The 72089-nt window shown below is 35.6% G+C and overlaps 3 protein-coding genes, 1 non-coding gene and 1 pseudogene across 4 annotated transcripts; 4 read left to right on the top strand and 1 right to left on the bottom strand.

The window, feature by feature from the left end:
* The first annotated feature begins 11115 nt into the window (after window positions 1-11115).
* On the top strand, window positions 11116-14230 carry LOC142608245 (subtilisin-like protease SBT4.3). Its single transcript, XM_075779985.1, has 9 exons — window positions 11116-11216; window positions 11346-11437; window positions 11550-11796; window positions 11930-12434; window positions 12589-12689; window positions 12776-12994; window positions 13078-13189; window positions 13357-13570; window positions 13686-14230. The coding sequence occupies exons 1-9, from the start codon at window positions 11116-11118 to the stop codon at window positions 14228-14230; spliced, it is 2136 nt and encodes a 711-aa protein (XP_075636100.1).
* Window positions 14231-17941: 3711 nt separating this feature from the next.
* LOC142606159 (subtilisin-like protease SBT4.3) lies at window positions 17942-22028 on the top strand (annotated as a pseudogene).
* A 7121-nt stretch (window positions 22029-29149) lies between these two features.
* LOC142606160 (subtilisin-like protease SBT4.3) lies at window positions 29150-33697 on the top strand. Its single transcript, XM_075777554.1, has 10 exons — window positions 29150-29158; window positions 29872-29963; window positions 30060-30151; window positions 30261-30507; window positions 30593-31094; window positions 31312-31403; window positions 31488-31706; window positions 31799-31910; window positions 32065-32278; window positions 33153-33697. The coding sequence occupies exons 2-10, from the start codon at window positions 29887-29889 to the stop codon at window positions 33695-33697; spliced, it is 2100 nt and encodes a 699-aa protein (XP_075633669.1). The 5' UTR covers window positions 29150-29158; window positions 29872-29886.
* An 8528-nt stretch (window positions 33698-42225) lies between these two features.
* On the top strand, window positions 42226-44258 carry LOC142607022 (protein THYLAKOID ASSEMBLY 8-like, chloroplastic). Its single transcript, XM_075778427.1, has 2 exons — window positions 42226-42698; window positions 43570-44258. The coding sequence occupies exons 1-2, from the start codon at window positions 42321-42323 to the stop codon at window positions 43957-43959; spliced, it is 768 nt and encodes a 255-aa protein (XP_075634542.1). The 5' UTR covers window positions 42226-42320; the 3' UTR covers window positions 43960-44258.
* A 19774-nt stretch (window positions 44259-64032) lies between these two features.
* TRNAS-AGA (transfer RNA serine (anticodon AGA)) lies at window positions 64033-64114 on the bottom strand. The gene has a single exon. It is a non-coding gene; the product is annotated as a tRNA-Ser (tRNA).
* Between the last annotated feature and the right edge of the window lie 7975 nt (window positions 64115-72089).

The following is a 72089-nucleotide window of genomic DNA, read 5'->3' on the forward strand; positions in this document are numbered from 1 at the left end:
AAGACAATACCTATGCACGTGAAAGATCTGGACAACACTTTTCAAATACTTAGAAAGTACAAGTTGCGCCTTAACGCCTAAAGTGTTCTTTTGGGGTGGGTTCAGGAAAGTCCCTAGGTTACATGGTGACTCATAGAGGAATAGAAGTGAATCCGGCATAGGTCAGAGCCATTCAGAGCTTGCAACCACCTCGGAATCCAAAGGAAGTTTAGAAGTTGACCGAGATGATCGCTGCTTTCAGTAGATTTATCTCTCGGTCAGCTGATAGGTGCAGACCTTGTTTTCAACTATTAAATAAATAGAAAGGATTCCAATAGTCCGAGGAGTGTGCTTTAGCTTTCCAGCGACTTAAGGAATATCTTTCCTGGTCACCTATTATGTCTCGGCCGGAGGTTGATGAAATCTTGTTTGCGTACCTAGCTGTGGCCGTCCATGCAGTTAGCCTGGTCCTTATAAGGGACGATGGCGGGGTGCAAAGATCGGTCTATTATCTCAGTAAATCCTTGAATGAAGTTGAGGTGCGTTACCTGCCTTTAGAGAAGGCACTTCTGGCCGTAGTCCATGCCACTCTGAAGCTTCCTCACTATTTTCAGTCCCACACCGTTGTAGTTTTGATCCAACTGGCTTTCAAGTCAGTGTTACGCAGTGCTGACTACTCGAGAAGGGTAGCTAAGTGGGGAACTATTTTGGGAGTTTTTGATATCAAATACAAGCCACGCACCTCGAAGAAGGGCCAGGTTCTCGCGGATTTGGTGGCAGAGTTCGTTGAACCATTGTTGGAAGAAACTGCGAAGGAATCACGCATGGATGAAAAATCAGTTGGCATGATCATGGACAAAGGACCTCCAATTTGGAAAGTGTCCGTTGATGGGGCAGCCAACCAGAGGGGGTCTGGTGTCAGACTTGTTTTGGTATCCCTTGAGGGAATTGTCTTCAAAAAATCATTGAGATTAGCATTCTCGGCAACTAATAACGAGGCCGAGTACGAAGTGGTCTTGGTCGGAATGAACATGGTATGTAGAATGGGGGGAAAAGAAGTTCATATGTTCTCGGATTCTCAGTTAGTGGTTGGCCAAGTGACGGGGACCATGGAGGCTAGGGATCCAATAATGCAAGAGTACCTGACCCAGGTCAAATGTTTACAATCCGAATTTGATTCTTTTATCCTTTCTCACATTTCTAGAAATGGAAACACGCATGCAGACTCGTTGGCCACCTTGGTGACATCTTCAGCTTAGTGTTTGCCTAGGCTTATCCTCATTGAAGACTTGCTAGAACCAACTCTGACCACTGCAAGTGCCGTCCGTATCCATCTGATAAGGCCTGGACCTAGTTGGATCGACCCTGTGGTGTCTTTTTTGAAAAGCAATATTCTTCTCGAGGAAAAGTCTGAAGCAGATAAGATACGTCGAAGGGCACCTCGTTTCTGGCTGTCCGAGGATCAAAAATTGTATAAACGCTCATTCTCTGGACCATACTTGCTATGTGTGCATCCTGAGGCCACAGAGAAAATTTTGGAAGAATTGCATGAGGGGATTTGTGGAAGCCATATTAGGGGAAGGTCCTTAGCCCATAGGGCTTTGACTCAGGGGTATTGGTGGCCAATATGCAGAGAGAAGCTCAAGATTACGCGAGAAAGTGTGACCAATGCCAAAGGTTTGCTCCCAACATTCATCAGCCTGGGGGAGTCCTTAATCCCTTGTCTAGTCCGTGGCCATTTGCTCAATGGGGACTGGATATAGTTGGGCCTTTTCCAAGTGCTGTGGGAAACAAAAGATGGCTACTTGTGGGAACCGATTACTTCACTAAATGGGTTGAAGCTGAGCCCTTAGCAAATATTAGGGATATCGATTCCAAGAAGTTTATATGGAAGAATATTATCACTAGATTTGGGGTACCTCGCACACTTATTTCAGACAACGGCGTTTAATTTGATAGTAGAGCTTTCAGGAAGTATTGTAGTGACATGGGTATCACAAATAAGTACTCCACCCCAGCTTATCCTTAGGGAAATGGGCAGGCCGAGGCCGTTAACAAAGTCATAGTCAATGGACTCAAGAAGAGGCTGGATGATGCGAAGGGTAGATGGGTAGAGGAGCTGCCACATGTTTTATGGATGTATCGGACTACGCCGTGTAGATCCACTGGAGAAACACCATTCTCTATGACCTATGGGGCCGAGGTGGTGATACATTTGGAATCTGGTTTCCCCACGCTAAGGCAAGTTCTTTTAGTCCAGAAAATAACGATGGTCTCCTAAAGAAAAGCCTGGATTTGGTTGAGGAACGGCGCGAGAGGCCGCTATGGTCTAAATGACTTATTATCAGCAGAAGCTTAAACGAGCGTATGATGCCCATATGAAGCTAAAGCCACTAGCACCTAGGGATCTGGTGTTGAGAAAAGTTGTGGGTACTGCCAAAAACCCAGCATGGGGAAAGCTAGGACCAAATTGGGAAGGACCCTATCAGATCATCTCTGTAGCAGGCATAGGATCATATCGACTAGCTGATCTAGATGAAAAAAATTGTACAACGCCCCTAGAACGTAAACAACCTACGAAGGTATTATTATTAATAAAAAGCACTTTTATCGTTCGTGGTCCAAATTATCAATATGTATTTGGGTTTATCTCTTACTATTACCAAGTGTCAAACAGAAACTTGGTTATGCATGGTCCTCGGACCACATACCTTGTAGAAATTGATATCTTATCAAGTGTCAAACAGAAACTTGGTTATGCATGGTCCTCGGACCTTGTGAAAATTGATATCTTATCAAGTGTCAAACAAAAACTTGGTCATGCAGGTCCTCGGACCATATACCTTGTGGAAATTGATATCTTATTAAGTGTCAAACGGAAACTTGATTATGCATGGTCCTCGGACCACATACCTTGTGAAAATTGATATCTTATCAAGTGTCAAACAGAAACTTGGTTATGCATGGTCCTCGGACCATATACCTTGTGGAAATTGATATCTTATCAAGTGTCAAATAAAAACTTGGTCATGCAGGTCCTTGGACCACATACCTTGTGAAAATTGATATCTTATTAAGTGTCAAATAGAAACTTGGTTATGCATGGTCCTCGGACCGCATACCTTGTAGAAATTGATATCTTATCAAGTATCAAACAGAAACTCGGTCATGCAGGTCCTCAGACCACATACCTTGTGGAAATTGATATCTTATCAAGTGTCAAACAGAAACTTGGTCATGCAGGTCCTCGAACCACATACCTTGTGGAAATTGATATCTTATCAAGTGTCAAACAGAAACTTGGTCATGCAGGTCCTCGGACCACATACCTTGTGAAAATTGATATCTTATTAAGTATCAAACAGAAACTTAGTCATGCAGGTCCTCGGACCACATACTTTGTGAAAATTGATATCTTATTAAGTATCATACAGAAATTTGGACATGCATGGTCCTCGGATCACATGTCTTATGGAAATTGATGTTTTATCATTTGTTAAACAGAAATTTAGTTATGTCGGGTCCATAGACCTTCTACTTTAGTGAAATTAACATTTTAAGTTACAATTTCTAAGTATCAAACAGAAACTTGGTCATGCATGGTCCTCGGACCACATGCCTTGTGGAAATTGATATCTTATTAAGTATCAAACAGAAATTTAGACATGCATGGTCTGAGGACCACATGCCTTGTGGAAATTGATGTCTTATCATTTGTTAAAATGAACCTTAGTTATGTCGGGTCCACAGACCTTCCACTTTGGTGAAATTAACATTTTTAAGTTACAAATTTTAAGTATCAAACAGAAACTTGGACATGCATGGTCCTCGGACCGCATGCCTTGTAGAAATTGATGTCTTATCATTTGTTAAACAGAACCTTAGTTATGTCAGGTCCACAGACCTTTCACTTTGGTGAAATTAACATTTTTAAGTTACAAATTCTAAGTATCAAACATGAATTTGGATATGTATGGTTCTCGGCCCATGTACCTTGTACAAATTGATATCGTACTTATCATTAAGAGGAAGTTTGTTTACGTCAGGTCCTTGAAACCTTTACTTTAGAAACATTAGCAAAAATCCATGTCATATAAATGTTGAGATGTTGATGAAACATTTTGATCACTTTATGCCCCAAATTGAATTCTAAGTTAGGTTGTTAATTGTGCATCATTGTGTCACATATATTATACTTTTGAGGCATAATTTGTAAAGTATAAGCTAAGCATGTGTATTATTGTTTAAAGTTATGATAGTTCAACTATTGAAAGTGGAGTTAACTGTTCCACTCATTCATTTTTATGCTGATGGGTACTCTTATACTAAAAAGTGCAACTCAAATGAAGATTAAACTGGACAGTTTTTCATTAATTACTTTTAATGTACATTATAAGCAAAAGAAAAAAGAAGAAGAAGAAGAAGAAGAAAATCTTTGTTACATAACAAGAAAAGGGAGAAGTCCTAGGCTCGGCCCTAAGCTTTTGAAGAAGGGTCCTGCTCGGAAGTGCTGACAGCTTCTGTTCTTTTTAGCTCCATTTCAAAAGAGGATTGGACTTGTTTTCCCTTGTCTGTTGCCACTAGTGGAGGGATGTTAGGCTCGGCGCTTTGGCTTGTAGCCTTCTCGGCACCCTCACCCTGTTCATTCTCTTTATTGGAACTTGTAGGTTTTGTAGGACCAAGAATGGGCTCTGGGATCACATGAGGGGGTATGGAAGGTGCTGTCTCAGGGGCAGGGGCGACAGGAGGAAGTTCTTCTATCTCCTGGATGTCTAAGGGAAGCCAAATGTTCTCAGGCTTCCTCAGCTCGGAAGTTGAAGGAAGCCCCGTTGCATTTAAGGCTTCCTCCCAAACTTGCTGGCAATATTCTCGGCACAGCGCGGCAAACTCCTCTATTAGCTGGTTTTCTGTCGCCGCTACCCCTTCCTTGTAAGCAGCCTTCTTTGTGGCCTTTAGCGAGTCCTTAAAGGTACGAGCCTTGTCCTTCATCTTGGCAAGCTCCTTCTTCAAGTCGGAGTGTTCCTATTGAGTTTTGGATAACTCTTCATCCTTTTGACGAAGAAGCTTGCGTTGCCCCTCCACCTGGGTCCTCATTGTCTTCAAGCTGGCCTCGGCACCGTCCCTTTCCATTTTTAGCTCTGCCAGCTATGTGGTTAGCTTCTCATTTTGCGTAAGAGCCTGGCTTAGGGACTTCTCGATCTCTTGCCTAAGTTCTAGTTCAAGTCCGGTCTTCTTCCGAGAATCCTCCACCCACTTTTCGGCGGCGAAGACTTCCTGGATGGCCTGTGATGAAATATCAAAATGAATGCACTATTAGTAACACAAGTCTCCATTACATAGGAGTATTTCTTACAGTAAGGCGTAATGAAAAATAAGGCGAGGATAAAACTCAAATACTTACCAGGGCCAAATCCCTTTTTAGCGAAAGGAACAGATGGGGCTGGTTCATCTTGTCCAGGGCTTCCATGTCCTTGGGCAGAAGAAGGGGACGTTCCAAGGCATCGGCCAGGTGGAGAGCATGGCCTTGTTGGAACGCCCTAATGTTGGATTGGCAAGAGATTGGTGCCCCATCCAACTTAAGCTCGGGAGACTAATTAGCCGGTGCACGGCGCACCTCGGCAAGGTCCCTGTTCTCCCCGCTTTCCACTGAGGAGGCACGTCCCTTGTACTTGTTAGGTTTTTGTTGTTGTTGTTGTTGTTGTTGTTGTTGTTGTTGTTGTTGTTGTTTCTGTTTCTTCTGCCTCTCCCTATCTGCTTCCTTGGCCTCACCCTTCCTCTTCTTTTTGGGCTTCGCCACAAGAGGCTTAGGATCGGAGGGAGGAGGGGGTGGGGGCAGGGACGGAGGGACTTGCGACCCACCTGCGCCCTTTTGGGAGACTCTCGCTCCCCTTTTGTGCATCAATTGCTTTAAGGCGTCCATCTCTTCTTTTTCGGAGCTAGAGTCAGGCTGGGTAATTACTAGACCTTGTATACCACTAGTCTCGGCGGGCTCGTGTTCCTCGTCTGAGAGAATGACAAACAGATTTCCTCGAGGCCTTTCGATGTCCTTGAGTTAAAACTGGTCTATCTCCTCGTCTAACGAGTGTAGCGAGGACGCTTGCTCTTCTCGGTCGGTGGTCGTCTGGGAGTGTGCCGAGAGGGGAATTGCTGCGATAGGGCGTGTGTACAGAATGGTGGTGGGATCGTCGGGAAGATCACGGTTGGAAAGGAAACCTGGTCTTGCCACATCTATCCTTTTACGTCACTTATCTCCCGCGATGATTGCGTTTTCGATCTCCTGGAAGTCCATTGATATAGGATTGTATCCTAATATCAAGTGTGCAGCTCTCACTTGTAAATCTTCACTCACGAAGAGTTCAAAGCAAAGGACACGATTTAGGTTGGCAACGTTGCAGAGGCTCAAGCGTGGGCGTACATGTTGCTTATCTGTGAGAAGAGGCATCCGAGAAGACAAAAATGGTTAGATTGGTGATAAACATAAAGACCAGAAGTAACAGTGTGCAATAAGAATTAAAGCAGTAAAGGCAGTGGGATTGAATCACGGGTTAAGGAATTTAACTCTTAAGGAGTCACACCTGGATCTCCCTTTACGACTGGGAAGTGAGGGTCGTCATGCCAGTTTCCTGAGGCGATGAGGTAGTCGTCCTTCATGCCTTTGTTGGATTTAGGCAGACAGGAAATCAGCCTAACTATGCTAGACTGTGATTTAATGTAATATCCTACGTTTTTGAGTTTGTGGCACTCGTACATAAAGGCAACGTCGTGCCATGTGAGGTTTATGCTCATTTGCTCGTTTAGAGCGTCGACACTACCTAAGACCCTAAACACATTTGGCGTGCATTGGTTTGGGCATAACCTATGGTTACAGAGGTATTCACTGGTCACATTTCTCATGGGGAGAGTCATCCCACCTTCTATGAAGGCAATCATGGGGATGATGACTTCTCCCTCTCTTCTAGTACTGCCTATGGCTTCTACTGGGCAATACCTTAGACCTACATTAGGAATCTGGTATTTGGCCCTAAAACCTTCCATACCAACATTGGTATCAACCAGGCACTTAAACCTACCCATTTGGGAGAAGCGAAAGTGAGAGCTTGAGAGAGAAAGGGGGTTTAGATGGTGGCCGAGGATAGAAGCCGAGAAGGAATGAGTAAAGAAAGTAAGAACTTACGAGATTTGGGTATGCGATTCTTCACGAGCTTCTGGAGAGAAAAGGTAATGATTGACACTTAGATACAATTGATTTCTGAAGAAATGAAAGAAGGCGCGGGTTTCTAGGTGTTTTGACGTGCGGGAGGCGGCCTCGAAATTAAATTTGTCCTACACAAATTTTCAAGGCCAACCTAGACCGTTGGATGTCCATCTTACTATTGAACGTGAGGAACAGGATGTAACTTGTGGTCATAAATGTGCATGTTCCGGGTTTCGAAGCGTCAGAAGCGTTTTCAGGGAACGAAAGGACCCATACACGCGTGGCGGTTTACAAAGCGTGTGGGAGGTACTCTGGTCGGATAAAAACTCTATTTCTCTCCTCGGATGGGTGGGAAAAATAAAGTTTTGAGGGGCTATTGTGGGGGGTAAAAACTCCTGAATAAACATTTGGGTTTTAGGCCTGATTGGTTGGTACCAGTTTGTTTTTGATCATGGCCTCTAGGCCTACAAGTCAGTCTGCACTATAAAAGTCCGAGGAGTAATGTCTCCTTGGACAGGCTCGACGATGACTCTGGGACTTGCTAAACGGGTTAAAGACAGAATTCTAGAAAAACTGATGGGTAAGAGGGTGATCCAAGCACCCTTTAGAAGCAAGGATGTGTGATAAATATCTAAGGAAAAGGCTGCTACCTCCGCATTAAAGACCCTGCATCTACTTCCCTGGCCGCATTAATGGGGAAGTGACCTATGAACAGTAGGATTTAGTCTCCCTGCTATCATTTGAAGACTTCAAGAAGGTGGTGGATGAGACAAGTATCTAGGGGGAAGATTTGTATGACACATAGATGAACCAGTGAAGGAGAAGTATATAAGGAAACGAGAGAGGAAAGAGAGGGGGGCTACACTTTCTACTAAGAGTAAGCAGGAACCAAGAGTTGTAAACTTTGGCATAGAAAGAGAGTATATGTATACAAATCGTCCTCGGCTTACGTTCGAGGAGGTTTCTTTGTTGTACTCATTTACCATTTGCATAGATTGTGGCACTTTAGCCTGTTAATCAAACTTCTAACATCCTGAACCTAGATTTCAAATCCATACTCTACAAATCTTATTGCACAAGGCTCATTGGGCCTGAACCCAACACTTGTTTTTGGGTCTGGGTACAATTGTGGCCTTACAATATATATCAATAGAGTTTATAAAATAACCATATAGTTTGTTTTTTCAAAGTAAAAATAACCATATAAAATATAATTTTCTTTTATATAAACAATTAACACCATTTATAGATAGTTAATATATGAAAATAAAATCCACTTCTGCCATTAATAAATGGAAATTAAATAATAAATTCACATAAATGCAAACTTTTGACTTTGAAGAGGTGAAAGACTAAATGAAAAGATTATTATCCCTTCTCAAGGAATGCGCAACTTGGCGTAACCTTAGACCACTATGGGTATAATTATTGTTGTCATATATACTGGTCGGTAACTCGTGGAATGCATTTAACATAATATGATTAATTTTTTTTTTCAGTTTTTGCTTTGCCTTAATATGAAATTTGATTATAATGTGCTATTAATAAAAATTTACGATGATTGTGTTTGTGTATAAAACTGTATATTTTAATTTTATCCATTTATTATGATTATATTATTAGATGGACTTATATATTCAACTATTAATATTTAAAGAAGACATGAAGTAACAGGATTTTACTAGAGGGTTTAAATATAAAAATAGAATTTAAATTTAATTAAAAAAATATTAAAATAATAACATTTAAAATTGTGGGAAATTCAAAAGTTTATGTGACATAATACTATGAGGTTAATTAAAAATCAATTTTCTTCTCATATATATATATATATATATATATATATATATATATATATATATATATATATACTAGTCGCTAATCCGTGCAATGCACGGAAAAACTATTGACTCTGACAAAAAATCCAACAACAAGTAAATAGACATTTTGAAAAAAAAATTTAATTGAAATTAATCCAAACAAATAATTAATCAACCAAAAATATAGCTTTTAATAAGAAAACAAAACATCACATGAACCTAAATAAAAAACATTTAAGGTGAAGAATTAAGAACCTACTAAGACTTAAATACCAAAAACCCCAAGACTTAAAACTTCAAAATTTATAGAATCCTCAAATTCTACTTCAAAACCAAACCAAATTCAACAAATTTATATATAACATACCAAATAAAAATTTATCGTTCCCTAGGCTGGAAGACATGAGTTTCATTTTTTATTCTCCAAAACAATAGATATATTCTGCCATGTATAATATAAAAAAATAATTAGTAGAAATTTCAACCCAAAAACCAAATCCACTATTATCAACGTGAGTCTAACATACCAAATAAAAATTTATCGTTCCCTAAGTTGGAAGACGTAGGTTGCATCTTTAATTTTATTTCCAAAAAAAAAAAAAAATAGAAATGCTTTATCTGCCATGTACAATAATAAAAAAAAAATTAGTAAAAATTTCAACCCAAAAACCAAACTCACGATTATCAACGTGAGTCTTTTTTTTTTTCAACGTTAGTTTTTTTTTTTTTTTTTGAGTCCTATCATAATTTTTGTTTTTATATTGATTATCCACGTTTGAGTTTGAATTTAAGTTGAACTTGTTAGAAAGATAGAGTTTCATTCATTGTTAAGTTTTGATTAAACAAAAATAATTTTATTTTAAAAAGATGATAATGATGAATTTGAGTTTAAGTTGGACTTATTAGAAAGATAGAGTTTCACTCTTGGTAAAGTTTGAACTAAAAAATAAAAATTTTATTTAAATATTGCATTGATGTGAAAATTATGAGAACTTCAGAAGTTTCGATTTTATATATATATATATATATATATATATATATAGATTTGTAGGCCTTTTGAAACTTGATAGGGTGTTACCTAAAGTAAATTAATTATCTATAATTAGTAAGTCACGTGACAAAAACATATCAATTTCACAATGCGTAATACATAGATATATCAAGCCATTACACGCAAGCATGTGGGTGAATTTTACAAATATAACACATAAAATTATTATATAGAATCAAAATGATTGTTAAATTTATTTGAAACAGTTGGTAATAATTCAAACATTTTTTTTTTGAGGGGAGATATTTGAAACTCAAGTAATAAAGTTTTACGTAGAGCGAAACTATATATATACATTTCTGGTAAACCTATATCAAGGATTTAGATTCATGCATGACTTGACATATATATACAAAAATTAAAGTTATGGCATGACTTTAATTTTTGTATATATATGCCAAGTCATGCATGAATCTAAATCCTTGGTGTGGGTTTGCCAGATATATCATTACCAAGTTGCAAGCTGCCAGCCTAAGATCTTTCCATGGTTTTATCAAGTAATATGCCACTATGAAAGCTGACTCATGGAAATGATCTAATGACCACTGCGAAGGAAATAAAAGCATTATAAGAATACGAATTTTCTGTCCTATTTTTTAGGTATAATTTATATTCCACCAATCACAAGTTATCATATATTCATTTTCCATCACCCTCAGTCCTCACTAATTCCAATCAATGTTGCTAAATTAATTTCCATAGTTAATAGATGCATTTAATAAGAAGGAAAGCAAATTATAATGCTTAATAGACAAGAAATTCTTAGCCCTCCATCCTGATATAAAACACAATTTACTACTCTTCAGTTGTCAGAATTGGAAAAATGGCTAATCATGGATCTCTTCTGTTTTTTTACATATCCTACATTCTTATACTCACCACAAGCTTATCATGCAGTGCCGCAGATGAAGACAGAAAGGCAAGTGTTATTTTCGTTGCAAAAGAATCTGTTTCTTCTATGGTCCAATTCCAATGACTAGTAAAACTAGATTGCTACACATAAATCACGCCAAATTTCCGTTTTATATGCCACTCTTTGTGACTTTCTGCTTAAGTTGTTGATGATAATGATGATTCAGGTCTACATTGTGTACATGGGGTCACTTCCAACAGGGCAATACTCTCCATTGTCTAACCACCTTAGTTTGCTTGAAGAAGTTGTCGAGGGCAGGTAACATTTCTAGATGCTATTCATTTTCCTTTGGAAATAATAACAACATTATCAGTTATTTATTTATTTATTATATATATATATATATATATATATTTTTTAATGTTCTCCCCCTCTCTCTCTCTCCAGTTCTGAAGAAAATTGCTTGGTTAGAAGTTACAAAAGGAGTTTCAATGGATTTGCTGCCAAGCTCACTGATCGTGAAAGACAAAAGCTTGCTAGTGAGTGTTGCATGCAAGACAATTTTATTGTATCTATTTCCCGAAAGAGTCACATAATTGATGGGTCATAACATTAACATTATAGCATGTTTTTACATACTGTGATGTGCAGATAGGAATGAAGTAGTCTCTGTTTTTCCGAGCAAACCTTACCATCTTCACACAACAAGGTCCTGGGACTTTCTTGGTTTTGTCGAGACAATTGAAAGGAATGCCACTGCTGAAAGTGATGTCATAGTTGGCGTTATTGACACTGGAATCTGGCCTGAATCAGAGAGCTTCAATGATGAAGGATTCAGTCCTCCCCCCTCGAAGTGGAAGGGTGAATGTAAAGGCGGCAACAATTTCACTTGCAATAAGTAATATTGTCTCCCAGCCTTTTGTTTATGCATAACACTGAAACACTAAACACAACCAAAAGAAAAATGTCATTGGTCTGTTATTTACACTCCTTTAAATGCTGATCACCAATATGGAACCATCATATTTCAGCAAGATAATTGGTGCTCGATATTACTCCTCAACATCAAGTGATAATATGTCTGCAAGGGACCATGATGGTCATGAAACCCATGCTGCCTCAACGGCAGCTGGCAACAAAGTAGAGGGTGCCAGTTTCTATGGAATTGCTCAAGGTACTGCAAGAGGAGGGGTTCCCTCAGCGAGGATTGCAGCATATAGAGCCTGCTATCCAAATGACTGTCAAGGAGAAAAAATCTTGGCTGCTTTTGACGATGCTATTGCTGATGGAGTTGACATCATTTCCATTTCAATAGGACCATATATTGCAGTTGCGAATTTCAGCCAAGATGTCATTGCGATTGGTGCATTTCATGCGATGGAGAAAGGGATATTAACTTCTCAATCTGCAGGCAACAGTGCTGGTCTAATAGCTAGTGTGTCAAGTGTAGCTCCATGGATATTTTGTGTAGCAGCAAGCAACATAGATCGCCAAATCATAGACAAGGTTGTCCTTGGGAACGGAAAGACACTAGATGTATGTATCATCCTTATATCTTTTCACATCCTATGTCGTCAGTGTAGATGAACTGTTTATGTGCAGCATGTAACCAAAGAAGTATGTGTGTGTATATGTATGTATGTATGTATTCGATTTACTAATTTGCATTCTGAAGGTTCTCCATAAACAGGGAATTGGAATAAATGGTTTCTCATTAAATGGAACTAAATTTCCTCTGGTTCTTGGCCAAAATGCTGTGAAGAATACATGCTCTACCTCTACCTCAGAAGGGTAAATTCTGCCACCCAAATTGTTTAAATATTTTCTAATGAACTATTAATCATAAAATGAAACTTCAAATTCTTTCTGTATTGTAGAGTCTGCAATGCAGGTTGCCTAAACAGCAGTTTAGTAATAGGAAAGATTGTTGTTTGCGATGATCCTGATGCAGATTTTGAGGCCAACATTGCTGGTGCAGTTGGGTCAATCTTGAAGAATGACCCGTTTGATGATATTGCTGATGTATTCTCACTACCTACAGCTTCTTTAAGCATTGACAAATATGACATAGTCGCATCCTACCTTAATTCTACAAAGTATATCTTCCTATTTAGTCCTGTTTGTTCTTTGAATTTGCTTTCTTTATATGAATCAATCGTCCTTGTGTTTTACTTTACAGAGAGCCTCAAGCAACCATTCTAAAAAGTGAAGCCATACAAGTTGGTGATGCACCAATAGTTGCTTGGTTTTCTTCACTTGGGCCGAATTATGTTGTGCCAGAAATCTTGAAGGTACTTGTTTTTTGAATCTACAAACTCTTTGATCATACAATTATCTATTTATTTTTGATAATTTGATAGATGGGAGAGATGAGATTTGAACTAGACGTCTTCAATGGAAATATTAGGAAGTGCTAATTGAATTAAATACATTGCATTATGCTTGTATTTGGCCGCAGCCTGATATAACTGCCCCAGGGGTAGAAATCTTGGCTGCGTACTCAGAAATTGTATCACCCTCATCTAGCTCTCAAGACATGAGGCGTGCTAAGTATAATATATTATCCGGAACCTCCATGGCTTGTCCCCATGTTTCTGGTGTGGCGGCATATGTGAAAACGTTTCATCCTGATTGGTCAGCTTCAGCAATCAAATCCGCTATTATGACTACTGGTAATCTTTCTTATTTCTTCTTCTGCCTTCTTATTTATTTTCCCAAGCTAAGTACTAGTAAGCTTTCTTAAAGTTTATGTTGCTGAATCACCAACTTTTTTTATTGTATCTATAGCTTCGCCCATGAATGCTACCGAAATTTTAGCAGCAGAATTTGCTTATGGCTCTGGGCAAATCAATCCAACAAAAGCTGTTGATCCAGGACTCGTGTACGATGCTTCCAAAGAAGACTACATCAACTTGCTATGCAGTTTGGGCTATGATGAGAAGAACCTTAGACTCATTTCAGGAGATAACAGCACTTGCCCCGAAGTTTCCACAAAAACATTGGCTAGAGATTTGAATTATCCTTCAATGACGGCCATGGTCAGCCCATTGCAGTCTGTTAATGTTACCTTTCATAGGACAGTTACAAATGTAGGCTTTGCAAACTCAACTTACAAGGCCACAACCTTCACAAATTCTGAAGTGAAAATAATTGTAGAGCCTGAAGTGCTATCCTTCACATCCTTAAATGAGAAGTCGTCTTTTATGGTGCATGTTACCGTAGGACAAGGAATTCTGCCAACTAATTACTCAAAGGCGTCCTCATCATTGGTATGGTCTGATGGCAGTCATAGTATAAGGAGTCCAGTTTTTGTGTACGCACTGTCGAATTGATCAATGGTGAAAATGATGTTGTTTTGATCCTAATTATATTATGTAGTGGAATATTTACTAAAAGTACTCCAGTAATGCTAATTGCCCAATTAGGTTTTAACAATCAAAGAATAAAACGTAGGCTATTACCGATCGCAAAGCAATAAACACAATATGAAAACGACACATGATGTTTTATTTTTAATCTATTATTGAGCCCAGAAACCAAGAAATAATTTACCTTTTGAGAATAAGTTTACAACATTTGTGCACCCTTTGAATTTCTTCATTTTTTTTTAAAGTTATTTATTTATGGTTTTTGGTTTTGATTTTGGGTCAAATTAAATAAGCCAAAATTAAATGCATGCAATTGAGCTTTCCTTTGTACAGCTGTCTACCAAACCCGGCCACCTAATCCACCTGCCCCACCAACTTGAACCTGAGCCAATCACTACCTGAACTGACGCCTATGGCGGTCGGTGACAAGTGTCCTCCTCCAAAACCTGACTGGAGTGGGTTGAGTGGTGGGTCTTCCCTCTAAAACCTGATATCAATTGAGCCAATCAACCCTCCACCCAAATTTCTTAGAAATCTCATCAAAGTTTTCCATGTATACCAAGAATTTGACCCAAAATCACATCTCTGTCCAAGATTCCACCTAGATTTGGCAAAAAAATTGCGATATCCACAGATTTGGACGAGATCTTGTGATCCCCAGTGAGATCGAGAGGAAATCTAAAAGCTCCAACGAGATCCGCGGATTGTTGCCGCCTTCTCGGTTCCAACTGAAACCGATCAAACTAACCCAATCACCGTATTGATTGGTGGCAGGTTCCTGATCTGCTACCCGAAGGAGTCGAATAGAGTCCAGGTTGGGCACAAACACTACCTAGACCGACACATAGACAACCTTATTCCTATGGATAGGTTCTACGGCTAATCCATGTATGGGTAAGGCCTTTATTAACCTGGGTCTCGTTTTCCTTCCTTCAAAAGGTCATTTACAACTAGGAGGCCTATGCTTAAATCTAGACCTAAGTGGACCTTTAATGGATTGGTGGGTAGGTCGTTATCGTACTCAGAAGCTATTATATGTAATGACACAGGTTGTGAATTGGTGGAATGAACTTTAGGGAGCTTAAGCCTAAATGGAGCTTAAGGTCCCTCGCTTACCTCTAATCGAGGGTAGTATAATTAGTGCAATTATGCGATTACTGATTAGCCCTCTTTAGAAGAGTCCTTGTTAAATCTAGGGTATGGAATATAACTGAGTCTAACTCTCTATCTATAATGGAGTCACCATTGTGAGTGCATCGCCCCGTGTCACAAGTCGTATGACATGTTTTACTTTCATTAGAGGAGTATGCCTTGGCTAGGTGGACCATTGTAGTGGAGGGTTCGGAGACATCATATTTTTAGGTTTAGGAACCAACTTGGACACCTATATATTCTAGGACTAGTATTTAAAGAAGATATGATTTACCTAGATTTTAATTTCAGGTTTAACTATATAATAGAATTTAAATTCAACTAAATTATATATTAAATAATAAGGTTTAAAATTGTGAGATCTCAAGAGTTTATGTAACATAATATTATGAGGTTAATTAAAAGTCATTTTTCTTCTATATATATATATATATTATTAGTATTATGCTCATCTAATGCATATTTTAATTTAAAATTATATGTCAATAAATTAAAACTATAATAATAATTAGTGAGTCTCTTGAAAGTTTGATAGAGTTTTTACCTAAATTAAATCAACTATCTTAATAACTAATGAATCACATGACAAAAATATATTAAGTTTACTATGCATAATACATACATATATTAAGCCATTTCATGCAAGCAAAATATGTTTGTGGTGGGTAAATTTTACAATATTAACAGTTTAACCCATAAAATTATTATTATAACGCATGTAGCTCGGTTAATGGGCTGACTGCTTAGTTGGGCTCACAATCTACTTGTTGCTATGGGTATATGAATATTCTACGATGGGAAGCTCCTAAGGGCAAAAATCTTACACCCTATTAACATTCCTTATGACCTCACCGAGCAAGCTCACTCTCTTCCTCCCTACTTCTCAGTCTTCTCCCCCTAATTATTTGGTGTCTTCTCTCAGAACGTCCAACCCCTAGTTCTCCTTCTTCCCCCCTCTTTATAGGCTTCTTTAGTGGGCTAGTAATGATTGCATTTCATAGTTTTTTTTTTTTTTTTGGTTTTTTTTTTGGCGTAGGTGAGTCCCTTTTAGATTATTCTTGACAGAAGGGAACCCACTTTGGAAACAGGCATGTCAGCCTTGGGACTCGTGATAGATGCCAGATGGTGCTCGGCGGCGACCTCCCCCAAGGCATTGTCGGGATGCCTTGGAGCGGAATTCGAGCAACACCAGACCCCGAGGCTTGGATAGTCCACGATACTCTGGGCCGAGCAATATGAACTAAGCCCAATGAATGACCCTTTTCCAACCTTTGGCCCATAGGCCATCTAATAATGGGTCGATGACCTTACAATTATACAAAATCAAGTTAAACATTAAATTACTTGTAACTTTGGTAATAATATTTTAGTAGAAGTAGAATTTTATAATATTTAGAAATTTTTTTGTAGACGAGAAATATTTGAAAGTTTAAGGTAATAAAATTTTAGGCAAAGTAAATTATTGGTAATAGAAATTAATGTATGGTAAACTTTTTTTTTTTTTTTTTTTGAGACAAGTATGGGAAGCTATCTTAATAATTAAGGAGTATAAAAACTTGTCACAATGAGAGAAGATAATCACTTAGCAAAATCACAAATTTTAAGATCCAACTTTTATTATATAGTATAGGATTATAAATTATAGAGCATAGAGATATTGATTACCAATTTACCATATACATGACCTACATATTGATGATAGCTGACTGATTAAATACATCTGCATGTTTTTAAACATTTGAATTCCAGGAAGCCAAATCAAGACCTTCGAATAAATTAACTGCATATGTAGCTTATATGGATATATATATTAATTCTTGAAAAAAAATTAATGGATAGATATACGAAGTTAGAGCCAGCCTTTGTGCTTACCTAATTTAGTAACATAATGCGGGAGGATTCATCCAAAAGAAAAAAAAATGTGGGAGAGGGGCAACTTACATATTTATCACTGTCAAGTTCAATGCTGCCAGCCCAAGAACTCTCCAAGGTTTTATCAAGTAATATGCCATTAATGGAAGCTGCCTCATAGCAATTACCTAATGTGCACTATAAAGGATAATATATCATCCTCACTAATTCCAATCAATGTCGCTAAAATGGCATAATTTTCATAGCTCATAGATGCATTTAATAAGAAGGAAAGCAAATTATAATGCTTAATTGACAAGAAATTCTTAATTCTCAATCCTGATATAAAATACAATTTACTACTCTTTAGTTTCAGAATTGGAAAAATGGCTAAGTATGGATCTCTTCTGTTTTGTTACATATCTAACATTCTCATACTCACCACAAGCCTATTGTGCAGAGCCGCAGATGAAGATAGAAAGGCAAGTGTTATCTTTGTTGCTAAATAATTTATCTTTTCTAAGGTCCAAATGACTAGTAAAACTAGATTGCTACACATAAATCACTTCAAACTGCCATTTTATCTGCCACTCTTTGTGATATTCTGCGTAATTATAAACATTTGATGATAAATTGATAATGATAATTATGATACGGGTCTTCATTGTGTACATGGGGTCACTTCCTGCAGGTCAATACTCACCACTGTCTAACCACCTTAGCATGCTACAAGAAGTTATTGAGGGCTGGTAAAATTTCTACATGATGACCAGTTTTCTTTGAAAATAATAATAAAAAATTAGACTTTACTGATACTCTTTCTCTCTCTCCCTCTCTAGTTTTGTAGAAAATTGCTTGGTTAGAAGTTACAAAAGGAGTCTCAATGGATTTGCTGCCAAGCTTAATTACTGATTGTGAAAGATAGAAGCTTGCTAGTGAGTACTACATTCAAGAAAATTTTGTTATATCGTTTCCCCAAAGATTCACATAATTTTATGGGTCATATCATTATAGCATGTATTTACATACTGTGATGTGCAGATAGGAATGAAGTAGTCTCTATTTTTCCAAGCAAAACTTACCATCGTCACACAACAAGGTCTTGGGACTTTCTTGGTTTGGTTTTTCTGAGAGAATTGAAAGGAACGCCATTGCTGAGAGTGATGTCATAGTCGGCTTTATTGACATTGGAATCTGGCCTGAATCAGAGAGCTTCAATGATGAAGGATTTGGTCCTCCCCCCAAGAAGTGGAAGGGTGAATGTAAAGGTGGCCAAAATTTCTCTTGCAATAAGTAATGTTTTTTTTTTTTCCTCCCAGCTTGTTGTTTATGCATGACACTGAAACGCAAAACACAACCAAAAAAAATTGTCATTTTTCAGCTATATTTACTCCTCCAAAAACTGATGACCAATATAGGACCGTCTTATTTCAGCAAGATCATTGGAGCTCAATAGTACTCATCAACATCAAATGATAATAGGTCTGCAAGGGACCATGATGGTCATGGAACCCATACTGCCTCAACGGCATCTGGCAACAAAGTAAAGGGTGTCAGTTTCTATAAAATTGCTCAGGGAACTGCAAGAGGAGGGGTTCCTTCAGCGAGGAATGCAGCATATAAAGTCTGCTATGTAGATGGGTGTGCAGCAATAGATATCTTGGCTGCTTTCGATGAAGCTATTGCTGATGGAGTTGACATCATTTCCATTTCATTAGGACCAAATTTTCCAGAGCAAGATATCAGCCAAGATACCACTGCAATTGGTGCTTTTCATGCAATGGATAAAGGGATATTAACTTCTCAATCTGCAGGCAACAGCGGTCTAAGAGCTAGTGTGGTAAGTCATAAGTGTAGCTCCATGGCTACTTTCTGTAGCTGCAAGCAACAGATTGCCAAATCATAGACAAGGTCATCCTTGGGAATGGAAAGACTCTAAATTTATCATTCTTATATCTTCTCACATACTATATTGTCATTGTAAATTTACTGTTTATGTTGTATTCAATTTCTATATTGCATTCTAACAGTCCTCCATATACAGGGAATTGGAATAAATGGTTTCTCATCAAACGGAACTAAGTTTCCTCTGGTTCGTGGAGTAAATGCTGCAAAGAATACATGCTCTACCTCTGAAGTGTATGTAAATTTTGCCACCCAAATTTTTTTAATATTTTCTAATGAAATATTAATCATAAAATGAAACTTCAAATTCTTTTTGTATTTATGAAGATTTGATGAATGAATATTCTGTATTAATTAAGAAACTGAGTGTACAAGAAGATATTTATACAAGGCAGAGAAACTAACTCTCTAAACTAACTTCTAAACTATACGCATCTTCTCTCCAAAACTCTGTTACGAAATACACCAATCAGCTACTTACACGTGTTAATAATTATAACTAACCAACTAAAGCTCAGCCTAAGCTACAAGTAGTATTGCAAACTAAACGATAAAGCTACTGCCGTTTATGCAGATGCAGGGACAATTGCAGTTGTTCCAGTGCTCTGTTCTTTGACAGCTCCTGTTCAGTTCCTTTGATGATGAGCCTGATGCTCCAAGAGTCGCTTGGTTTTCTTCACTTGGGCCGAATATTCTTGTGCCAGAAATCTTGAAGGTACATTTTTTTTGTACCTACAAAAGTCTTTGCCTCATACAATTGAATTGATTACATTGTATTATGCTTTTATTTCACTGCAGCCTGACATAACTGCCCCCGGTGAAAAAATCTTGGCTGCATATTCGCCAATTGTTTCACCCACGTCCAGCTCTCAAGACTAGAGGCACGTTAACAGGGACGAAGCCAGGAGTTCTATCGAGGGGGGTGAAGTATAAAAACATTTTTTTTTTCTTGAAAATTCCAACTAGCATCCATTTAGTATAACAAATGGAAAGACACAAATAACTATTTTTTAATAAATTACGAAACAATTATATATCAAAAAGGAATATAGCATTATTTTAAATCTCAAAAATCATCATAACTAAAATAATTATTTCAAACCAAGTATGACAATTGTTAACTATAAATTTATAATTTGGAATAGTTTGAGCAAATTAAGTATCAAACACCACTTCCTTGTACATAAAAAATCTCTTTAGGAACTTAATGTAATTGTGTCTGTGTGCATCAACCATTGAACAATGTGTAGTGTGTCATGGCTCATGACTCTCTTGGGTGTGGCATTTTTAATCTTACTATCTACTAATTGCTAAACAAAACAGTAACCATTCCACTAAACAAAAAGACAAAACATCTCAACTAAATTAATTGTTTAGTTGCAACAGAGCAACTCCCAAAACACATTATACACCACTTTTTATAACTTAAAAAAAAAAACCAACTCATTTCAAAGTCAAATAAAGTGAAGCAGTAATAATGCTGTTCAGAGAAAGAGATTAGACAATAAGAAATTAAACGACACAAAAAGAAAGAGAGAGCAACCCAGCAAAAATACAAAAAAGGATAAAAACTAGAGTCTCACTGATGAAGCAGATAGGAAATTGGACAGAGTCTCATTGATGAAGCAGAAGTGACGGCAGTGTCATGAGTGGATCAAAGAGGGCAAAATCACACACTCTCTCTTTGTTCGACTGGTATTTGTATTATCTTTTTTAGGAAATTTTTTCTTTAAAATTAACAAGGCTAAAATTGAAATGTTGATTCGAAGATCTGATCAATTTAGATCTTATAAAATTATTAAGGGTTTTTTTCTTGTTTATTTGGGCTTTACTTTTTATGTTGTTGGGCTACTTTTTCTTGAATGCTGTTTGGGTTAAAGAGGTCAGGTTATATTTTGAGTGGGAAGAGGGGGGCCAAGAACAATTTTCTTTAGCCCAAATTCAAAAAACTCATAAAATATTATATACTTCTCTTTTGTTTTATAAATTCCAGGGGGGCCATTGCCCCCCAAGGTCATCAAATAGCTCCGTCCCTGCACGTTAAGTACAATATATTGTCCAGAACCTCCATATGTTGCCCTCATGCTGCTGGTGTAGCTGCATATGTCAAAACTTTTCACCCCGATTGGTCAGCTTCAGCCATCAAATCTGCTAATATGATTACCGGTAATCTTTCTTAATTCTTCTTGTGTCTTTTTATTTATATTTTCCTGGCTAAGTACAAGTATTCTTTCTTAAAGTTTATTTTGCTGAATTACCAACTATTTTGTATCTATAGCTTCGCCCATGAATGCTACCAATAATTTAGAAGCAGAATTTGCTTATGGATCTGGGCTAATCAATCCAACAAAAGCTGTTCGTCCGGGGCTCGTTTATGATGCTTCTAAAGAAGACAACATCAAAATGCGATGCTTCTAAAGAAGACTGCATCAAAATGCTATGTGGTTTAGGGTATGATGAAAGGAAACTTAGACATATTACAGGAGCTAACAGCTCTTGCCCCAAAGTTTCCAAGAAAGTGTTGCCCAGGGATCTAAATTACTCATCACTGACGGCTATGGTCAATCCATCAAAGTCTTTTAATCTTACCTTTCACAGGATAGTTACGAATGTCGGCTTCGCAAACTCCACTTACAAGGCCACGACCTTCACAAATTCGGAAGTGAAAGTAGTAGTAGAGCCTGAAGTGATCTCCTTCAAGTCCTTACATGAGAAGAAGTCTTTTGTGGTGTCTATTACCGAAGGACAAAGAGTATTGCCAACTGATTTCTCAATGGCATCCTCATCATTGGTATGGTCTGATGGAAGTCATAGTGTAAGGAGTCCCGTTATTGTGTATGCACTGTCAAATTGATCAAGGGTGAAAAGAAATTATGCAATGGATTATATATTTGAAAGTATAATTATGCGAAGTGTTCCATTTGGTTTTAAAAATAGGCCGTCACCAATTGCAAAGCAATAAACGCACTATGAAAAGGAAACATGATATGGTGACCAAGTAGAAAATTCAAGGGAAATGTTCCCTAGAGAAAAATCTATTACAAGGTGACACATCCAAATAAGCAATCTACTGATTCTACTCTAATAAGAGAAGTTTGCAGATCTAGTGCAAAACCTTTGTTCATAAACTCTACTAGCTAGATGAATTTACTATAGAAACATTCAACAACTTTAAAACCTTTAAACTCTTGAATTTTATGGATGCTCTACAGATGACACACCCATGTTTCCAGTCCATAACCTTTGACCAACTTCAAGAACATCTTAATGATTTGATTGACTTCAAAACAACTAAGTTCCTATGATTTTAACTTGATCAGTCGATTACACGAATATCAATCTTGAATATCCATTCTCTGAACTCACAGGTGGTGGCTTGAATGATTTCTTAATAGGGTTCACGACAAAGTGCCTCTCTAGCCTTATAAAGTCGAGTTATAATAGTGTCTTTTATACATGTAAGTAGGGTACATACATAATATTGAGCAAAAAACCTACGACAATAATTAATGACACATCAGCCCTGGTTCTCAATCGACCGAGATTTGATCTAGAGTAGTTGAACTCTGCATGAACTGTATTTCTTGAGCTACTTCTTGCACAAATGGCCTTAAACATGATGTAACTTGTATAAACTAATTATAGACAAATTTGACAATTACATTGTCATGGAATATGGCAACTATAAACTTAACAAAGGGTATTATCTATCATTATGGAAAATGTATTTTCTTCAGGTTTCAAATTAAAAATATAAAAGTGTACACAATTAGATATATAAAATAAAATCTACTGTGAAATTGATTTTCTCAATTTATCTTGAAATGAAAAGGATCTTATACCCATGATTTTAAGCATTTAAGACCCACTTCCAAAACTCCTAGAAATACTGTTTCGTATTATCCAATTCGAATTAAGTTGTGAAATTTGATGCTCTACCACTGAATGAAACCTTATAGAGTTATAGTCTCTTTAATATGTGATTGTTCTTTCTTTTGTAATCTCCAATAGAAATTTTCAAATATTCATTTGGCTCATTAGAAATCAGAAATGAGATAAATTGAATCTAGCTAAGACCATAATACATTATTATTATTAGGGTCATGTTACAATGAGTCAATTGGAAATCTGTCCCATGAAAATGGGTTGGATACAGGTTTGAATTAGTTGTAAAAGTTTTTTTTTTTGGAGGGGGGGGGGGGGGGGGGGCGTATTTTGCACTACCTTCTTAATTTTTATTATAATTTCTTGAAGTTATTTATTAAAATTTTGGCTAAAATGTAAAACTCACCCTCTAGGTTTTTTTTTTTAAGGTTTCATTTTAGTCCTTTAACTTTGTTTTTATTCATTTTAGGCATTTTCGTCAACTTTTGTTAAAATTTTTTGAAAAAATAAATCTGGAAAATACTTTTCAATCATTAATTGAATTTTTTTAATATAAAATTTTTGAAAAATTGAAAAAATTAACCACAACATATAACAAAAGTTAATGGAAAAACCTTAATTAACCACAACATTTAAACAACATTACATGTATTTCTATACACTTTTTTCATTCACACCTATTTCTACAAAACAACAACTACGTTACTAGAAATCTTTTACCAAATGAGCTCCACAACTACATTAATGAGCCCAGCAATACATTAAATTTTTTTTTTATTACTTTTTTTTGGAGAATAAACTTGCAACATGTGTGCACCCTTCTAAAATTTATATTTTGGACTTCATTCTTTTATCTCCTTTTTTTGAGAAGATTTATCTCCTTTATTTGATTGTTTCCTTTTCTCTATTATTGTTTTCATAGTTTTTATCTATAGTCATGAGATTATAATCAAAACATAACCTTTGATATGTTTAGTCTGATTTCTTTTAAAATATTATTGCATAACTAATTATAAAATAAATGTTAAAATGCAAAACTTACCCTCTAAATTTCACCAGAATTCATTTCAGCGCTCTAACTTTGCTTATATTTATTTCAGTACTCTAAATTTTAAGTTTATTTAATTAAGACCTATTCGTCAACTTTTGTTAAATTTTTTCTAAAAAAAATATGGAAAATATTTTTTTCAATCATTAATTGGATTTTTTCAATTAAAAAAATATGGAGAAAAAAATTAAAAATTTGGACAATAAACCACAACATTTCTCCATCAACTTCTGTTAATTTTATTTTTTTAATTCTGAAAAATATCTTTCAATTATTAATTGGATTTTTTTAATTCAAAAAATTAAAAATTTGGCCAATTAACCACAACATTTAACAATAGTTGATGGGGAGATCTTAATTGAATAAACTTGAAACTTAGAAGACTGAAATGAACGAAAGTAAGGTTAGAGGATTGAAATGAATTCTGGTGAAAAATAGATGGTAGGTTTTGCATTTTAGCCTAAAACAAATTATTAATTGAATCACCCTCTCAAATTGTCAAATCCTTTGAGAGGTGGGTCATACAGTTTTTTTTTTTTGACAAACAAGGACGTCCAAACATTTTCGAGTATCTAACTATTTCCTTAAGTGTATGTAGTCTCCTCATCCTATATGCATCGGGTTATTAAAAGGAGGAATCCCATAAAGTTGGCCCTAAGATGCTGATGAGACTTTAGGCTCAACTCTTTGTGCTAGTTAGTATGAAATTGTAGTTAGCACTTATGCTTTCATCATCTTCACACACCCAATTACATGTATTTGTTAGGGCTGAGCATGGACTTGGTCAACTTGCTCACCTTTCCCGACCTAACCGTAGGCCTGTCCACGGGTCGGTCTGGGTCGGGTTTGTGCCCAACCCAAAACTGGCCCGATCACTTTGAGTCTCTTATACTTGAACCCACCGCTAACGGTAGCAGTATAGGTGGCCGAACATCATCTGTTTCTGGTCGGGTCTCGGTCGGCTTTGAAATGTGTGAATCATCGCCGAATTTTGCAAAAATCAGCTAGATTTTGCTGGATCTGACTGAGTCTTGAAGAGATCAGGCCAGATCTCGACGAGATCTCGTCGGATCTTGACAGATCGGACATAACCAGACTAGCGAACCACTTTAATCGGCGGAGAACAACATTTTCGGTGTTGAGATTTGTTGGGTCGGTTGAAAATCAATTTTCCATGCTCAAACCTGTCAACTAATCCGTCGGTCATGGGTTTTAGGGGTAAAGATCCGCCGCCGACCTTTGCTGGCGTCGGGTCAGACGGTTCTTGGGCCAGATCGGCCGGTTGGGCAGGTTGGTCAGTTTCTGGGTTTGGTTGGACACCCCTACCCACCAACCTTTGGCCAAAGAATTGGATTTAATTCTGGTCTTGGGTTAGTCTTGGGTCCAACATGACCCATCCAAGGAGAGAGAGAGAGAGGTTTGATATAGACAATGTTCTAAGAGTTCATTTTGACCCGACCCACCTGTCCTTGTAGAATACAATTGTGTTTTGTTATTCTCAATTTTTATAGCTTTTAATTTCTGTTTCTTTTTGTTGCTCAAAGGTTTCCAATAATTTGCACAATTGTAAATCAAGAATTCAAATTCCAGTGTTCTACTTCTCACTAATGCTTCTATTCTTCTATCATTGTTGTTGGAAACTTTCTTTGTAATGTCAATTGTCAATAAGCTTAAATTTGAAAAGCTTTCTACATCTAGGCCTCGTTTGATATGATAGTTTAACAACATGATTTTAGTTTTTAAATAATATTACATGTCACATATTTTTTTACCCACATATATTTTAAAAAATACAAACAATGTTACTGGAACAATGTGTCTTCTTGGTGCTATTAAACCTTCTATAAAAACTTTTCTTCGTAATGCTAGTAGCTCTGTGATTGCTCAAAGTTCAACAACCTTCTCGCCAGCAAGTTCTTGTTGATTCTATTGATGTTGACAGCTTCCAATGTAGGCCTAACATTTTTATAACATCAAGAATTTAGAAAAGTAGATTTTTTAAACAATAAATTCATATATGATATACAGACAATTAAAAAACGAGCAATTTAATAAAGAAATATGTGAGATTTAAAAAGTCATTAATTGACTTATAGTAGAATCTGAAGCCATAAATTTGGTTGAAGATGCATTAAAAGGAAAGTTTCCATTATCACAAATTTGTTTAAATGAAAAGAAATTAATGTATTTAAGGATATATGCTATTTGTTTCAGGGTATAAAATATTATAATCGGTCAAAGAATGGTAAAAATGGCAATAGCAAGTTAAGGAGTAATATTGCTTGTTTAAGGACATGTATTTAAGAAAAAAAATTATGACTTATATTCCGAATATAGTGTTCTAAAAAATTATTCCTACATATTTTTTTCTTCTTAACTTACAACGTTTCATCAATTATTTTTCAACCATAACCATCTCTTGAAATTTTCCTAATGCAAATCTTTTGAAAATTTATAAATGTAAATTTAAATTTCTTATATTTTTCTCCAAAAAAAATTCTTATAAAATTTATGTATTTCAAATATATTTTTGGAAGTGCCGTAAACTATTTTTTTTATATTCTTTATTTTATGAACCTTTTAGGCTATTACTATCCCTTTTATAGTTAAAAGTTTTTAAGAAAAGCATATTGAATCAATTAGTTAATTACATTTATATAAGTATCGCACCAGAGCATTCTCATGAATGAGTTTACATTCAAATTAAGTGAAGCTTCAAAAGAATACTTAATAATTAATAATGTCTCCTTAAAAATAGATAAATAAAAACTAAAAACAAAATTTTCCCTAAATTGAATTGTTAAAGAAAATTTTGACTTATTTGCTTGGTCTTCAACAAATAATTCCATATTGGGTCGTAGATAAAGATTTGAATGGTTAGTAAATTAAAAGAGGTTGGGGTTGGTAGCAATAAAATCTTACAAAATCTTCTTTTTTCCTTCTACAATATACCAATGATTTGCGACAGTCAAGGAAACAATTTCCTCGATGAATAATGTTAAAGGTACAAACTATTTTACAAAAATTTTAACAAACTACTAATGTGGTGAGTGATTATTAGTAAATGAAAAAGTGATATTAATAGTGGGTCTAAATGAAAACCAATAAAAAGTTTGCCACATCAACCGTTTATAAAAATATTGTAAAATAGTTTGTGTCTGTAACATTATTCTTCCTCTAATTTCTACATTTTTTTAAAGAGATTAAATTCTGTAAGGATGTGGTATAAATTCATGATTTATCCCTCCAATCCTAACATACCACATCATCTTATCACATATTTAAGAATAAGCATAACCACACCAAATCAATCACACACCCAATCAATTGTAATACCCATATATAAATCGAACCAAATTGGGAGTTTAGTAAGATATTATTAGATGTAGTAGGATATATTGAACTTTAAGTAAAATGCTGATGTGACAATCTCTTATTTGATGGTGCAAAACATGAATTTTACACCCAATTCTTACCAAATTTGGGCTCATTTTTTGAATATCAGTCGCACTTTAATAGTTTCTATCTTTATTATCTTTTTTCTTAAAAAAATTTTGACTTTGAGGATTTTTTTTTTATTTGGAAGACACCGTGAATCAAGCCAACCAATTATGTAATTTTGTTTCTCAAAAAAAAAAAATCATGTAATTCTAGCTATTTTCCTTTTTAATGAACTCGAGTCTATATAAAATATATATTAAAAAATTTTCTTTAAAAAAAAAGAAAAGTGCTACATTTACAACATTTTCATAACAAATCATAGGTTAGTTGTTATTGATTCAAATTTGAACTTATCATTGAGATTACTTTCTACTCTAACAATAACAACCAGTAATAACTTGTCATTTATGATTTGTTGTGAAAATGTTGTGAAAATGTTGTTAACATAACATTTCTAAAAAAAAATTAGTCTATATAAAATTAATTGCTTGTGTGGTAAAATGAGTAAGTTTAAAGTTTAAATACTTTAAACCATACCTTAAAAAAAAAAAAAATACTTTAAACCATAGAAAAAAAATGCACCAATATTAATGAAAATCCCCAAACAACTTGGAAAAAAAAAAAAGACTCAAAACAATATGGGAGTGGTAATTTTTTTTTTAAATCTTCAACAAAAAAAAAAGTCCAACTCGAGACCCGAGCAACTGACCTGAATATTTGGGTTGGATTGGGTCTCTGTTTGTCAAACTTGATTTTTATTGGTTTGGGTTGCAGGTGACTGTAAACCCGACCCGATCTCACTCATATTTGTACACAAATGTCACGTAGCAAAATAAATGGTAGGGAATAAACATAAATGGAATTAGGGGGGGGGGGGGGGGGGGGGAAAAATATCGTGCCACATTGGCGTGTGTAATTGTGTTGTCTAAGATGTGTTCACACTTCACAGTCATTATCCAGGAAGGATTCATTCGAAAAGAAAGCATACGCATGTGGGAAGAGAAACATTATAGATCACTGCGAAAGTTGCAAGCTACCATCCTAAATTCTGTCCAAGGTTTTAGTTGGTAATACCATTATGAACCTGACTCACAGTGATTACCTAAATTAAAGACCACTCTAAAGGAAATGACAACATCGTGGAGTACAAGGATCTGACATGTGTGCGTAAAATAACTGAACTATATATTATAACATAGTTAGAATCATCCTCGATAATTCCAATCAAAGTTTTCCTAAAAATAAAATCTTCCAATAAAAGTTTCTAAGTTTAATTTTATTCCATAGATGCATTTTTCCCTTTTATAAGGGGATTTGTACCCGGACATCTTAGAAATATAAGGAAGTGCTAGAGAAGTGACAAAACTTTTGGTATTCCATGGATGCATTTGGAAACAAGAAATTAAATGTGAATGCTTATAGACAAGAGAATCTGAACCTTAAATTCTTATATAAAATACCATTCACCACTGTTCCTCAAAAAAAAAAAAAAAAAAGTTCTCAGAATCAGGAAAATGGCCATGAATGGATCTCTTCTGTTATGTTACATAGCCTACATTCTCATACTCACCAGAAGCTTATCATGCAGAGCTGCCGATGAAGATAGAAAGGCAAGGGTTATCTTATTTCTTTGTTTTTTTGGTAAATAAAAAATGGGTAGAGGGGGCGACTAGTATGATTTCCTTTTCTGAGCGTGATCATAGTGGCACCCTACCTGTTTCCAAGAGAGACCCTATATTCCAAGTTTGTGAGAAACTAACTTATTATCTCTGGACTGTTTGGGATGGAGATGGAATATAAGGACCGGAGCACCAACACATAGCCTAGGAAGCACATGTGCAGATTCGGGTGAGGGTGCGGTGCGGTGACTCACCAATTTTTGAAAAAGTAAGATGCGAGTGCGGCGGGACACGTTTCTTAAAAAATTATTAAATATATTTTTATTTATATTTCCTATGTATTGAAAGCATATTATTTTCATATAATGTTAAACATAGACCAGAGCAATAGTAGATAAGAACCTTTGGAATCAATTTAATATTTATAGCCGATATTTAGGGAGTAAATTTTGCAAAATAATATTATTTTTTAATGATAAGTAATTATTTAAATTGATACAATTACCAAATTATTTGGGAACTTTTTTTTAAAAATAAACAAATAAGACGTGGAAAGAGATAAAAAAAAGGGAAAGAAAACAATAGAGTCAAACAGTGTATTTTGCCGTGTTTTTTTACTTTTTTTTTTAACACTATTTTTGGCCTGTTTTGGACCCAATCGGCCACACCTTCTGAGACTCTTTTCTGCTTTAATGATAATGCAGGTATACATTGTGTACATGGGGTCACTTCCTACGGGGCAATACTCACCGTTGTCTAACCACTTTAATTTGCTTCAAGAAGTTGTTGAGGGCAGGTAAGCTACGATTGAGAGGTAACATTGCCTTTTGTTTTTATTTAAAAATAATAATGTCAGATTTTTCTAATTCTCTTTCTCTTTGTCCTTCTCTAGTTCTGTAGAAAATTTCTTGCTTAGAAGTTACAAAAGGAGTTTCAATGGATTTGTTGCCAAGCTCACTGATCTTGAAAGACAAAAGCTTGCTAGTGAGTGCTGCAAGACAATTTTATCATATCATTTCCCGAAAGAGTCGCATAATTTGATGGGACATAACTCATAACATTATAGCATGCATTTACATACTGTGATGTGCAGGTAGGAAGGAAGTAGTCTCTGTTTTTCCAAGCAAAACTTACCAACTACACACAACAAGGTCTTGGGACTTTATTGGTTTATCCGGGACAGTTGAAAGGAATGCTGCTGCTGAGAGTAATGTCACAGTTGGCTTCATTGACACTGGAATCTGGCCTGAATCAGAGAGCTTCAATGATGATGGATTTGGTCCTCCTCCCAAGAAGTGGAAGGGTGAATGTAAAGGAGGCAAAAATTTCACTTGCAATAAGTAATGTTTTTTCTCCCAGTTTTTTGTTCATGCTATTTGTACTCCTCTAAATGCTGATCATCGATATGGAACTATCATATTTCAGCAAGATCATTGGAGCTCGATATTACAAATCATCAAATGAAAGTAAGACTGCAAGGGACGATATAGGTCATGGAAGCCATACTGCCTCAACGGCAGCTGGCAACAAAGTAAAGGATGTCAGTTTCTATGGAATTGCTCAAGGTACTGCAAGAGGAGGGGTTCCCTCTGCGAGGATTGCAGCATATAAAGCCTGCTATCCAGATGGCTGTGAAGACGCAAGTATATTGGCAGCTTTCGACGATGCTATTGCTGATGGAGTTGACATCATTTCCATTTCATTAGGACCAAATTTACCCGCTTCAGATTTCAGCCATGATGCTGTTGCGATTGGTGCTTTTCATGCGATGGAGAAAGGAATATTAACTTCTCAATCTGCAGGCAACAGTGGTCCAGATAAAGCTACTGTGGGAAGTATATCTCCATGGATACTTAGTGTAGCAGCAAGCAGCACAGATCGCCAAATCATAGACAAGGTCGTCCTTGGGAATGGAAAGACACTAGCTGTATGTATCATCCACTCCTATATCTTTTTAAATCCATTCTAGTCATTGTACATGAGTGTTTCATTTTAAGCTCCATCAATTCAATCACAGTATACCATTTGTACATAAGTTGTGATTGGTAGCCGATAAACTGAAACACAAATGTGAGATTGGATTGTTTATTGTCATGTATGCATTGAATATCTATTTTGCAATCTAATGGTTCTCCATCACAAAGGGAATTGGAATTAATGGTTTCTCATTAAACGGAACTACATTTCCTCTTGTTGATGGAAAAAATGCTGTGGTGAGTGAGTGCTCTGATTCCAGGTAAATATTTTGCCATTCAAATTGTTTTAATATTTTAATGATATATTAATGATAAAATGAAACTTCAAAATTCTTGTATTGCAGTTTTTGCATTGTAGGGTGCCTAAACAGCACTTTAGTGAAAGGCAAGATTGTTCTTTGCGATAAGCCTCAAGGAGATGATGGGGCTAGCAGTGCTGGTGCAGTTGGATCGATCTTGAAGAATGAACCGTTTGATTATGATGCTAGTATCTTCTTACTACCTGCATCTTCTTTAAGCGTTGACAGACATGATATAGTCGCATCCTACATTAATTCTACCAAGTATGGGTTTCTATATAATACCCATATGTGTTGTTTGCTCTACACATTTGTTTCTTTAAATGACTTGGTCATTTTTGTGTTTTACCTTACAGAGAGCCTCGAGCGACCATTCTAAAGAGTGAAGCAGTAAAAGATCGTAATACCCCCAAAATTGCTTCATTTTCTTCACGTGGGCCGAATATCTTTGCACCAGAAATATTGAAGGTACATGCTTTCGGTACCTACAAGCTCTTTTGTCATATGTATAATTCAATATTTGGAAGATGGAGATTTGAACTTTTGATGTTTCAGCTCTGAAAACACCTAGATATGCCAACTATATTGTATTATGCTTTAAATTGGCTCACATGTGTTGCAGCCTGATATAACAGCCCCAGGGACAGAAATCTTGGCTGCATATTCACCGATTGCTTCACCCACATCTTACGATGAAGACAAGAGGCGTGTTAAGTACAGTATATTATCCGGAACCTCCATGGCTTGCCCCCACGCCTCGGGTGTGGCTGCATATGTCAAAACGTTTCACCCCAATTGGTCTGCTGCAGCCATCAAATCTGCCATTATGACTACCGGTAATCTTTTTCAATTCTTCTTAATTGTGCCTTTTATTTTTCCTAGCTAAGCAGTATTCGCTAGGATTTGACTTCACAGGGGGGGGGGGGGGGGGGTTTTTTATACACATGCAAGTGCACTGTTAACATTCTCCATATAGTGTATTTGAGACCAATCTGAAATATAAAAAACACTCATGTTTATATCAAGTGATGTTTAATGCAAAAAAATAAAACAAAACAGTATTAATCTGTAAAAGATTTTTCACATGAATAAATCAATTTTTGATTTTTTTAAAGTCAAAATTTCACTTATGAATGGAAAGAGTTTATATAGTGAGACAGACTTCAAGTACAACATACATAAAATTATGTTATTTTGGAATTATCCCAAAGTTCTATTGCTTATAACAATTTTTTTTACGAAAGAGGATAAATTATTATAGTTAGAATTTGAGTTCATGTCAGGAGTTTAAAAAAAATATTTATATATATATATATATTTAGAGATAACAATATTTTTTTTTCTTTCCCCAACCTTCATTTTTTAAAATAGGTTTTGAACTTTAAAAATGCTGATAAAATACGGATTTCTCTTTTTAATGAATTCTGACATATAAAAAAGATACTAGTATATTTTTAATAAGTTATATATATATATATATATATATATATATAAAAAAAGTTAATAGTAATTATAAATATGATAACAAATTAATATAGCCAATTTTTTTAAGTAAATAAAAATAAAGTTATAATTAGGGGGCTCCCATAAAACAGCCTTGGCTCCGCCTATATGGCTAAGTACTAGTAAAGTTTTTGTTTTTGTTTTTTTTTTTAAGGGAAAGTAAAGTTATTTGTTGCTAAAAATCACCAACACATTTTGTATTTATAGCTTCGCCCATGAATGCAACCAAAAGTTTAGCAGCAGAATTTGCTTATGGATCTGGGCAAATCAATCCAACAAAAGCTGTTGATCCAGGACTTGTGTACGATGCTTCCAAAGAAGACTACATCAACTTGCTATGCAGTTTGGGCTATGATGAGAAGGACCTTAGACTCATTTCAGGAGATAACAGCACTTGCCCCAAAGTTTCCACAAAAACATTGGCCAGAAATCTGAATTATCCTTCAATGACGGCAATGGTCAAACCATCGAAGTCTTTTAATGTTACCTTTCACAGGACAGTTACGAATGTAGGCTATGCAAATTCCACTTACACGGCCACAACCTTCACAATATCCAAAGTGAAAATAGTCGTAGAGCCTGAAGTGCTCTCCTTCAAGTCCTTATATGAGAAGAAGTCTTTTGTGGTGTCTGTTACAGGAGGACAAAGAGTTCTGCCAACTGATTACTCAATGGCGTCCTCATCATTGGTATGGTCAGATGGCAGTCATAGTGTAAGGAGTCCAGTTTTTGTGTTTGCACTGTTAACTTGATCAAGGGCGAAAAGATATTGTTTTGACGCCGATTATATTACGCGGCAAATTATTTACTTAAGTTCCAGCTACGCTACCAAGAGTTTTGTAGCTCAATTAGTTGCTATTTTTTGGTGTTTTCAACAGAGATACCCGCACTTTAAATCCCCTTCTTAAATCCCCTTCTTATTGTAAATATGAAATTAAGAAAATAAAATAAATAAAAAGTCTAGTTATGGAAATTGTTCAATTAAGTTTTAACAATTAAAGAATAAAACATAGGCTACAACATTTGTGCACTTTTTTTTTTTTTTTTTAAATGTCCATAATTTGATATTTTCCTTTGAAATCTATTAAAGGTAAGAAGGTTATTATGAGTCTATGCCAAAGAAAGACCAATGTTAGCATCTGAGCTATACTGAACTGCTATCTATGACAGTCTAGCTCAAATTTTATAAATAGGCAAAAATGTAAAACTGACCCTCTAACTTTCACATTTTTTTTATTTCAGTCCTCTAACTTTCAATTTTTTGTCAATTCAAGGCTCTGTTACTATTCTGTTACTGCTGTTGTCAGACCCACTAAAACGACGTCGTTTTGGTTGTGTTTTTTTTTTTTGTCATTCCCCTTCCCCTGAAATCAAAAGAAAACCCAAGTACCCAAATCCTTAACTCGTGAAACTTTGAGAGAGAGAGAGAGAGAGAGAGAGAGAGAGAGAGAGAGAGAGAGAGAGAGAGAGAGAGAGAGAGAGAGAGAGAGAGAGAGAGAGAGAGAGAGAGAGAGAGAGAGACTGTTTTTCAATCCCTAATTTCTCAATTCCCTTTTGTCAATTCCTTAGAATTTATCGCTCTGGCACTCGATTGCGCCTCCGATTTCGCTCTCCACTAATCGAAGAATCGGCGGAGACTTCGAACGATTCCAATATTGGGGAATGAATGAATTCTCTTCACTAGTCCGACGCCGTTTAATCAGTTCATGTTCCTGCGATGCCCTTCTTTATTTTTCGCTGGAAGTGAAGACGTGCATGAGACGTTAGTGAAGGAAGACAGCCATTTTGTGAGGTTAAACAAAGGAATAATGGTGATGAGGAGTGAGATTGAAATTAATAGTGGTTTGCAACTAGAGTTTCTGAAAGTTTGTGTGAGTACGGAGGATGGAGGAGTGGCCTCCTTCGAAATCCCAACTGGAATTTCGGGCAATATAACCCCCAAAAGCTCCTCTGTATCCAACTCTTCCTCTCTATCCCAAGGAGATTTCCCAGTAAGCATTTTACACAGCGAATTTTACGGTGGGGTGGTGGCGGTGAACTTAGTCTCTCTCTCTCTCTCTCTCTCTCTCTCTCTCTCTCTCTCTCTCTCTCTCTCTCTCTCTCAAAGTTTCACGAGTTAGGGATTTGGGTACTTGGGTTTTCTTTTGATTTCAGGGGAAGGGGAACGATGACGTTGTTCCCCTTAATGTTTTTTTTTCTCTGATTTTTCTTATTTTAATTTCGAATTAAGAAAAAAACACAACCAAAACGGTGTCGTTTTAGTGGGCCTAACGACAACAGTAACGGAGTCTTGAATTGACAAAAAATTGAAACTTAGAGGACTGAATTGACAAAAATGAAAGTTAGAGGACAGAAATGAAAAACGGTGAAAGTTAGAGGGCCAGTTTTGTATTTTTTCCTTATAAATATAATAATATTTTAGTACTACTTTAATTAAAATATCTTTTCTCTCTCTCACTATTCCTCTTTTCTTCTCAACGGACTTGCTCTCACTATCTTTTCTTCTCTTTCTCAGTATCTTTAATTAATGAAGTGGTAAAAAATATAAAATCTTTGATGTTGGGTATATTGTAAAGTGAGTTATTAAAATAAATAAAGTAGGTTTTTGAGATGCTAAATGCTAAATTTTTTGAAATCCTTAATGAGAATGCTCTAAGAGCATCAGCAGTGGGCCTGCTATATGCCAAATGCAAGGTATATTTGGCATTCAGGCCCAAAAACTGCTTAGCAACGGGAAGGCCAAATTGGAAAAGGCTAAATATTTTTGACATATAGCTACAGTACCATCCTAATTTTTTTTGACATATAGCTACAGTACTATCTTAAATGTAAGACGGTACTGTAGCTAAATGGGATAAAAAATAATTTTTTTTTAATACTCACTCATCCTTTTTAACCCGAGAATTTCTCTCTCCTCTTCATTATTTCTCTTCTTTTCTCTCTCTTCCTTCTCTCTTTCTCATCTGCTCTCTGCTCTCTTCATACCCAAGACTCTCTCCAATGCCCCTCTCTCTTCGATAAGTTAGATGCTACTCTCTCTCCGATGACACTCTCTCTCCGATAGTGATTCCGACGAGGCATCGGTGCTCCAATCCCTTTATCAATTCACTTAACAGACGAGGCATCGGTGCTTTGACGACCCTCTTCAAACCGACATTCTTGCCTGTGTAGATGACCCTCTCTCTTCAAACCGACAAAATCAACTTCCTTCAAGCTTCCCAGTGGTGAATTCGCTTCCTTCAAGCTTTAACAAAATCGAGTTACCCAGCGGCGAATTGAGCAATCCGGCTTTCATAAATTTTTGTTGTGTTTGTGGGTGAAGATTATGTGGCTTCGCAGTGGTTAGCGATGGAGATCGCGGTGGGTTAGTATTGGGTCACATGGGTTGTGTGGGTCTAGTGGGTTGTGATTTGTGTGGGAGTGGGTTTTGGGTCGATGGGTGGCAGTGGGTTGATTTCAATAGGTGTGATTTTGGTGGGCAACGACGTGGTCAGTGGATGCAGCGGTGTGGGTCTGGTGGTGCAACGACTTGGGTAGTAGGTGTAGTGGCATGGGTCTGGTGGTGCAGCAGTGTGGGTTTGCTGGTGATGGCTCCGATGGGTTTGACAAAGGTTTGAATTGGAGCTCCGATGGCTCCGATAGTGATTTTTTTTTTTGAATGGGTTTAATAGAGTTGCTGTGTTTTTTTTTTGTGTGTGTGTGTGTTTTTTTTTGTGTGGTGTTGATGGTCGGAGAGGGTGGTGTTGATTTTTTTTGGTGTTGCCGGTAGATTATGGGCTGCTAGTGGAGGTGGTGTCAGGTGTGTGTAGTGCAGCGGTGGTGGTGATTGTGGTTCTTGAACAGAAAGAAAGAGAGAGAAAGAATAAATAATGTGTTGTAGTATAAATGAAGGTTATTGTGGAATATATTATTTTATTATGTAAAAATATTATTTTAATGAGTAGAATAGGAAAATAAAAGTTGGGATGTTGAGAGTATTGTAAAATGGTATTGTATAATTGATAAAGTGACTTTTTGGGATGGTAAAATAAGATGAGATAAAATCCTAGCTGTGGATGCTCTAATTGTTTTAAATTGTAAGCTAGTAAGAAACAAGCTGACAAAAGAATTCATGCACAACGCACATGACCCTGTGCTTTTGGTTAGTAACTATAAATGTCCATTTGTAATAATGTTACCCTTGTGCTTATAGAAAAAGCCGATGCTACTTAAGATTGTTGCCATATGATGGTTTATGGTATGCTTCACTTATATTCTTTTGGAAAATACTAAAATCAAAACTTTTGCCACAATTTACTCATGCGATAAATCGTAAGTAGTGGAGTTGTAAACTCACCACTTTTACTCTACTATTCGCGACTTGCCACGTGAGCAAATTGTGGCAAAAGTTGTGGTTCTAACATTACTTTATTCTTTTTTGTTGTTTAGGTGGAATTCAAATTGATTCTCAGGCATGAGGTCTATAAATAATGAAAAGTGCTACATCCATAATATTTTCATAACAAATCTTAGGGGAAACATTGTTACTGGTTTTAATTTGAATCCACAATTGAAATTACTTTTTTATCTACCAATTAGGAAATTACAACATACCACATAGTATTTATTATGAAAGTGTTGTGAAAATATTAAGGGTCCGTTTGGATACAGCTGAAAACTGAAAACTGAAAGCTGAAAACACTGTAGAAAAATAATTTTTAAATGTGTAAATAGTATCGTGGGACCTACTTTTAATTAAAAAATTGCTGAAAAGTACGTGAATAATGCGCGCACTGTTCATGTACTGTACAGCTGAAAACTGAAAACTGAAAGCTAAAATCACTGTAGAAAAATAATTTTTAAATGTGTAAATAGTATCGTGGGACCTACTTTTAATTAAAAAATTGCTGAAAAGTACGTGAATAGTGCTCGCATAGTGCGTGAACAGTGCGCGCATAGTGCGTGAACAGTGCGCGCACTGTGCATGCACAGTGACTTGTCCCCTAAAAACAGAAACGGGCAGCAGGGAAAAAAAAAAAGAGGGAAAACGCTGAACGCTGGACGCGTTCAGCGCTATCCAAACCAAGCTTAAGTACATAGCATTTCGTATATATTATTTTGTGTCTAATACTTGTTGTTTATTATCATCTATTCATTTATGAGCCATGTTAACTGATATCCTTAGAACAATTATTAATAAATCATATAAAGAAAATTTTGACAACAACTGCATGAAAAATATAAAAAATGTAAAAAAAAGAAAAGAAAAAATCAACTACTTTCAATTTCTAAAAGTAAAAGTGATATGAAATTTTGAATCCTAATTATCGTAATAAAATAGAGTAAGGGTCCATTTGGGAAGTGATGAAAATTGAAACTTATTTGATTTTGTAACTTATTTTTTGTACTATTCATAGGTCCCATTATACTATTTAATTAGTTAGCTTTTAAAATTTTTTTTTCTGCACTTTCAACAATTTTTTTTTTTTTTTGTTTCAGTTAAATAAGCTGTTCTCAAATAAACCCTAAGAGCATCCACATTGGTAGAGGCAAAAATTTGGCAATTTAGCACCTACAAAAGTCACTTTATCTATTATACCTCTTTACTTTACAATACACCCAACATCAATGGATCTTTATTTTTAACTATTTGTATAAATAATATAAAGAACTCATTAGAATAAAATAAAAAATATTTACCACAAAAACCTTTCAACTAGCCACAACCACCTCCACCACCACTCCACCAGCAACAACACAACCAAAACAGCCACAACACAGCCAAAAATAGCCACAGCCATTCCAGCACCACTCCACTGCCAACACAGCCAAATAGCCACTCCACTAGAAATGGCAAAACGGGTCAAATTTTTTTGACCCGACCTGACCTGAACTCGATTTTTTTTACCCGAAGCAAAAACGGGTTGAGTCATGACTCGACTCGTGTTTTTTGCGGGTCAACCCGACCTGAAATCGAACCATTTTTTTAAACTTTTTTTTTGGGGTAAAAAAGATAGTAAAATTAAGAAAATATTGGTTTAATTGTTTATTGTGACTTTTAAGGAAGCAATTGATACATTTACATAATTGCATGCGAATTAATTGAAAGATAAATAGTTAAGCACTCTGTAATGAGTAAATATTTTTAGATATCAAATAGCAAAGTACATGTCAAGATAATCTGGTTACAATAGAGTTAAAAACATATTTAAAATCGTAGACATATGTGAGAAACATTCACAAGTGTGAAAATAGTGAAGCCAAAGTATCAAATTAGCATAAATTATGAATGCTTAGACCTATTAACAATTTATGTTCAAAATATATGGCTTTTCAAAATAAATTATGATATTTCCTAGGATGTGTGTTACTTAACAATAATATGATATTCATAAAAGAGACCATATATAAATAAGTAAGCAATCAAACTTTAATGTATATCTCAAATTGAAATAGAGTTCCAACCACAATTGATAATAGATTATAAAATTAATTTTCAAGATTTTATATTTCTTATATGTTTTTATTCTTTATCAAATGAGTTATCCAATAAGTCATTTGTAATTTTGTTTTATATTTTGGAATGTTGATATTGTATAGAAATAAAACTTGTGTATTTGTTTTACTTATCTTTGTGTTATTTTGTTTTAGATAGCAATGTTAATATTTATATAATTTTAAAATTATTGAATAAGTATTAATAAGTATAACTGAATTCATTCTTGATATAAGTGGTGAATTCAAAATAATGCATTTTACATCAAGTAATTTGTTGCATAACTTTCCAAATGGCAAATACATGTTATTTTCTTTATAAATATTTTTAAAAAAATCATGAAAAATACGGGTCGACCCGACTTGACCCGCAACCCGATTGACCCGAACCCATTTTTAACTTGCTTAAAATGACTCGTTTTTGACTTGTGACCCGACCCGACCCGACCCATTCGTTTTGCCATGTCTACACTCCACCACCACTCCACTGCTAACACAGCCAAATAGCAACAACACAACCAAAACCAAACCCAACATAGCCACAACTACAACCACAACACAGCACACAGTAACCACAACCATAACCCACTTCTACAACCAAACCCAAAATCAAACCCACAGACAAAATCAAAAATTAAACCACCACCAATAGCCACTGCAGTAAGAAAAGAAAAAAAAAAGCATAGTGCCTCATTGAAACGAATTGGAAGCCACTAGAGATCGAGATCTGAAAAAGTTGATACGAAGAGAGAAAAACAAAAGAGAACAGAAAAAAAAAAAAAGAAAAAGAAAGGAGAGAAATGGCAAGTCTGGAGAAGATGTAGAAAAATAAGAAATTATTTAAATATTAGTACAATGTGAACACAGATATATAATACTATTATTATTTTAACTATGAGTTACAATTGTGGAGTAAAAAAAAAAAAGTTTTGGATTCACCAATGTAGTCACATTTTGGTATTTGGTAGTGCTAAAAATAGCAATATAACTTTTTAGCACCATCAATACTAGTTCTCTAAGAGCATTCACAATAAAAGTGTTAATAGATATTTGTAACACTTTTAACACCTCACACGCTAAAAACTCCTCTACAACAAAGTTGCTAAAGCTATTTATTTTTAACATCTAGCTATAGTAAGATTTCATTTCTAACACCAAACTGTAGGAAGATGTTATAAATTTTTTTTTATTACTTTCTAACTATAACTACCCATTTTTCCTTTTATTTAATTTATTTTTTCTCTTTGATTCTAACGCCAAGTCTTTGGCTCTAGTCCCTCCCCAGCTCTCCTTCTCCCTGTCACCCAATCCCTTCCTTCTTTGTCTAAAATTGAACCCAAGCCAAAGTTTCATGGCCATCTCTTCTTCATGGCTCCATTGTTGCTGCCGTCACTCATGGTGGAAGAGAAAGGTTTTTGTTTTTGTGTTTTGTTTTGTTTTTTTTAATGGTGGTGGAAGACCAAGGAACCGAGTTTTGTGATGGTGGTGGAAGTGGCGGGGTTGTGAGACAGTGAGAGTGGGTGGTTGCGGCAGTTTTTGGTGGGTCTTGCGGTGGTTCAATTGGTGGGTGGTGGGATTTATGGTGGTTGTGGTATGTGTTAAGTTAGTGGAAGCTCTGACACTAGATTGCTGAACAAATGACTGAACAAGAGAGCTTTTATTGAGACTTAACTCTTGGAATTACAACACTTTACAAGCACTAATGCTTTTACAAGACACACACCAAATCTCTAGACACCTACACACACTTCACCTTACTTACAACTTCTCACCTCTCACTTGGTGCTTTATGCCATTCACTCACTTCACACCTCTAGGAGTCTCACACTCTACTACAATTTACACTCTACTTCACTTCTCTAGTAGTCTCTCACTCCACTTCTTCTCTAGGAGTCTCTCACTCTATTTCACTTCACTTCACACCTCACCACATCTATTTATACTAAGTGTATGTTGGTTAGGGAACCAAATTGAAGCTTCTAGATCTTCCTTTTTATTGGCATTAAACTGATGCCATTCTCCAACCTTCTAGACTATTCTATAAACATGTGATTGTATTTCACTTCTACATAGAAGATTCTAGAAGGACATCTTCTAGAGAAATCTAGAACCCAAGAGAATGTTCTAGAGAATGAGAGAGAGGTTGAGATAAACTCTAGATATTTCTAGAGAAAGAGATTGTGTGAGGAATTCTAGAAATTTCTAGAGAATTTCGGAGAGAAGCAAATTGAGTGGAGCTCTAGAAATTTCTAAAGACAAGAGAGTTAGTGTTGATTTTTAACAGTATGGGTGGTGGGTTTTTGGTGTGTGGTTGGGTTTATATGGTGGGTTTGTGGTGGTTGTGGTATGGATGGTGAGTTCTTTTTTGGTGGGTGGGTGGATGGGTTTGTGTGGTGGGTGGTGGTGGTGGTAAGTGGTTGTTCTTACTGCTTCCAAGAAGAGAGAGAGACAAAGGATGAGAAAGAAGGAAAGTAATAGAAAGAAAAAAAGAAAAGAAAAACATGATTAATAAAAATAAATAAATAAAAAATAAATATTTTAATAGTGGTAAAAAACAAACAAACATTTGATATTGGTGTAATATTAAGTAGAGTGTTAAAATAAATAAAATAGTATTTTAAGTTGCCAAATGTTATATTTTTTAACATCTTTGACCAAAATGCTCCAAGTAAAGTGCTAAGCGGAAAAAAAAGAAAAAAAAGAAGAAAGAAAAGTTAAAACTAATGTAGGGTTTGTTTTGTCGTTTCTGCCCAAAAAAAAAAAAAGAAGTTTTGTTTTGTTTTATTTATTTTTTAATGCAAACACGATGTCGTTCATTCTCTCAATCGCAGAGTTCTTTGTGTTTCATTTGGCAAACGAGTAGTGTTGCCATTATCAACTCGGTGACACAAAGTAACTCCAATGGCAACTCGTGCATTTTCAAGACTGAGAACCCCAATTTGCACCTCGATACTCATTCGGAACCTAACAAGAACATCCATTATACACCACTCATTGTCTCTAAAACCCAAAGTTCCAGCATTAGAACCCGACTGCTGCAAACCCATACGTGGATTTAAGCTATACCATGATGGGAGACCCAGAGGACCCCTCTGGAGAGGCAAGAAGCTGATTGGCAAAGAAGCGCTTTTTGTAATATTGGGGTTAAAGAGGTTCAAGGATGATGAAGAGAAGCTTGAGAAGTTCATCAAGACCCATGTGCTAAGGCTCTTGAAGATGGATTTGATTGCTGTGCTATCTGAGCTTGAGCGCCAGGAAGAGGTTGCTTTGGCTGTCAAGGTCTTGAATATCTGCTTCCATTGTACTTTCTATTTCACATTCTCATTTGGATTGCTTTTAGATTTTCAGTTTTTGGGTTTATGATTGGTCACTCTCTCACTCATAATTGAAATAGTCATATTGCTGACCTTCTGGATGGGGAATTTACTTCGTATAATATGAAAACAAGTAATTTTTTGTGACTTGGTATTTAGAAGAGCAGTAAATGGGGATGTCCTGGAAGTGTTTGATAAAATGCTTGAAAGAAAATATCTGCTCTTGGGAACTTCTAATATGCTTTGATTTGATGATTGTTGAGAATTATTTTAGTTTCCTGTAAAATGGAGGCTTCATAGAAAAAAGAAATCTGAACTATGTCCACTGAAGGAGGTCCTTTTAGTAGTCATTTTCTGTTATTGTGATATTGTCAATTGCATCTGTCAGTTCTCTGTCTCAAACAAGGATCTTTGTTAACATGCAAAGAAATAGAAGGTCATAAAAGAAGTCTTTTTTCCCCTCTTTTAAATCATTTTAAATTGATAAATTATTAGCAATTGAAAAAGAGATAGTTTGTTTTTACATTTTGGGTTTAGTATGCTCCTTCAATATCAGTGGTAATAATGACTGTTATAGTTACTTCTCTTTATTCGCTCTTGCCTGCCATCCTCCATTTCTGCAATTTTATTGCGGGCTTCATATTGTTTAAAGTTATGTTTCTTCGTAGTCCAGAACGCACAGTTTGGATAGGCTATTTCGCTAAAGTAGTCTCTGTCAAATTACATCAAATTATGCCTCATTCCATTTATTTATATTCTTATGCTGAGATTTTGATGTGGCTTTCTTTTACTATGACTATACACTTGAGCTTACAAGCAACTCAATGAATTTTCAGGTGTTTAAAGTGATACGGAAGCAAGATTGGTACAGGCCTGATCCTTATCTGTATAAGGACTTGATTATTGCATTAGCAAAGTGTCAGAAAATGGATGATGCAATGCAGTTGTGGGAAGACATGAGAAAGGAGAATTTGTTCCCTGATTCTCAAACATACACGGAAATGATAAGGGGGTTCTTGAGGCATGGATCTCCTGCAGATGCAATGAACATATATGAAGACATGACAAAGTCTCCAGAACCACCTGAGGAATTGCCATTCAGGATTTTGCTGAAGGGACTTCTTCCACATCCCCTTTTGAGAAATAGAGTCAAACAAGATTTTGAGGAGCTCTTTCCTGAACGGCATGTGTACGATCCTCCAGAAGAGATCTTTGGCTTACGCTGATGTTTGAATTTGGTACTCACCCCCTATTTTGGTAGTTAAAGATTTTGAGGGGAATCGATCCCCAGAAATGTCCCGCCACCAAGGATGGATGTGCTAGTTGGCCCAAAGACTATCGCTGCAATTGGTGCTTTGTTTTCGTATAATGTCTTTTTGGAGAATATATATTGGCATATTTAGATAGAATGGTATCAAACTCCTTTGGATACAATTTTTTTATGTAAACGAAGCTCTTTATTGCCCAACAAGTAGGCAAGGGATTTATAGATAGTTCAACTTCTTTCTAGTTGAATTCAATCTGAGATGGTAGCTTGACATCTTAGGCCCTGTTTGGTGGAGTGATTAAAACAATCATTTTCAGTTTTTAAATAAACGTAGGGTCCATTTGGTTGGGAGGATGGAAAAGTGAGATGATAGAAAGTAGAGGGAGGATGGAAAAGTGGGAAGATAGAAAAGTTTTTAGTTTTCCTCAGTTGTGTTTGGTTGAAAGGGTGGAAAAGTAGAGGGATGAAAAACTTTTTGGTTTGGTTGAAAATAAGGTTTGTATAAATTTACCATCATGTCCCTCTTAAATAAAAGAGAAAGTAATGCATTATACTTTTTAAAAAAAAATTGTGTATAGATGAAAGTGGATATTTCAAAAAATAATGTAAGAAATTATCCAAAAGTGTTTTCTTAAAAAAATAATAAAAATAAAAATTAAGAGAAAAAATAAAAAAAAGAAAGAAAAGAAGAACCCACCACCTAACAAAACAAAAGAAAGAAAGAAAAAAGGAAAAAAAAAGAGTCAGAAACGTTAAAATGTTTTTCCAACATAAAAAAAAAAATGAGAACAAAAAAAGTGGGGGCAGTTTTGTTAAAAAAAATTTCTCACTTTTCATTCAAATTTGGAGAGATTGTATTTTGAAGGGGAGGAGAGAAAACTTGTGGGCCCACCACTTTTCTCTCCCCCTCTCCCTTTTAACCAAACAGTAAAAAATGCTATTTTCTACCATATTTTTCATCTTTCCTGTTTTCACCCCAACCAAACACACGCTTATACATATTTCTACACACTTTTTCACCCACATGTATTTAAAAAAACTACAACTAACATTACTCAAACTCCTCTACCAAACGGGCCCTTAAAGGTAATAATTTTGTTATCGGCCTGCTTGGGAGTAGAAATGGAATTTGATACCAACCTGAACTTGATTGACTTGGTGCCAGCCAAAAACCACCCACCTTATCAGGTTATCAAGATAATATATTGAAGATAATACATGAGCAGTTTAAAGATGTTTAGAAAATAAGCCAAGAAACAGATTCTGTAGAAGACTAAAAGTTGCTTCCTCCATTTCTTTTAATAATAGTAGAAAAGGTTGGAGAAAGCATTTTAGTACATAATTGTCTTACTTCTGTGATATTCATCATTTATGTTAAACAAATTTAATTGCTCCGTGAGAGCATCCACACCAGCTCAGTCAAAATTGTGTAAAATAAAAGAAAGTACAATTTTTACACATTTTATGCAAAAAAACACCCACATCAGTGGGTGTATAAATAGCTAAAAATGTGAAAATCCATACACGAGCTACAGTACCGTGTAAATATACACGAGTACTGTAGCTCGTGTATGGATTATTTTATTCTTTCCCTTCGCTCCATTTTTCCTCTCCCTTCTCCGTTCTCAACGAACTCAACAAACTCAAAAAACACACAGATACAAACTCAAACAACTCAACAAACTCAAAAAACACACAGATACAAAAACACACCCACGATGCTTTGGTCGGCGGAGCTGCGGATCGGAGCTGGGATCGGCGTGGATCTGGGGATCGGAGATCGGAGCTGGGATCGGTGGTCGGAGATCGCGGCTGGGCTCGGCGTGGATCGGAGATTGGTGCTGTAGACCGGAGATCGGCGTGGGTCGGAGGTAGAGAGATGGGTAGAGAGAGAGAGAGAGAGCGAAAGAGAAATGAAGAGAAGGAGAGAGAGAGAGACATGAATCAGAAATGATGAAGAGAAGAAATGAAGAGAGAGAGAGAGAGAGAGAGAGAGAGAGAGAGAGAGAGAGAGAGAGAGAGAGAGAGAGATTACCAAAAAAATAAATAAACGCGCGCGGGGTAGTTGGCGAATATAATTAAAAAAAATCAGAAAATTATTATTTAATTAATAGAGGTGGTGGGATAAATGAACTGATGTGGGTGATTTGTAAAAATGAATGTGTAAAATTTTAAAAGGAGGTTTTTTGTGTAAAATAGATGAAATTTTTATACGAGTTGATGTAGTTGCTCTAAGTTGATAAAATACTCCAAAATTTATATTGAAGAAAATATTTTCTGCTGCCTCTAAGATTGACCTCAAAATCTCAATTAACTGCTTCATGCTTCAGACTTATGGTGGGCTCATGCTGGTTTATTTCTCATGCAACTTTTTGTTGTCCTTTGAAGCGTGAATGCATCAAACTTATCAGCTTGGTTAAGTAAATGGTGGTCTGAAATTGATGACAGATAAATCGGTACTTCCCACGTATTCAACATGTAGCACTGGTTTGATCATTAAATGAAGCCAGAGCTTTCCTGTTCCAATTATTGCCCACATACCTGTGTTTTAGCAATTTTCTTTACTTCTATCTCATCTTGTAGTTTTATTACTGAGAGCTTAAGCCAGTGCAGCCTTGCATCGTGCTCTTTAGTGGTCAGAGCTTGGATTATCAGACAGTTGGATTCATTTAGTATGCAGTATTGGTTTCTTCTTTTCCGAGGACATGATCAAAATTCATTTGAAGATAAATCAGTATCTTCTTTTTCTTTTTCCTTTTATTTTTTTCTTTAGAGGGACTTCATTTTGGTTTCAGGGCTTGCTAGTTATCCCTCGTATTATTGAAGAGCATGGTCAAATCTGAACCAGTGAATGGTTGACCCTCATTTTATAGGAAAAAGGAAACAAGAGACGGGCAGTCCATGCACATAGATGAAGCATTGCTATATTTTAGAGCTCCTATATTTGGATTTCTGAGCTTCACCCGCCCCCCACCCCCCACCACCCCCAACCCAAAAAGAAAATAAAAATTAAAAAGGAAAGCTTTTGAGTAATCTGTAGTGTATTGCAAGGGACTTTTTGCCCACCCCCTTCCTAATCTAATCTCTTTTAGTGCAAGAGTTGTGGGGGTAAATTTGTTTACATATATATTAGTGTTGATGTGTGAGTAATCTATTCAATATTCAACATAAGCTTGTCACTAAGTGGGGCATTAAAGTGGTTGAATTTATGCGTGACTTTCTAAGGTTGCCATGTGTTGAAGGCCCTAGCTTATGGGTTTAATGGGCCAACCCCATCCTACATGGGCGGGTAGTAATTATAAACAATTGGATTGAATAGATTATCAACACACCTCAAAGGCTTCTAGTCCATGGGTTTAATGGGCCAACCTCATCCTACATAGGTGGGTAGCAATTACAAACAATTTACATATATATCAATGTATATATGCATGTGTGACAACTTTTTTTTTTTTTCACCCAATTTTTATTTATTTATTATTTTTAATTTGAGAATCTCATGTGTGACCATTATTGGCAATATTTGTGACTTTTGTGTTGTGGTGCTTTTTATTTTATTTCCTCCACATCTCAATAACTATTTTAGTTGTGTAAATCTATTCTAGGAGCACCCCCTAAGATAGAGAAGAAAGAGACTAGAAACCCTGAGAGAAATAAGGCTAAAAACATGAAGTCTCAACCAAAGAAGTCGCATTTCTGTCATCACTGTGGAGCTTCGGGACACACTCGTCCAAATTGCTATAAGTGGTTAGCCACTCAAAAGAGCAATAGTGTGTTATCATCTGGTAGTCAAGGTTAGATTCCACCATCTTTGGGTCCTCTTGGAGATATTTTCAAGGGCCTCATGTTCCTTTCGAACTTGAACGGTTTCAATTCTCCCCCTCACCTCCGGGACAAAGGCTCAACTCTATGAAAGGATCTTCCTCCAAAACCAAAGTTTGGAAAGAAAAAGGCTCAAAGTGATTCAGTCACTTTTTTTCTCTATCCCTTTATGTTTTTGCATTACTTGTTTGTTTTGCTTTCCTATTTTTGAGTCAACTTAGTTTTATACTTTGTATGTTACATATTTTTGTTTGTTTGTTTATTTGTTTGTTTGTTTTTTTTTTTTTTTTTTTTTTTTTTTTTATAGTTTTGTTTTTTTTTGTTTTACATAAAAAAAATTAAAAATTAGAAATTAGAAAAATACAAAAAAAAATGTATGTTTGTGTATATTGGTACTTGTGTACCCTGGATGGCCATTGAAACAAAATTTTCTAAACTTTGTATCTCTTGTAGCTTAGATGAGTATCTCAATGCACAACTAAGCAAGTGAGCTTTATGGCTTGTGTTTGTGATGAGTACGATTAAGATTGTCTCTTATATCTCATACACATCACTCTTTTTGACGAGAAGGACATACTAGAAAATCCTAAGAGAAAGGTATAAATAATCATCTCACTACTAAAGCCCGCCAATCATGTCTAATATGTGTATGCTTCGGCATAGCAAAATTGTGATGTTAAATAACCATCTCTTCACTACAGCCCGCCAATCATGTATAACATCTGTATGCTTCGACATAGCAAAATTGCGATGTTAAAACTTAAATAATTGGGTATTTCTTCTCTCTCTTATATGTCCATGCATGCTGTGCTTAAAAGAAAAAATATATATGCAAAGAACATGAAAAGCAAAAAGATCAAAATGCTTTTAAAAATGGTTTTAAGTGTGTTTCTAGGAGATGTGGGAGTTATATGATGTACCTCAAAAGTGATAGTCTCCATCAAGCAGTTATAATTGTGTGTGTGTGTGTGTGTATTTGATTTTCTTATGTCTCAAATCCTCATAATATGAGACACTTATGCACTCTTGCTATGTTTCACACACAATACGCAAATTTTTTGCTATTTTTGATACATGTGCAGGTACAATATAATTTGGGGATCACATGAGATATATGTGTTAATATATGCTCACTAAACTGTCTTAACTTGTTTTTGAAATATAAAACTGGTTAGACTTATTTAGTGTGTGTGTGTGTGTGTGTTTTGGATGCTATGCTTATATGTTGAGAGATGTCTTGAGAGCTTAACATGTTGATTGGATCTTCGTTTGAGTAGCTTGCTTGTTGCATTCATCTTTATGTGTTTTCTTCCCTTGAAAAACTCATTTTCTTCAAGCTCGACAACTTCTCGGCAGATCCTCAACAGATTCTCTTTCTATTGAGCCTTCTTTCTCTTTTCTCGATAGAATTTCGACAACTTCTCGATCCATTGAGATTTTTGGGTTCCTACTCGACACATCCTCGACAGCTTCTTCGATCCATCAAGCCAAATTTCTGTGCTCTTTGTCTGCTCGATAGATGTTTGACAGATTCTCGATCCATCGAGACACTCTTTTGCCTTCGACAGATCTTTGATAGCACCTTGACAGATTCATTTTTGTCAAGATTTAGTGCTCGACAGATTCTCGATAGAAACCTTGATCCATCGAGATGCATTTTCTTTTTAAGGTTGAGGCACGATTTTAGATTTCATTTTTCTCTTTTCTCTCTTGATAGATATCTCTTTCTCTCTCAACCCAAACCCCTCTCCTTCACTCAAATCTTAACTCCAATCAAGTTTTCGGCCTAGTTCAAGCCTCTTTCTTGTGGTATGACCTCTAAATCCTTCCTCTCTTTCATGCATTTCATGCATTAGACCTAGGTTTTGGGGGGGGGGGTTTGAGGTTTTTATGAATATTGTGGGTTGGGGTATGTGAATCTGATCCTATATGACCGTGCATTAAATCCTCATTGCATTATAACAATATTTCATGCATATTTAGATGTGTGTGATTGATTATTGTTGTTGAGTGCTGTTAGGTTTGGATTGGGTGACCCTCATGATGGTCTTAAATTCTTATGTCACATGTTCATGCATTTTTCATTCATACATTCGTTTCTTATCTATTCTGAACATGTGTTTCTTTTTGTTCTTTCTCTCTCTCTCTCTCTCTCTCTCTTGGATAAATTGTGTTATGGCACCTAAACATCGCAAATCCATTCTGGCTCGAAACCCTCGTAAAGGTTCCGGGTCATCCTCTTCTACTCTTCATCCTATTCCATCTCATATCCGATTCTGTGATGAGAAGGCCCAGACGGACTTCTTTGAGGACTTCTAGGGCCGTGGCGTTCATCTGGAATGCTAGGTAATTCTATAGAATTTAGCTGACACTCCTTTTCCCGAAGTCATTTGGACTCGGGATTGGGAATCTCTACTTGAGAAACCCACGAGGTATCTCGTCGTATTTATTCAGGAGTTTTACTCCAATATACACGGCATCGATACCGCTGTGCCTCAGTTTATTACTACATTCAGAGGTACACGTGTCGTAGTTATCCCGGATCTTATATCCGAGGTACTACGCGTCCCTAGGGTAGCGCATCCTGACTACCCTGGCTGTGATCGTCAATGAACTAAGTCTAAAGATGAGCTTATCTCTCACTTTTGTGAGACTCCTTCCATATGGGGTGGTAAGCTAAACACTTCATGCTCGGGTTTTGCTAAAGGCCCGAGATTCCTTAACATGGTAATGACTTTCACTCTCACACCACTTTCACACTAAAACTCCATCACCGAGCGTCGTACTTAATTTCTTTTGTCTTTGATGGAGGGTCTCACCATTGACTTTCCCTCTCATTTCATCACATCTATTATTGATGTCTATCAGGATACTGCTACTCGTGACAAGCTCCTCTTTCCTTCAACTATCACGTGTATCCTTTAGCACTTCTCCATCCCTATTCCTCTCTCCCCTCTCTTCACCGTCATAGGTGCCATATGTGCTGGTTCTGTCCGGCAGAGTGAGGCCCAACTTCGATAGAAGCGGCCACGAGTGGAGAAAACCGATCCTGCAGCTTCCGCTATTCCACCCTCTTCCTCGGCTTCTTCTACCTCCACTCCTTCCTCCTCTGCAGCTAGTGTCACTCTCGATGCCATCATGAAGCAGCTACAACAAATGCATGCTGATTTTGGTGGTCGTTTTAACTATCTCACTGATGAGATGTCTCAGATGAACACTAGGATAGGACGCATTGCATGCCGACAGGCTTGCATTGGCGGCTATGGACCTTCTCCCTCTCCTTCTCTAGAGCGTCCTGTTGTTTCTCCTTCTAAGGATGATGAGGATGATGTTGACTCTTTTGATGATGACGAGATGACGACTTTTCAGTGACTAGCCCTTTGTCATTCGTGACAAAAATAGGGAGTAGTTTTGGGTTTGAGAGTAGTCTTGTACTTAGGAAGAGAGTTAGTATAGGACATTTTTAATAGGGGGAGTGTATATAGTATTGAGGGATGTAGTGAGGACTTTATGTATTTTCTTTTTTTCTTTCTTTTACATTAGCTTTTTGTACACCGGTCTTGTGACCATTTTATTACATACATTGTACTTTATTTTCATATATATGATAATGATGTATGTTTTTCTTTACCTATCTTTACATGTGTTGCTTCTTTTCTTCCTTTATACACATGTTTCTTTATGTATGTAATTTTTATTTCTGTTTCACACATGATGCCTTGATGAGTCTTATTTAAGTGTTTCAGAAAGACGAGTTATGAAAGTCTATATTGCCATGAGCTCTCTTCTTGTAAAGTTTTTCAAGAGTTTGTAGTAAGGATAGATTTCTTATGTAATACAACAAGTGGTTATGAGTTTAGTGATTTAAAACTTCTCTCATGATTATTTGTTTTGTTGTGGTTTTGTCACGAATTGCCAAATTGGGAGATTGTTAAGGACATATTTTATGTAATTGGCTAATCCTTTGACAAAATGCACTTTACTTGTAATTGAGTAGATCTAGGATGAGTTTAGGACTTCAAGAAACATAGTATTCAAGTCAAGTGTTAAAGTCATGAAAATCTGACCAAGAAACAAGTGAAGAAAGAGTTGTTCATTAAAGCTCGACAAAAGTCTCAACAGAATCATTTCTATCGAGATTTAATGTTGAAGCTCAACACAAGCTCGACACAAGCTGTTTCTATTGAAATTTACGAAATCAGAATTTTCAGATCTAATTTTCGGCCCATGCTTGTGTATTTGTATAGGATTTCTTTTCTCATAACCCTAGACATATATAAGACTTATTTTAAAGACCATAAAAAAAAAGCAAAAGAGAATACATACAGAAAATGACCTAGTTCATTATTCTCTCTAAAAAAGCTACTGAGTCGTTACGCCAAGGGTTTTGTGACCAAGAAACTTCCTAATCTTCATTGTTGATGAACTGAAGAACTTTATAGCCAACAATCTTCTTCAAGTTGGTGAGTTAGTCACGTACTACGTGCATCATTGGTTAGTCACGTATTGGGATTCGTGCATTGAACGGAAATATTGCCACTACAATACAAGTCTAATTGGGTATTAGGGTAAGAGTTCAACTGTAAGTTGATATTTTAGGATAAGCCAAAGGGTTTGGTAAGATTCCTTATACTTGTAACTGCTTGTGATTGATAATAGTGGATTCTTGACAGTGGTGATCTTAAATCATCTGATGGTTTTGCCGCGGTGGTTTTTTCCATTTATAAACAAATCACTTATGTTAAATTTATTTTCCGCTGTATTTAGATAATTTGGTGATTTGTTTGTGTTGCCATGCCATTGCATATAATTTGATCTAATTAATTAACTTGAATAATTAATTAATTCCAAGAGTTAATTCATTTTTACCCAACAAATATGATCTGTATGACTGAAAATTTTTTATATGAAAAAATCATTATCATTTAGACTTTACTTAATAATATAAAAAAAGAAATTTTTTTTTTTTTTTTTTTTTTTTTTTTTTTTTTAACTTTTAACTTTTGGATCTTGGTGCGAAAGCAAGTGCATTTCATCTAAAACAGCAAGTCGCAGGCTGGAGTCTGTGAATTAGCCGCTTCAAAAAATTAAGAGTTAAAGCTGCTTACCAGATCATTTCCCAAACCCTGCAAAAGCCACTGGATATAACCTTTTTTTAACATTAAATATTTAGTTGTCATTACTCTGAAATATGGATAGGGACAACCTCAACCTATATTATTGAACGAAGCTAGTATCAGTTACCTTGTACCCGCCCCACCTCCTTCTAGCCTTTTCTTCTTTTTGTACCAATGCAAACAAACAAAAAATAAATAAAAATTGTTCAGCAAAGAAAGAAATTGGAGAAAGTGAATACGAGTCCGTTTGGATAGAACTTATTGCTGAAAATTGAAAACTGAAAATACTATACAAAAATAATTTTTTAATGTGTAAAAATTACTGTTCATCCCAAAAATTATTGTTCATTGGCCTAAAATCACTGTTCATGACCAATGAACAGTGACACATGCGCGTGGAAAAAAAAAAAAAAAAAAAAACTGGCCAGACGTGGACGCAGCCCTCCTATCCAAACGCATTCTACATGTCATAAAGACATTGATTTAAAAAATATTTTTATAATCTTTTTATGAGAAAAAAAAAATTAATTTATTTGATAATCTTTTATATATTCCATTAAAGTAATATCAAAACTTCTTAAAAATAATTTATTAACAATTTTTCTAAAAATATCCTTTATTAAAACTTAAGAAAATCAAACCCAAAATAGCTAACAATATGTCACCCAAGGACAAATATGACATCATTCTGACTCGATAATTAATTCATAAACACGTGTAAATGAATTTGTCATGTGTTGAAATAATCACAAGCTAAATTGATTCCAACATGCCTAAATCAATTAAGCACCTGTATTTTCTCAAAAAAAAAAAAAATTAAGCACTTATATAATTAACTTCTACATTATGACTAGCTAATTAAATCTTTTTTTTATGAGAGACTAGCTAATTAATTCATAAAATCGTGCAAATGAATTTGTCACACATGCTGAAATAATCACAAGCTAAATTACTTCCCACATGCCTAAATCAATTAAGCACTTTTCTAATCAACTTCTTCATTGATTTAGCACATATCTCAAGTAATTGAGCACATGTTCATAAAAATAGTTTTGCTTGGAGGTACAAGTACAACTTGTCCATAGTCCATAACGCTTTGCTACAGATTGAAATGTTTGCTCCAAATGCGCTATACCAAGGCTCCCCCCCTCTAAAAGAAACTTGTCTTCAAGTTTAACAATTGACTAATCAATATACTTCACAAGCTCCGCCATTTCCATAACTTTATTCTCCATCAACGACCAATCTTGCTCATCTCGATTGTGGGTTTGGGATTGGCCCTCTCCTTCTTCAGCAATGCCATTGGTTAATTAGTATTAGTGGTCTAAGGTACTGTAAGTCTGTAATGAGGGCGCATTCATTGGGAATTCTTCTTATTTGGTGTTTCACATCATCAAATATTTGCATTTATGTTAAAATATGAATTCATTATTATGTACTAATGAGTTCAAGTTACACCTGATGTAATTTAGTCTGATGATGCAAAAAATCGACAGTTGGATCATTCATCCAATCCAGAGCTTTGGATGATCTTGTCAGACTTGAACAAACTGGTAGGACCTGCAAAATAAATAGAGTAGATAGAAGAAACCACCGGGTTGTGCCCAGTGGAAGAGCCTCTGATGCTTAAGTTAGAATTAGCCCCTATATTTTGTATATAGATAGTAATTTTGTAGTACGTTTTTTACGTACCTTAGTAAATGGACAGATTATTCCTTTTATAGGTAGCTTAGGTAGCTATTGTGATCATAAATATCTTCATGTACATAATTGCTGGTACTTATTTCCCTGTGCGTAACGGTCTTTACCTTAATGGAAGTTTAAGGTCGAAAAGTAACTATCATCATTAACTAGGCTTTATTGCCCTTGTAATGTATTAGATGATTGGGTTTATCATCTTTAATGATCAATGGCTACAGAATCTGTTAGAGTGTTCTTCCGTCATACCAGTATTAATGCTCATTTACTGTTGTTTGGACGATACATTCTGGTCCATCAGTTGTGCCCTTATTCCAAAATTGTTCGTCTAAAGGGGGACAATTGTTCATCCATGTCTCTTCAGATTTCGTTCTTATCGCATTTATGGGACAAGACTTTTTTGGTCGAATTTTTGCCACGTGTCACATTCTGATTGGTTGTTCATGCATTGGGACTCTACGATCTTCCCATGTTCTGATTTTTTGTTTGCCCCTTCTTTAAAATTCTGTCGCTTTCTGTTTCCTTTTTCATTCCATTTGATCTTTAACTCCAAGCACTCTACTCCTTGATTTCTAAGTGAGTTTCGTCTTCTCAATTCTTAATGGCTGATTACTCTCTTGTTTAGCTTGATTCTCCTTCAATTTTCTTTTTCTTTACTTGATTGTGCTTCTTTCTTCAAACCTCTAATAAAAATTCCTCAAGTGGGTGCGTGTGTTACTTGAGAAACTCCTTTGAGGGAGGTTTTACTGTTGCTGTACCCCTTAGTTCATTTTAAAGTAGGTTTTGCTCAATCATAGGAAAGGAGAGTGATGTTAGGGGATAGGGTAAGGTCTAGTGATTTAGAGACCAGTTTATCCTCTAGTCAGAAAACCATTGGTCAAGAGATGGACACTGCTTCATCTTGTCTTTCAACCTTTCAGGTTTGGAAAGAGAAATATGGTTATCGAAGAAGGGATTATGAAAAAACAAGAGATAGGATAGTCAATAAGTATCAGTTTCCTCCTTTGGTTGAAATTAGGTTTCCTGAGTTGGACCAAAGGGCTTGTACCTTTTTTCCCGAGGAGGTATGCTTTTATGAAGTATACTTCTAGTGTGGGTTGCGTTTTCCCGTCCACCCATTTTGTAGGGAGGTTCTTTCTAGTCTAAAAATTGCTTCGCGACAACTCGTTCTGAATACCTGGAGGACGATGGTATGTTGTATGGTGGTTTGGTCAACCGTGAATGATAGGGATTTCTTTAAAGTAGATGAATTTTTCTATTTGTATCGTTTGATGGAATCCAAGCTAAAAGGTTATTGGGAGTTTAGGCATTGGGATAATAAGCAAAAAATTGTTTTGGATTCTCCTTCTTACCACCGTGATTGAAAACAATGTTTTTTCTTCGTTTCGGGTGAAGGTTGGGAATTTCTTCCAAACAAAAATCTGGAAGAAGCTCCAAAGTTCCTTTGTCAATGGGGAACTCCAGTGTCTGGTGCGTCTTTTTTATGCTTCCTTCCTTTCTTTCTTTTGTGTGGTGCTTGTAACGAATTGGCTATAAGTTTTCTTCCAGTTAAAACTTGCCTTCATCTAAAGAGTCACTATAAAGATCGTCTAAAGAAAGTTTTAGAATATGTGGGTGAGGTGAAGGAATTTGACGACTTAATTAGCCTCGAAAGTTTATCTCTTTGCTTTCTAAGTCTGGAACCTACTGGTGGTGTTTTGAAACATGTCGGGTTGAACAAGAGAAGTTAGTTCTTTTTCCTTCCTTTTCTTCTCTTTTTTACTTTTGAGTGCATATATGACATTTTTTTTTTTTTGCTATCTTTCGTCATGTGGGGATGACTATCAGATTTAACAAAGCTAGGTACACACAGCTAAAAAAGTGAGGAAGCCTAACCTATAGGTATCCTTAAAAGGCGTTGTTTGAAGAAGGGGGTGACCTAGATAAATCTTCAGCTTCCCCCATTGTTCCAAAAGTTCCTGAAACTCTCTTACCTTCCCCAACAGTTTCTATTGAAGAAGTCTCTCTTCCCCTTCATTCTTCTAAGGGTAAGAATAAAGGGAAGTTTATTTCCAATTTTTGGGACAATCCAGGATTGGCTGTGGCTAAGGCTCACAGCGTAATTTTGATGGACGAACTAAAGTGTCTATCGTCTATTGAGTCTTATGACTTAGTCACCCAGCATCTTCACAAGAGTGTCCAGGTGCATTTAGGTATAGTTTTCCATGTATTTGCATCTTCCTTCTCTTCTTCTTCTCCTTCTTCTTCTTCTTCTTCTTTTTCATCTATTTCCTCCAGATCTTGGCTGAGTCTATGCATTTGACGGCCAAATATTTGGACATGGAGGAGAAATTAGCTTCTATGCAGGCTCGAATCAAGAACCTCACTGCTAAGAACACTTCCTTAAAAGAGAATGTGAAGAAGGTGACAGTGGAAAAAGTTGAGGTCAGGGAGTATTTAGAAACGGTTTAGGTTGACCTTGTGGCGGAGAGGACTCTAAGTGCTTAAAAGGAAGATTATCTGGAGAAGATGAAGAAAGAAGTGGAAGAGACTCTGAAGAATTTTAAGGCGTTTGAAGAGTATTTAGACAGCCTCATGGTTGATTATGTTGATGGTTTTGAGCTTCTTCAGAATTACCTCATCAAACATCATCCTGACTTGAATTTCTATTCGCTGGATATAGAGGAGATTGAAAAGGAGATGCTGACTGTGGAGGCCGAAGTTGACAACATAGTTGCTGAAGATGCCACGGTGGACTTTGCTGAGAATGTCACCCTTGTCACTGACAATATCAATCTAGAATAGAAAAATTTGTTCCTTTATTTTTCAGGCTCATATGTTTTGATCGAAGATAATATTTCTTTTTTGGGCCCGTATGTTTTGGGCATAAGACAATATTCTTCTTTCAAGCTCGTGCGTTTTGGGCATAAGACAATATTTTTGTTTTTGAATTCTTTAGTTTTATGACTTTGTTGTCATTAGCCATTTTATTTTGATCTATTGTGTGCGAGATCAATTTCCCACTTGAATCCTGTGAATTTGTGATGATGATCAACATATCTATTTCGTCCATAATTGTTACGTGCCATGAGACAATATTTTTATGGTATGATAGTTTTGGGCGATCCACTTGTTCATTGGACGATCAAAGCGTTCATTGGACTATTGATGCGATTGTTGCGTATCGTAGAGCAATCATCTTTTTTGTGATTGTTGCCTTTTTGTAGAGCATTCGTCTTTTTTACTATTGTTGCATATTGCAGAGCATTCGTCTTTTTTGCAATTTTTGCACTTAGCAGGGCAATTTGTCTTTTTAATTTACGATAACTACACTTGGCAAGGCAATTCGTCTTTTGATTTGCGATTACTGTACTTAGCAGGGCAATTTGTCGTTTGATTTTCGATTGCTGCATTTCGCAAGGAAATTCATCTTTTAATGGCATGATCGTTGTGTCACTGGACAATCAATACATCTTTTGAAAAAGGAATCCTAGGATCAATTCATTTTTTGAAAGAGAAATCTCAGGATCTTGTATTCAGGGTCTTTTACCAGAGGGAGACCTTTATTTTGTAATAAATTACAAAAAAGGATGATAAAAAACATATAAGTAAGAAAAACAAGAAAATACTTACTAGAAGTATTTTGTTAGATGCTCAACATTCCATGCATGAGGTAGATTCATCCCATCCTTATTTGTTAGGTGACACTTCCTTTTCATGTAGTTTTTGACTTTTTAGCTTTAAGACCTCCTTGATGTTTTATTGTTTTGGACCTTCCTAAGGTAGGCTATCATGATTTGTACCTATATTTTTTCTTCCATTTGGGCTTAATCTTGGTCCCAAATGGAAATTTTCATAAAATTTCATGCCTAATTTGTTAGATCAATTGCCAAACTCTTATAGAGCAGTGTCAACAATTATACATGGATAGAGATGAGGTGGCATGATACTACCATGTCACATACCTTTGATCTTCTTCTTGGTAGGCTCTTCTTAACGAGATCTCATTCTTAATCATGTGGATTTAAGAATATATGTATAGTTGCTGGCCTAGTTGTTGTACTATAATGTACTCTTGCTGCACAGAGTGTTGATTTGGAGCAACATTGTCGAGCATAAACAATATTAACAACAAATGTTTGATTTAGGGTCTGTTTGGATACCGCTTATTTTACTGAAAATACTGTAGCAAAATAATTTTAAAACAAAAAAACTATAGCAAACTTTTTTTTTTATCAGAAAAAGGTAGAATAGGTACATTTAGAAGAACAAAAGTACAAAAGGTATAGGCCAGTTGTATGGCTTAGGACACTAGCAAATTTTAATAGTGCATTTTTCACAAGTTGCAGCTTCGTGAACAGTACGGTGGGGGCCATTAAAAAACGTAAACGCAGACACACATATATTCATTGCAATCCAAATGGTCACTTAATTTCAAAATTCTAAAAAGGCAACCAAATAACTTCTAGTTTTAATTTCTAAACTTGGGGTTTTTAAATTTGGGGAAGGCAATAAGATTTGACTCCTCCTCTTTAATGTCCAAAATTATGAGATAAATTTTTGTTTCGTTTTCCCTTTATACTCAAAATCAATATCTTTAAATTTGGACGAAAAACAAAGGTAGAGAGTTTTTACCTTAAGCGGTTCTCAACAACAATGTTTAAATGTTGGAAAATCATAAATTCATAATCTTAATTGACAATCATAACATGAGCATTATATCGAACAATGCATGAGCATATAGGCATCATAGAAACTTATTCACCATGTAAAGAAGATATTTGAGGGACCTTATATATCTATGTAGTCTCCCCATAGACTAACCCTTTTTTTTTTTTTTTTTTTACCATGTGATGGCTGTAGCTATAAATCCTTTCACAGCTGTTCAAACCAAACTTTAACACCCAAAATTGGAATCTTAAATTCATCAATCAAGGCTAGTTTAAAGCTAGTAAATAATTGGATATTTTTCTTGAAATATATCCGGACTGTATTCCCTAAATTGATTACCATATGACATTTTCCATCAATGCTTTACATGGAACTTGGAAATTATAATTATTGTCTAACGTTTTGCATTCAAGAATGGAAAAGTGTTATAGTAATTATTTTGTTAATTCTTATTTCCTTCACCTACATGTGTCTTTTGAGAGTTGTGTAGCATGAAATAAATTTAAATCCTGTTCGCAAATAATGAGATGAAAATAAATCATCTGACCTGAAGATCCGAGAAATTCGGAGATGAAAAGTGCTATATTTCTTCCTTGAGTACGGAGGTCATTTGTTGGACGAAGGTCATCTAGCGTTCCTTTTGATGGGGCACTTGCTTCTTGATGACAACTAAAGGGATCTGTTGCCATTTGAACTTGAAAGGTGCAATCGCTTCTCGACGACAACTAGAGAGATGACCTTGCATTAATGACATTTTTGGACATTGCTTTTATCTTATTTCTTGGTATGTACTTTGTGTTTCCTTCCCTTGGACTTAAAAACTTCAATTAAAACCCTTATTTAGGGACCATTGTGACTAAGGTTACAGCCTCTCAAATTGGCAATTTTTCTCAACCTTTGTCGGATTCTTTATAATCCTTATTTCTTAATTTCTTCCCACAAAAGGGAATAATGACAACCCTTGAAAGAGAACGACAAAAGGGGTTTCACGGAGGAGATCTTGCAAATTTTGGACCGAGTGACCCTTTTGTTGAAGGAATAGCTAGATGCTAATCTCGTCTCCCTATAGACGGCACCAAATTGATGATGCAATAAATTTTCAATTAAATTATTCGTCCAATCCAGAGCTTTGGACAATCTTGTAGGACCTGGACGAACTAGTAAGACTTGCAAAATAAATAGAGTTGATCAAAGAAATCACCAGGTTGTGCTTGGTGGGGGAGCCTCTAATGGTTAAGTCAGAATCAGCTCCTATATTTTGTATATAGATAGTAATTTTGTAGTATGTTTTTGACATACCTTAGTAAATGGACAAATTGTTCCTTTTATGGGTAGCTTAGGTAGCTGTTGTGCTCATAAATGCCTTCATGTACATAATTCAGGTAATTATTTCCCTGTGTGTAACAATCTCTGCCTTAATGGGAGTTGAAGGTCGATAAGTAACGGTTGTCATTAACTAGGCTTTATTGCCCTTGTAATGTATCAGATGATTGGGTTTATCATCTTTAATGATCAGTGGTTGCAAAACTTGTTGAATTGTTCTTCCGTCACACATTATTAATGCTCATTTACTGTTGTTTAGACGATACATTTTCTGGTTCATCATAGTCAATTTTACCACTCAATATATCATTATTGGATGCAAATTTTGACAATCTACTATTAGATTATATTATCTTTGTACATTCTCCTTACTTACTAAATTTCAAGATACCAAAAAATCAAGGCATAAATGCACTTTTGGTCCTTATATTTTGACTTTTTTCCATTTTGGTCATTACATTTTCATTTTATCACTTTTAGTCCCTAAACCAATTAACGCGTGACATTTAAGTCCTTACCGTCAACCAACTAATTGAAAAAACTGACGTGGCAAACAGAGTTTACTGTTGGTACACTAAAGGCTGACATGGCCAATAAAATAATATTTAAAAATGCCACGTCAGCATAAAATAATAATTAAAAAAGACACGTCAGCATCCACACATCTTTTGATTAAAAAAAAAAATTAATTTATCAATTTAAACAAAATGAAAAATGAAAAAAAGTTTTAGAACCCAAAATTAGGCGTAAATGCATCTAATTTTTTTTTTTTAAAAATTAATCAATCAAATTCAACAAATTTAAAAAGAAAAAAACAAAATTAAAATTCAATACATAAATTTAGACCTGAGTTCATCTTCAACAAAAACACAATGAACACAAACCCAAATTTAAATATAAGAATCACACACCCAAATCTGAACCAAACCTCATGAACCAACCTCACCATCGTCCTTGTCTTGAAATCCGGCACCACGAAAACCTTAGTACCTTGCAAGTCTCGGTAACGCAAACGACGCCGTTTCCCCAAAACACGCATTCAACCACATTCTCGTTGAAGTAATCCTGCCCTAGAATCGAGAGATTAGGCTCGATCAGCTCCGCGTGAACGTTGTAGTGATAAACGGTGCCGACTTGAATGATACAGACCAAAGTATGATCGTCACTCCATGACAAACCAATCAAGCGACTGCCGAGGTTCTTCCAAACAATGTCGGAGAGAGAAACGCTGGCGGAGTTGAAGAGGCGGAGCTTTCGGAGCGTGGACTCGGAGTAGAGATGGACGATCTTGGAATCGTCACGGATGAGAGCGACTGGACCGCCAAATGGGGCGTAGGCAACTTTGTTGCGGCTGAGATCAATGTGCCTCCACTACATTGGGTGGTGGAGTTCCAGTTTCCGGTAGCAACGGTCGCCGAGAAGTTGCCACTCGGCGGCCACCGACACGTTAACCATCGGAAAATGAGAGGAATTCAGATTGGGCGTTTGCTCGGAGAGGTTTGGTTCATGAGACTTTCCTTTTGCATTGTGCTGTGTCTGGGTTTGTGGGGTTAGTGTCTGTATTCTAGGTTCTAATTTTGTTTTGTTTTTGTTTTTTTTTTTTTCATTTTTCATTTTGTTTAAATTGATAAATTAATTTTAAAAAAATCAAAGGATGTGTGGATGCTGATGTGTCTTCTTTAATTATTATTTTATGCTGACGTGGCATTTTTAAATATTATTTTATTGGCCATGGCAGCCTTTAGTGTACCAACAGTAAACTCTGTTTGTCACGTCAGCTTTTTCAGTTAATTGGGTGACGGTAAAGATTTAAATGTCACGCGTTAATTGGTTTAGGGACTAAAAGTGGTAAAATGAAAATTTAAGGATCAAAATGGAAAAAAAAAGCCAAAATGTAGGGACCAAAAATGCATTTACGCAAAAAATAAATAACTAAGTCGTTGATCATATATTTAAAGTACAAGTTTTTGTAATTTAAAATTATCCAAGAAAGATGGTTTTACTGATCGAATAGTAAATAATGTCCAATTAACATATTTTTTGGCATGCGTGTTAAGAATATAGAGGACATGTAATCCAACGATTGTATTTTCAAATTATATATATATCATCAAGTTCATGTGCAATTGTCTTTGTGTTGGGACTCCACTTCCTATGTGTATGTGTTTAAAAAAAAAAGGTAATTCTCCTACATTGTTTAAGAGAACGTGTTGTGTGTATAGTATAACTTGATCTATCATCACTTAAAAGTTACCATGGTTACTACGTAGAGTTTGTGGTATACCTTTGTGTTAGAATCACATTCCCTCTTTATATGTGATTCTACACACAAAAAAGGAGTACATGTGTAACTTTTTTATTAATATTACATCAATAAATTTTTTTTTATTGATATAATATATTACTTAGTGCACTTGGATTACACATTTTCATTGTCCTTAATACACATGTTCACATTTTGTGTTGATTGAATTTCTAAAAACAAAATTTACAATGACTGATCTCTTGTCATTTTAATATTTTGCAAGTGAATATAAATACACAATGTAATACCCAACCAACAACTTACATTTTTTAACTCATTTTAGTAACATATAATATAAAATCTAAATTAATTTCTTAAATATAATTGATAATAGTCATATAATCAAAATTAACTTTTAAATATTATAATATATGAACCATAACAATTATTTATTATTAAAATTTTCAAAATGAACCGATAACATAAAAGCTTATTCACGTGAGACATCCGCCAATGTTATACAATTGTGGGCTCCCATTTAGTCTTCCAAAAAGAATCCAAACCCCATCGAATAAGGGCTTTGTTTACCATGCTTATATGGACTTTAAACCACCTTCATGGGGTTGTGTCAAGGCACAAACACGGCTAGTTTGGGTTAGGTTGCATCGTCTTGATCAAGGAATACCTTTTATTTTGTTGAAGCCAAAGATTGAATTTGAGCATCTTTTACTTCCATGCGAGGAGAGAATTTCTGCATCTTGGTTGGAGTTGTCTTCATTCCTTGTCCCTTATTCCAACAAGCCATTCTTCGAAAACACAAGCAATGCTTCAAGTTTTTTGAGAAATGAGAATCCAGCCCAAGAACACTTGAGAGAGAGAGAGAGAGAGGTTCAGAAATCTTTAGTTTTTGGCAATGAGTCTTGTGACATAGTGTCCATTTTGTTTTTCCTGAGGAACGAAGTCTAGTATGAATTATGTTGATAAAAGTGATATATATATATTTATATGAAGCCACGTGTTAATTGGCCATAGATTGGAAGTTGACCATGTTGATGGGTCATTGGGCTGGTTCAAATGTTCTTGTAACTGCTTAGCAAAATATAAATGTGCTTGTAGCTGAGCCAGTTCTAGAATCTAGATCAATTATATGACGAAAACTGACACAAAAATAAAAAATCGTGGTCGGCAGGATTCGAACCTGCGCGGGCAGAGCCCACATGATTTCTAGTCATGCCCGATAACCACTCCGGCACGACCACTTGCTGGACAAGAAGGGTTTAATATTATGTATTATCCATTCCAATCGCGGCTACCTTACAATATGGACATAAGAGTTTTGACTTTGAGTTACTATTCATGGTGGTTTAGACTATACGCCCGCACACACATATATAAATAATAAATGTGAATTTTTTTTTATTAATTGCTTAAGCTGTGAATATGTGATTTGTTGGGATACTCATACTTATTGAACATGATTATCACACAACAAATATCTCTAGCATTATAATGAAAACACAAGTAGCCTCCAATTATAAGTGCCACTCATTGTTGTTCCACCATAATGGCTAACATATAATTATGGAGCACAATGAATAAAAAGAAATACATATGAAGGAGAAAGAAAAAATGAATAAGAGAAAGTATTTAGTGTTCATCAAAAAAAAAAAAAAAAGAGAGAGTATTTAGTGATGAAAGGAGAGAATGCTTTCCATATTATTCATTTGTTTAACAAATCAATAGGCATATAGTAGTAGGATAGATTCATAAAGTTGTGTATTCTGCCTTTAAACTTATTGATATATATATATATATATATATATATATATATATATTTTTTTTTTTTTTGAGAAAAACTTATTGATATATATGGTTATGGATCTTAAGTCTTAACGGTTGTGTGGTCTGTCACTCAACTTATAGCGATTTTTTAATTCATTTTATTGTCAACTTGGGAAAAGTGTGGAGGGACGTTTATGGATTTTAAGTTCAAATGAACTTTAGCTTTATATTCTAAACAGATAATAAAATAAATTGAGATTTGAAATATTCATGTGACAAATTTTAAGTTTCTTGGATTAAATCTTGTTAACCAAGGATGAGAGGTTAAAGGGAGAGAAAAGAAAACCACTGTTGTATGGAAAAAAATTATTAGATTTGAAGAGTCCAAATAAATAAAAAAGTCGTGAGTGATATAATTATTGAGATTGTGGAGGAAATAAAATAAAAGGCACCACAACACAAAAGTCACGAATATTGCCAATAATGGTCACACATGCTATTCTCAAATTAAAAATAATAAATAAATAAAAATTGGGTGAAAAAAAAAGTTGTCTCACATGCATATATATATATATATATATATATATATATATATATATATATATATATATATATATATATATATATTAATTGTTTGTAATTGCTACTCACCTATGTAGGATTCGGGACTAGGAGCCTTTGCAGTGTGTTGATAATCTATTTATCTATTCAAATTCAATTGTTTGTAATTACTACCTGTCCATGTAGGACAGGGTTGGCCCATTAAACCCATAAACTAGGGGCCTTCAACACATGACAATCTTAGAAAGTCACTCATAAATTCAACCACTTTGTTGCCTCACTTGGTGACAAGTCTACGTTAAATATTGAATAAATTGCTCACGTATACACTGATATATATATGTAAACAAAAACAAATTTGCCTCACAACTCTTGCACTTAAAGAGATTAGATTAGGAAGGAGGTGGGCAAAAAGTCCCTTGCAATACATTACAGATTACTCAAAAGCTTTCCTTTTAAATTTTTTTTTGGGTTGGGGGGTGAAGCTTAGAAATCCAAATATAGGATGATAATGATAATGATTGTTTCATATAAAAAATTTTCACACTCATACGGATCATATTTACAGATAGATCACATGTACAAATATTCTTAGAAAAGGGGACACCTAGCTTCCACATTTTTCACGTGATATGGACACTATTAGCATGAAGTAATCTTTTTCCTATGGTAAGGGGCTTATGAGAAATGTAAGTACTTTTATGTGTTAATTTTTTAACAAGATTGGTCGTTGATGGAGAATAAATCTATTGATATGGCGGATCATGTGAAGTATATTGATGAGTCAAATGTTAAACTTGAGGACAAGTTTCTTTTAGAGGGGGAGCCTTGGTTAGTTAGTGCATTTGGAGCAAACATTTCCATTTGAAGCAAAGCGGTATGGACAAGTTGTATCTCCAAGCAAAGTTATTTTTATGAAAATGTGCGCAATTATTTGAGATAAGTGTTAAATCAACGATTAAATATAGAAGTTGACAAGACAAGTGCTTAATTGATTTAGGCATATTGGATGCTATGCCAGATTTCTTGTTGGATTTATGGCATATTGTTGGATGTTAAGCCTCGTTTGGGAAGAGGGAATGGACTGGAATAGAATGGAAATGAATGAAAAGAATAATTTTAGAATATTTTTTCTTTCCCTTGTTTGGGAGTTTTTATAGAGGGAATGGAAAGTCCATTCCCTTGTTTGGGAGTTTTAATAGAGGGAATGAAATGGGTAGGAGAGAACACTCATTCCTCTCTATTCCCTTAAAATCTCAAATTTTCATTCCCCCCGAAATTGGGAGGAATGGGAGAAAATTGAATTAGATTTAATAAATTTTTTACTAAAACTCCCAAAATACCTCTATGTAGTCAACTCTTTATTTTAAAATAGGGGTCTAATAGTAATATTGTCATAAAATGATTTCATTCCATTCCCTCCATGTTACTCCCAAACAAAATTACTTACATTCCATTCAATTCATTCATTTCTATTCCTTTATTTTAAAACATTCAATCAAGATTACTTAATTCCATTCCATTCCATTCCCTTACTTAAATACATTCCATTCCATTCCATTCCTATTCCTTTATTTTAAAACATCCAATCAAGGTTATTTAATTCCATTCCATTCCATTTTTTTCCATTCCTTTCCTTTACTTAAATACATTCCATTCCATTCCTTTCCATTCCCTTATGATCATTTCATTCCATTTCATTCCTTTCTCTTATGAACTCCCAAATGGAGCCTTAAGTCTCGTTTGGGAGGAGGGAATGAAATAGAATGGAAAGAAATGAAAATAATAATTTTAAAATATTCTTCCTTTCTCTTATTTGGGAGTTTTAATAGAGGGAATGGAAAGTCCATTCCCTTGTTTGGGAGTTTGAGTGGGAGAGAATAGAATGGGTAGGAGGGAACACTCATTCCTCTCTATTCCCTTAAACTCAAATTTTTATTTCCCCAAAATTGGAAGGAATGGAGGGAATGAAATTAGATTTAATGAATTTTTTACTAAAACTCCCAAAATACCCCTATATATTCAACATTTTATTTTAAAATACGGGTCTATTATTAATATTGTCATAAAATGATTCCATTCCATTCCCTTCTTGTTACTTCCAAACAAGATTACTTACATTCTATTCATTTTCATTCTTTTCCATTCCTTTATTTTAAAACATCCAATCAAGGTTACTTAATTCCATTCCATTCTTTTCCATTCCCTCCTTTCCCTTACTTAAATACATTTCATTCCATTCCATTCGTTTTCATTCCCTTATTATCATTTCATTCCATTCCCTTATGAACTCTCAAATAGAGCCTTAGAGTTGGGATTTGTTTTTTATTTTTTAATTCAGAAGACTTAATTACTTTGATCACAATTTAGCTTGTTGGGCTTGTTTTTGTAAATGGGATGGACCTATTATCATATATTCTCTTCTAAATTGAGTTTCTTATCTGAAAGTTAGAGATGGGTCTGAGCCCTTCCTCTCTCTATCCTCTTAAGATATTCTTTATTTATATATAAAAAAAAATGATTTAAGCATGTGGGAATTTATTTAGCTTGTGATTATTTTTATAGAGAGTTTCAATTTATGGCGTTCGCTCCTGATTACTCTTCATCATCAGACCAAGACATCAATTGGTTTTTGGTGTAAGCGGGGATTGAATCCTAGATCTCTTATTCAACCATCAGAGACTTTACCGGTTGAACTAACTGGAACCCACAGCTTGTGATTATTTTAGTATGGGAAAAGTTGATTTACATTTGTTTAGGAATTAATAAGCTGACGTAGGACAATCACACAAAACAAACTCTAGGAGTCAGCACCTAAGGGTTACTTGGAGTCAGCACCAAGCAAAAATTGGAGTCAGCACTAGTGTAAAAAGAAACACACATTTTTTTTTTTTAATTCTCAAAACTATCTTACAATAATCAGAAAAGTGCTTAAATAGCTAACAATAAAATTCAAAAAGAAACCCTAATCATTAAATGCTTAGGCTTGCTTAATCTCAAGCCCAATAACTAACAGGTTCCATCCATAAGGCTACAAGTTGGGTTGTCTCCTTTTTACTCTTCCTTCCATACATGCATATAATTGGGGGCTTGTACCTTATGTTTGCACCAACTCCCCTCGAGTGAGAAGAACTCAACTCCGTCGAGTGGAAATTTGAAAAGCTCTGATAGTAATCCAGCAAGTCAAAATACAGTCGCTGTAGCTCATCTTGAGTAATCCATGTGTAATCAGAATCTGGTCACCCTTGCCACCGAACTAGGAAACGGTGAACTCCTCCATCCCTAGTAGAAACAATCTGCTCATCTAAAATAGCATAAATAGATTCTTTATGTGCATAGAGCAGATTTAAGTGTAAAGAGGTAGGAATAGGGGCATCAATAGGATCAAGTAAAGGCTTATCAAAAAGGGTATTAGGAATAGTTGTGGGGCTTTTATAAGCAATTAGATCCTCAATATTAAAGGAGGAGCTAATACCATAATCATGAGGAAGGTCAATGACATATGCATTTAGGCCCATTCGTTTCAATACCGTGAATGAACCGGCACTACGAGCCTGCAATTTCTTAACGGTCCCAGAGGGAAACCATTCAAGTCGAATCCGAATCATGACATAATCCCCTACCTGAAACTCTGCATGGCACCGATGAATGTTAGCATGAATTTTATATTGAAAATTACTTACCTGAATTTTTTTACGAATCTCATTATGCAAATCATGAATATGTTGTGCAAATGCCTCAGCAGATTCAGGAATCCTAACATGTGGGGACATGGGCAAAAGATCTAAAGGCTTTCTAGGTGTATATCCATGCACAACTTCAAAAGGACTAGCGCCTATAGACTTATTGATAGAGCTATTATATGCAAGTTAGGCTATAGGAAGAATTGAATCCCAATTCTGATTGGCTTCTCCCACTAGATACCGAAGGAGGTTGCCTAGACTATGATTAACCACCTCAATTTGACCATCAGTTTGAGGATGAAATGCAGTGAAAAATTTCAATTTAGTGCCTACTAAATGCTACAAGGTCTTCCAAAAATAACTCATGAAGCAAACATCCCTATCAAACACTATGGTTTTGGGAAGACCATAAAGTTTGACAATCTCATCAAAGTAGAGCTTTGCAATCTTAGAAGCATCAGAGGTCTTAGAACATGGTAGGAAATGAGCCATTTTAGAGAAGCGATCAACAACTACTAGAATAGAATCATGCTTCCTAAAGGTGCAGGGCAAACCTAACACAAAGTCCATACTCACATCCTGCCCCGAGTAATCTGGCACAGGTAGAGGAGTGTATAGGCTAACGTTTTTTTTTGCGATGTTTGGCTAATTGACATGTACGACACTGACCAACTATCTTAGCAACGCCCCTCTTAAGACCAAGCCAATAGAATTGACGTTCCACTTCCTCAATTGTTTTGTCTTGGCCAAAATGACCTACAAGGCCTCCTGCATGTATCTCTCAAACTAGGAAATCTCTCACTGAAGACCGAGGGATACATAACTTGTTGGCCTTGAACAAGTAACTATCTTGAAGGGTATAATCATCTAGGATTGGCCGTGAGACATTACTTAGGCTAGTGTAGAGCTCCCCAAAATCTGGGCATGACTCATAGTCATCCTTGAGTTGTTCAAACCTAGTAACCTTTGTTAGGATTAGTGCCCTTAAATCCTATTGTATGATGCTATGTATGTTATTATGTATGACATTATGTATGACTTAATATTGTGATTAATAAAGTTATTTTATTATTATCTAAAAATAATGGTAACATGAATATTAGAACATTATTATATAGCCCATAAGATGTATAGTATGTGATTTATGTGAAAAGTCACTGAAGATATAAATCACAAATTCTTTATAAATTCAGAATTGTAGTTCGTAGTCGGTGATGAAATTGGGCATTTCATCTGTGAAAACTATAACATATCAACTAAGATGATTTGTCTTGATAATGGAAATGGAGATTTCTAATTGATATGCTGATATGTTTTAAGAGTTAAAACATATTGAACTGGACCGCTGTGAGATTTATTATTCTCCTAACGACTGTCAAATGAATAATAAACTCACGACTTATATTTACATGAACTCTTAATCCTGAGAGAAGAATGGACCTTATCATGAGGTGTAGGTTGCTTTAATAAATTAGGAGTGAAGTCTAAATAAACGATTAAAATCTCAGTATGTTGGGTAATCACATTTAGTGTTGAAGGAACATATATTCTCAAGATGGAATTCATAATCTCTTAATGGAGATACAAAATGTTCCCTTGAGATAAGTTTCATGGGTTTATTATTTAGAATGTTAGGCCTAACTACTTTAGTAAATAGTTACTAGAATATATATTTATGAAATTGAATTTCATAAATATATGATGAATAACTTAAAGGATTAAACCGGGTACTCAAGGATAAGATGTAGTAATTTACAAAGTGGAGTCTACATTCATGACTTTGTGTTACTACGAATATTTTATGAAGGGGTTGCATGTACAATAAAGTCTTAGGATATAATTTATAAATAAGGCCTAGAGTGCAACTATATTTATATAGTGGTATTAAATATTATTAATGGTAATTTTGGACTTGTCAAGAGTTGACAGAAAAGTCCTAGGTCCATTGGAGCTAGTGTCTTATTGATCCCTTTTTGGTCACACTCCAAGCCACACACTTAAGCCCAATCAAAAAAACCCAAAAGGCAAGCCTAATTAGATAATCAGTTAGATACAAAGGGAGAAATATACACAATTTTTTGTAGAGAATTGCAAGAACATCATTGTGAAGTGGTGTGTATGTAAGTGTTAGACACTTTGACATTCTCTTTTTGAAAACTGATTGAGAGACCACACATCTTGGGTGTTAGTGGAATTGGAGTGAAGATTGAAAATATTCCCAAGTATTTCTGATCTTCGGTTTTGAAATTCACTGCTCCAAGGTACGCTGTCTTGTTCTCAAATTCTGAAACTTACATAGTGCACGTTAACATTTATGAATGAAGTAGATCTGTTATTTTTCCGTTGCGTATTTGCATATTTCCTTCAACCTTAACACTCATGACTGATAGCAAAGACACCCTTCGACTTAGTGCATCAGCAGCCTTATTCTCAACTCCTGCCCTATGTTTCACCATAAAGTAGTAGCGTTGCAGAAATTCAACCCAACTACCATGCCTAAAATTCAGCTTCTTTTGGAAATGGAGATAGCGCAAAGCTTCATGATCAGAGTAGATAACAAATTCTCGAGACAACAGGTAATGGCACCAATGCCAAAGAGCTCGAATAATGGCATAAAATTCTTTGTCATATGTGGAGTACTTTTGCTTAGCATCATTCAACTTCTCACTAAAATAAGCAATTAGGTGGTGCTCTTGACTAAGTACTCCCCCTATACCAATACCTGAGACATCACATTCCACTTCAAAAGGCTTGGTAAAATCAAGGAGACGCATGACAGGTGCTTCAGTCATCTTTTGTTTTACCTCATTGAAAGCCTTAGTTGCAGCTTTTGTCCAAATAAACTCCTCTTGTTTCATGCAATCAATGATAGGAGACATAATGGTACTAAACCCTTTGATGAATTGGCAATAAAAGGAAGTGAGCCCATGAAAATTTTGAATTTCATGGATATTTTTGGGCTCGGACCAATCCACAATCGCCTGAACCTTTTGGGGGTCGGCAGAAATTCCCTCAGAGGATTCTATGAAACCTAGGAAGACGACTTTATCGGTAAAGAAAGAGCACTTCTTGAGGTTACCATATAAACTCTCCTTCCTAAGGGTAGTTCAAACTTGAGTTAGGTGGTCTAAGTGTTGTTCCCTAGACTTACTATAGATGAGGATGTCATCAAAGTACACAACCAAGAATTTCCTCATAAAAGGCTTAA

This window comes from Castanea sativa, chromosome 8 (genome assembly GCF_040712315.1).
Source record: "Castanea sativa cultivar Marrone di Chiusa Pesio chromosome 8, ASM4071231v1".
Classification (NCBI taxonomy): Eukaryota; Viridiplantae; Streptophyta; class Magnoliopsida; order Fagales; family Fagaceae; genus Castanea; species Castanea sativa.

Excerpts from the sequence above, each read along its gene's own strand:
- LOC142608245 (XM_075779985.1), top strand. The coding sequence starts at position 11,116 with ATGATTCAGGTCTACATTGTGTACATGGGGTCACTTCCAACAGGGCAA. Across the intron at positions 11,797-11,929 it reads AACAATTTCACTTGCAATAA|CAAGATAATTGGTGCTCGAT; the intron begins GTAATATTGTCT and ends ATCATATTTCAG. Across the intron at positions 12,995-13,077 it reads TCCTACCTTAATTCTACAAA|AGAGCCTCAAGCAACCATTC; the intron begins GTATATCTTCCT and ends TTTACTTTACAG.
- LOC142606160 (XM_075777554.1), top strand. The coding sequence starts at position 29,887 with ATGGGGTCACTTCCTACGGGGCAATACTCACCGTTGTCTAACCACTTT. Across the intron at positions 30,152-30,260 it reads TGAAAGACAAAAGCTTGCTA|GTAGGAAGGAAGTAGTCTCT; the intron begins GTGAGTGCTGCA and ends TGTGATGTGCAG. Across the intron at positions 31,707-31,798 it reads TCCTACATTAATTCTACCAA|AGAGCCTCGAGCGACCATTC; the intron begins GTATGGGTTTCT and ends TTTACCTTACAG.
- LOC142607022 (XM_075778427.1), top strand. The coding sequence starts at position 42,321 with ATGGCAACTCGTGCATTTTCAAGACTGAGAACCCCAATTTGCACCTCG. Across the intron at positions 42,699-43,569 it reads AGGTTGCTTTGGCTGTCAAG|GTGTTTAAAGTGATACGGAA; the intron begins GTCTTGAATATC and ends ATGAATTTTCAG.